The sequence below is a fragment of the Euphorbia lathyris genome, chromosome 9 (genome assembly GCF_963576675.1).
Source record: "Euphorbia lathyris chromosome 9, ddEupLath1.1, whole genome shotgun sequence".
Lineage (NCBI taxonomy): Eukaryota > Viridiplantae > Streptophyta > Magnoliopsida > Malpighiales > Euphorbiaceae > Euphorbia > Euphorbia lathyris.
Window position 1 is genome coordinate 52,490,373 of NC_088918.1, and position 72,089 is coordinate 52,562,461.

Here is a 72,089-nt window from a genome sequence, read left to right on the forward strand (position 1 = left end):
ATACTTGTATGTGGTCAGGTCCTGAGCTTCTTCCACAGATGTCTTCTTAGCTTGCCAGCTCTTGGGGAGACTCCTCAAGATTTTCTTCACTTGCTCTTTTTCTGTGAAGTTCTTGCCGAGCCTCTTAAGCTCATTTATGATATTGGTGAATCTTGAGTTCATCTCAGAGATGTCTTCATTTTCGTTCATTTCAAACAGCTCGTACAGTCTCATGTGTTGATTCACCTTGGACTCATTGACTTTGCTAGTACCTTCATAGGTCACCTCTAGCTTTTTCCATATCTCCTGTGCTGACTCACAACCTGAAATTTTGTTGTACTCTGCAGCATCTAAAGCACAGTGAAGCATATTGATAGCCGAAGCATTATTCTGTAATTTTTAAGGTCATCTTCTGACCACTCAGTTTCACTTTTAACAACTTTCTCGTTGTTTACCATTTTGTAAGGAACAAACGGGCCTTGGACTATCGCAAGCCATGCATTCATGTTTGTTGCCTGAATAAAAATTTTCATCCTGTTCTTCCAAAATGTATAATTTGACCCAAAGAACAAGGGAGGCCGACTAATAGATAATCCCTCAGGGAGTATCTGTGTTGTTTGATTTCCTGGAAGGAAACGAGTGCTGTTCTCATCCATTTTACAGGGATCAGCTCAAGATAGTTTTATCTTTGAGTAGTGAGCTACTGAGCTCTGATACCACTTGTTGGTCCCGTGTAATGTAATAGGATTAGTTCCAAGGGGGGGGGGGGGGTTAGGAACTAATGTAACTTTTTTGCTTAATTATGCTGACTTAATTTAATTCTTTAAATAACTTTACTCAATTTTGGTCAGCAAGGCTGAGCGAGATGTAAGACAGCTTTAGTCAGAGGCTGACTAGAACCGTTTTACTTGTGAGTTGGGAATTAACACTTAAGGTCAGCTTCCAACTCAGCACTCTGATTACTCAGTGTCAGCTTATACAATTTATATCCTGAGTAATTTAAGCAAGCAACACATACATATATATATATATATATATATTGAGAGAAAGGGTTAGATATTATTCAGCAGTCTTATCCTGGTTCGGCCTCACCGCCTACGTCTAGTCCCCAGAATCTTTCCGGGCTTTTTCAATCCACTATTGAGCTCTTTAAAGGTAGAGCACAAACCGTTTACAAAGAAATTGAGTATGCAAGAGTACCGTCCTCTATTCGTCTACTCAATCCTACTGAGCGCTATAACCGAACACTCAGATTTTCTCTACCGCTGAGTACTAAGACCGAGTACTCAGCACCACTCTCTCAATCTAATTTATACAAATTTGTTCTTTCTAGATGAAGAACACTTTAGATGAATACAAATTCACTCTAGAATTTTACACAAAGATTGGATTTGGGTGTAAGAAATTGCTTTTTCTAATCAGACAGCTTCTCTTTTGGATTTTCACTCTAGTGATGATTTTCTTTTCTGTCTGTACTTGCTTTTTCTTTTTGTAAATCGGCAAAAGATCCAAGTGATGAACTTGTCCTTTTATAGTAAAATCTGATGCTTCAATCATTTGAATTCGGACATATTCGTTGAATTCAAACGGTCTTCTTGCGTCATTCATTGGTCAGCATACAGATTTGCAGGCCAATCCTATCGTCTGGAATTAGCAGTTACTAGGTTTGCCAGTTTCGTCTTCTTGTGCTAGGTTTCGTCTTCTTGTGCCAGGTTTCGTCTTCTAGCGTCATGTTTGTCTTCTTGCAAAACGTCAGGTGATCCATGCGTCTCGAAAAGGTTTTTTGGCGTAATTCCGAGGCTTCTGAATTGGTGCAGACCTTTGTCGGGCTTTGTCTTCTAGTTAACGGATCATTGGTGCTGTCCTGTTGAACACTCAGCTTGACTTAATTGACGTTGCCTTTATCTTTGACGAGGCTGAGTTACGTTCTACTCAGCTTCTTCGGTCAGCTTCGTCTTCAAGCGTTTGTTCTGAAGAAGACTTTTCTTCTATGATGCTGAGTTGTGTTCTACTCAGCTTCTGTGGCTCATGCTGACTTCGTTCTGTCTTACTTTTTATTTCTGTTCCCATTTATAAATATGCTCAACATTGAACAAACACGTTAGTACAATTAAATCAAAGCACTTAAATTTAATTATCTTAATCATGGGATTAACTTAAATAATTTTGTCAAATCAAAATCATGTCGAAAGGTGTTTCAACATATGGCACTTAAGAGACTCGAACCAACTCATGGGAAAGAGAACACATGGCGCCTCTTCAATGAAATAAAGCACTACGACTGCGTATTAGGAATCTTGATTCAAGAAGTCTCACTAGTCCTAGTCAAGGATCTAGTCATTACCATGATCACGCCCAATCTCGAGAATCACAGGCCTAGTGGGCTTGAGGAAGACCATGTCCCGATATCTTTGTACACATTCACCTATCAATAGGTGACACGTAGCATATGGTGCTACTCAGCCTATAACCTTCTTCTACAGCTCGATTACAATATAAATAGAGTAAGCTCAAGTTAAGGTACACAACTTCATTCATTCTATTAAGCTTATATTACAACTTTTGTTTATTGACTGTGATCATCCTCCAGTCCTTTTATAAACTACCTTGTTTCTGTGTAATCGCAATTTGACAATCGGACTTTCAGGATAAAACCACGTCAAATTGATCCGATGAGCATGGAACAAAGAACAACAATGGCTCGCTTAAGTAGTTCCATCCAACTTCTTTTCTCCAGTACACTCATTGCCTCTGGAGTTCAGATTTCGGTAGAAAAAGAACCACGATGGTTGATCACGATTTAGCCCTAGAGATGGCGGAGGACACTGAGGCCTTAGATTCCCAACAATAAAGGCTTTTAGGTGCGATCTCCAGCAAATGGTGAAAATCTAGGATCTGCCCACGATGTCCTTAGTGTCATGAAACAAGAGCATGCCATCCAAATGGCTGGAGTCAAAGAAAAGTTGGAGTTAGTAGAGAAGACTATCATGTATATGAATAAACCTGAGAATACCAATTGTTAAACCGGCCAGGCATCATACTATCGCTTCCATATAAACGCGACGAATCCTTGAGGTATCGGGTTTGGGACTCAGACACCCAGTCTAGGGGAAAAGAAGACTCTCCAATAGGACGTTGCATATCCTAAAGAATTCTTGAGTCATATGTTCCTCAAAGAAATGGATTGAAGTTGGTTTTTGATCCCCGAAAGATTTAGTTCATGATATAATCTTTCTCTTTTCTTTCGTGCTTTGCCAGTTATGGTCTGCACTATGAGGACTCTAATCCTTGCTCATTTCCCCACCAACGTGCAAGATTGAGCTGAATGGAGTGGAACATTAGGAGGTGTCGCTTACGTAAACAAATCATCTGGAATGACATTGAGGCAAATTATGTGTGATTTGGAGTCGTTGTATACTCAGATGCAAGAGTGTATTTGGGCAGGTGGTTTACATAGAGGGTACGACGAGTATGCCCTATTTATGCGATTCTGCGAATCGTTGCAACATGAGAAGTTTAAGATTATCTTAGATACAACATGGGAAACTCACGAGAACAACTACAGAAAGACTGTGCGGTTGTTCATGAGCATGCTATAGGGGTATTAGAGTTCCTTGAAATAGTTCGACTATAACTTTACGATCGGGAAAGATAGTTTCTACCGTGTGTACGCCATCACCCTGACTAGGAATATTGATATGTACATAGTACGTGCCATGAGACATGTTCTAGTTAGAAAATCATACTTTGGAGTTTAGGTAGTGAACATGTCCAAGGGTCATAGGTTAGGACCTATTTATTAGTGTTTTCAAATAATTTTAAAGTTCTGGTTTTTATTGTTGATGTTTTGAACACGTGGTTTTTGGACTTTTCTTTTTGTTAGAACTTCCATTTTCGGGAGATTATTAGTTCCATTAATTGATTGAAATACGAGAATTTGTTTTCCCTATTATGGTTTGACGTTTTATATGTGTTGTAACATAGCTTTTATAACTGTTTACAATAGAATTGAAAGCACTACATAAACCATTAATCTTTCAAATATTGGCTTAACACACGTTTAGCTAATTCCAACAAATAATAAGTGCTCTCTATGCATGTTGTCTAGTTGATAACTGTAGGAAAATAGACAAGCCTAGGCGCAACGGAATAATACAATTTTATCTATTTTATCTATTTCCTTTTTCCAATATCTGTTAATTGTTATTTCATATAAAGAGGGATAGAAAGTAATACCTTCGGTGAAGAACTATCTACGGTTGCAAACGAAGTGCCCATAACTCTTAATTCGTGTATCACGAACAACAAAAGAAACAACATAGAAAAAGATAACTAATCAGTAATCAACCTTAATAATAGCAATCGCAATGATTGCCTCTAACAGAAATCGATACGAGATCAAAGAGAGAGTAAGAAAGATTGTAATTAGCCGAGACGGTTGCGGAACGATTCCTCTAGCCCTTCTATTTAGTGTTGGCCGAATTATGGGGTTAGGGATTCTATTTATAGACTTCTCAAAACCCTAATCCCAATTGTGTTAGGTAATTAAATAATTGGAATCTTGTTCAGAATAGGATTCCTAATTAGATAATTAAATAAACACTAGACTATTATCTAAATAATAACTAATTATATCTAGATGATTATTATTAATCAAATTAATAATTAATTAATGTTAGGGATAATTAATTAGAGTTTCAATCACATAAAAACTTCTAATTAATATTATCAGATAATCCTTTAATTTAATTCATAACCATAATCAAATTATAATTATTCAAATTAATTTATCCCTAATTAATCTACAAATTTCGGCCCATATATATAGTGTCTCACTAATTACATTTTCGTCCTCCGATTCCAAGTCCCATATGCGACCCATTAGGTTCTTTATTGCCACTAGCCGTATATATCATTTGAAATTATTCATCATGATTAATTCCAACATATATATAACGGAATACCGTCGCGAGCTGTTACTAGCAGAACCTATGATATTCCCCCAGAGCAATTAAGAAGTCAGGTTGATAACTGACGTTAACCTTTCTGTATCAGGTACAGTATAATACGATCCTTCATCAACTATATCCTATCGGTCAATTCCTTATAACCATGGAACGTGTCAAGGTTACATATAACGAAGAGTCCGGTTTTACTTGTACAGGTTGAATTCACTCTGAAAGATAAGTTAAGTGAAAAGTTCATTTCTACTCTTAACTCTATCACCTTGCAAGGATTTCAGTCAATTCACAACAAGCGGCCATTTGGATATATATTCCACTTGTCGGGAGTGACGAATGCTCAATCTGACATTAACTATTCTGCAATTACTTTGTGTGATACCCAACCTTCCTCTCACACACCCCAGGCTCTCACCTGTTGGATCATGCTCGCACAGAATCAAAGTATCAGACTCCATAATCCAGAATCACTAATTAACGAATGTTTGAGTCTGAGGATTAGTTATACCTACTAATACCAATGAGATGAACAGTTGACACTTTTAGATAAATCAATCTATACTGTTATCTCAAGTCGGGTCCCAATCCTAATGAACTCCTTCACCGGATTCATGTAATTGTCTAGATATCTAAATATCTAAAGCTTGTGAGATCAGCTTTCTGTCTCGACAGAAAACATTGTTACATGCAAGTCTCAACAGTGATATACCAACCCCTATAACATATTACTTGACTTGGGTTGATTTTAAGTTTATTGATCTTATTATAAAGTATAGTCTCACTTCATGCTTGTATGAACACTTTATAACTACTTAAATAAACTTAGGATTACTTTCTTTATGAAAGACTTGTGCCTTTATGTATAGTTACATTTTAATGCTATATATCTGATTAAACAAATGACTAAATAAACAATTTATTCATTAATATTTATATCCTAAAATAATTGTCTTTAGGACACTAAACTCCAACATTCTCCCACTTGGACTAAAGCCAATTGTTTCTGAAACATTCCCATAAGCGTTCGTATGACGATCATGAACCTTTTGGGGGTAAGGCATTCTTTTAAATGGATCTATAAGATTGTGCCTTGGTGGGCACTCTTTTAATTCTCACATCTACTCTTGTTGTTATCTCTCGGAAGAGATGGTAATGACTGAGGTAGTGTTTGGACGTATTATGAGACTGCGGCCCTTAGCAAGAGCAACAGCCCTATTGTTAATCTCATTAACAATGTCAAGTACCACGCCTAGTTCATTAATGAACTTGCATACCAAACTTCCTTTTAGCTGCTTCTGAAGCTGCTATATATATATATACTCTGATTTAATTTACTGGCTCGGTCACGATTTCCTGCTCGGAACTATTCCAGCTAATCGTACCTCTTTCAGAATAAACTTGTATTCCGTAAGATCATCTTTATCTGTTTGATGACTTATATCTGAAAGTCTCCAACTTTCAAATTGCATCTCCATATACCCGGAACATATCTTCAGTCATTTTAAGTACTTAAGAATGTTCTTGACAATAATCCAGTGACCATCACTCAGATTGACCTATAATCGACTTTGTCGTGCTTAAAGCAAAAGTGATGTTTAGGTCTAGTGCAAAACGCTTTGAGCACTTTGTCAACGTGTTTAGACTAGGAGGGGTCAAGTAGTCTTCTCAATCTATCTCCATAGATCTTAATCCTTAAGATGTAAGCTGCTTCTCCTAAGTCTATTATGGAGAATTTTATCCGATAACCAAAATTTTCACCGATTGCAGTATAGTTACGTCATTCCCATTAGTAAAATATCATCGACATATAATACTAAGTAAACGACCAAGATCCCACTAGTTTACATGTAAAGGCTCATACGAGCTCCCACTAGCTTACATGTATATGTTTACAAGACCCTTTTTATAAGTCATAGGTTCATCGTCTAACACGTGAGCCTCTTCGTCGTCTCCCACTAGAAATCCAAATCTCTTTGGGATTTCATCGGCTCCCACTAGAAATCCAAATCTCTTTGGGATTTGATGAACTCGACCAGACCTATGAGTTAGTAATGTCATCAGTGTCTCATCTTGTGAGACAGATTCGGGTTCCACCATCACTTCCGCCATGTCAGCTAATCCTTCTTCTTGAACTTCTTCAAGTTCAATCACGCTTTCTACTTGTGTTTCTAGAAGAAACTCTTTCTCTAGAAATACAGTGTTTGGATACTATTACTTTCGATCATCCGAATGATAGAAGTAATATCCTACTGTTTCTTTTCGGAATTCCAATGAAGAAATATTTATCAGATTTAGGGTCTAACTTAATCTGATGCTATGTATTTAACATGTGCTGAACACCCCTAAATTCTCATGAAAGAGAAACTGGGTTTCCTTTCTAATGAACAATTCAAATGGAATAGAACTTGGCGGTTTTGTGGATACTCGGTTCAAGGTAAATAAGGCGGTTTCTAGGGCGTAGCCTTAGAACATCTTTGGAAGAGAGGTTGTGCTCATCATGGATCGTACTATATCCAATAGAGTACAATTTCTCCTTTCAGATACATCGGGGTGTATACGGAGGAGTCCATTATGAGCGAATCCTATATTCAATTTAGATAATTCAGAAAAATCATTAGAAAGATATTCTCCACGATGATCTAATCGAAGCACTATAATATTCTTTCTTGTTTGTTTTCTTACTTCATTCTTGAAGCATTTGAACTTTCTCAAAAGCTTCTGACTCATGCTTCATCAAGTAGATGAATCAATATCTGGTATGATCATCTTATGAAGCTGATGAAGTGATTGAACCTTTCTCTTGCTTGTGTTTGACGTATGACTACATACATCTGAATGTACTAGTCTTAGAGTGTCTGATACACATTCTCCTTTATTGCTAAAGGGTGTCTTTGTCATCTTTCCTTTAAACAAGACTTACATATGCCTATTGATTCAAAATCAACCGAGTCTATAAGCCCATCTTGATGCAGCTTAGACATGTGTTTCTTGCTTACATGGCCTAGGTGACTATCACAAGTAAGTTGAATTATCTATCCTTTAGTTCTAAAAGTAAAAGCACCATCATGACCCTTCTTCTAGAGAGAGTCTAAGTAATTTTTACAGTTCCTCTTCCAATTCCCTTCTTTACCATATTGGTGGCATTCCCTTCTTGCTTTTATTGACTTGGGTTTAATGCATTTGTTCTTCTTGGAATCTTTAGAATTGGGAAACTTCCCTTTCTCTCGTGAGACCCTCAATAACAAGTGCTGACATCACTTTCTTAAGATTTGGGCTCAACTGACTTGAGCATATTCAAAAGCTCTTCTAGAGACATCTCTGAGTTTATTCATCTGAAAGTTCGAGATTAACTTATGAATAAATCTCTAGGAGGGATTGTAGAACTAAGTCGACAGTTAATTCATTATCCATCACAAATCTAATACTAGAAAGCTTTGGTGATGTAGTCAATCATCTTGACACAAAGTGCCACAACAGAAGAACCTTCTTGCATCTTGGAGCGAAACATTCATCGCTATCTCATAGCGTCTGCATTTGAGTATGTTTCTAAAAACACCTCTTCCAAGTGTATAACCATGGAATACGTATCCATGTTCTCATGTTGCTTTTGTAGCTCTAGTGCCATAACTGCAAGTATGATACATCCTGTGTCACGTCCGGATCTAAATTTCTAGAATTTATATTTTGATAGTAATATATATTATAATTATTGGGTATGTGATTTTTATTTGGTGTTATAGGAAAAGTTTGGAGTTAATTTGATGGTTTTATGTGTAAATTAAAAGTTAGGATAATTTTTAAAAGATTATAGAAAGATGGAGGATCAAACGTGATATTTATCAAATTTGGATATATATTCCAAATTCTTCCAGAGAATTCGGATCATCATCTTCTTTTTTTTTATTTTCTTTTCCTTTTCTATTCCTTTTTAAATTCATCAGTTTTCTCTGAACCGTTTCTCCACCGTTTCTTTGATTTACGGAGATTCGACCATCCGAATCACTTGAAATTGAAACCATAGCATCCTTATACATAGATCTAAGTCCTAATCGAAAAGTTTTTGAGTTTCGGCAGTGTTTGGAGGGAAACGTCTTAGACAGAATTTAGAGAAGAATCGATCGGGTCAATTAGTAGCCAAGGTAAATAACTATCAACTATACTTTGAGTTTTATGTATATAGATAAATATATATCAAAGATTTTTCAGAAATTGATATTTTAGGGTTATGCAAGAATTTTGTAAAATTAGGGTTTTTCACGATTTTGCTTTTTATTGTGAAATTACGGTTCAAATGAAGCTATTGATTATGCTTCTATGTGAATTTCAGATTTTACTTGATTATGTTGATTTAAAAATTAATTTGGTTGATTTACATATATACATATATGTTTTTAGTTTCAATATATATCTATATTGAACAAAATGAATTTGATGATTTCTTACGAATTGTTTTTGGATTGAGAAATCTCTTGCGGTTATTGTTGTTATTATTTTGGATTGAAGTCCAAATATGATTTTTATGATACAAAAGGGCTAATTGAAGCCAAATGATTTATGGTTATGAAATAGTTTGGAATTTGATTGTGAAAGGAAATTTGAGCACGTTATAATTTAATGATTTTATATCCATCGAGAGTTATCCGGATCGGTGGTTTTATATTTGAAGACCATGTTCAGTGAGGGACATGGCCTGTGTACACAGTCTGAAGACCTATTGGGTATGGCAGCGAAGTGTTGGGTAAGACCATATGGGATAGGCAATGTTAAGAGACGTCTCGATTATATATGTGGTTATGGATTGATACTTAAGGGGAGAAACTCGAGGATGGATACAATGTTTTAAGTTCATTTGGATTATGTTTTCGGTTATGATTGATTTTGATATAAGGTTTTAAGTTTGATTGAATACGAGTTGGTTTTGGTTTGATAAAACATTTATTTGATTCTGAATTGGTTTGATGAAACGTTTATTTGTTTTGATTCGTTTTAAGGTTTTGATTAAATACTTTTATAAATGTATATATGTAGCTATGTTAAGTAAAGTTGGTTTTTATAGCTGATAGTTTCTTACTGAGATTTTTGTCTCACATTTTTAAATGTTTTAATGTTTTTAGGTGATAAAGTACAGGATATAGAGAATGTTATCGACCGATTAGGTGAGGTTTGGAGGTTGGCTGCTTATTGTTAGAATTATGGTTAGAACTTTGGTATTTCAATTGTAATATAATATGATATTATGATATTGGAATAAATTGGAGACTCCTAGGTGTTGATTATAATCTTTCTATTTCATGCCCGATGCCGATTGAGGTCGTCTAGGGTCGGGTGTGACATCCTGTACGTTCGTCATCTGATTGGTGCTTCCGGTAAACATCAATCCTCTTAACAGGAGCATCATCAACAAGGACATTGGGTATTGACGTATCTTAATACATACCCAATCATTTCGAATCCTCAAAACAATTTTGAGTTTGCCAAAATAGTTGGTGAATTTTGAACTATTCAATTTGTTATCGGTTAAAATATTACGTAGATCCATTTTAGATATGATGATTCAGAGTATTTACTTGATTGTGAGATAGAGTGACAGATGTTATTCATTTGCTTAATTCATTTACAATTTAAATACGTTGGTCTTTTATGTTTTTAAATTGCTCCCACTATTTTACCAAATTAATAACCCTCAATATTAATTCGAAGAATTTCACAAATCCCTTAGTGAGCTAGAATCCTAACTCCTAAAATTTCACCTTGAGTTTGCTCAACAAGCTAGTTTCATTCATTAGGTAGATTCATGCAATCAATCACATCAACCATGTGATTCCTAGGTTATTTAACCACATTAGTAACTGATATGTTTTGTTTATCAATCCCAACCATATTGCCCATTAGGTTAGAATAACATGAGTTTGCTCATCCAATTATTCTAACCTAATTTAAGTATTACCCCATATTCGTGAAAACGATTTTTGATAATTCAGGTGTTACCATAAGACCCCGAGCTTGAGTTTTCTCAACAACCCAAAGGCCCCCAGTATTGTCGGCTGAATTATAATATTAGGGAGGGGCAACCGATTTTAATAACTTGCTTATTTACTTAACTTTTAATTAGTGAGAGATTTTATTTTAAGTCTCATAATCTAACCTAGTCTTGATTTGCTTTAGCATACATCAGACAGATACAATTTACATTGGCGGTTATGGACATATTATTTAAATTATTCCGTCGAGCCATAAACGGAATAAAAGGTCAACCCTAGGGAAATACTAACTATTACATATTTCTCCTTCAGGTTCTCCGTCTTTTCCTTGCCGCCTTGATTTACAACAATATTTAATTTCTATACTACTTTAGAATACTTCAACTAATTTGAAGGGATTTAGGTGAGAAGAGAAATACAATGGAGAGTAGATAAGGCAGGACTCGCATGTCCTATTTTCAAAAATACCAAAACACTAAATAACAATTATAGAGGGTCCAAATATGTCCATAACTCCAAACATGCAAAGACTCAATTAAATAAACTTAATTGGTTGATTACATAAACTGTTTATGTAATATTTTAGTTAATCAAATAACCCTTAAATTAATTTTATTATCAATTTAGTCCTTTACTTAACTTTTCTATCAAATTAACCTTTAATTAAATTTTGTATCATTTATATTTTATTCTAATTAAAATATATCAAACATAGACTTAATTAGACTTTTCAAAATATAACTATACAAAATATCAATTATTTGTGTTCAATTATTTTACCAAAATTATTTACCGTGTTTAATTCAACCGTATCCCATACAAATAATTAAACATCAAATAACTTTGCAAAATCAATTCCAAAACACAAAACTTTTAAGACGAGAGATTATTAAATTATTGTGTTTAACTATTTTACCGAAACTGTTTAATGTGTTTAACTAGTATACAAAGTATAGTTATTAAGCACAAAACAGTTTGCAAAATCAAATTAAAACACATATAATTACCATATACTTTTATTAATTATAACAATTATATATCAATAAACTTATATGGGCTGATTCGTTGTTCCTAAATTTTAATTTTGTATCAATGAAATAGTTCGTCTAATTAATCGTATCATAATATCTTTAATTAGACAACTCAATTTAATCTATACAATTTAAAATGGACAACGATCAAATCATGTGGATTAATTAATTCTATATATTAATTTTAGTTTTCAGAAAACAAAGTATTTAGAAAAATTAAAACAGAAAATAAACGTTACGGGGAAGAAAACGGAGTTCGTCCCCTCGCGGATCGCATCCACGACGGAGGGAGATGTTGCTGCCAAAGGCAGCAACATGCTGCGCAAACAGCAGCAATAGCTGCTGTTTTGCGCATCACTCAATTTTTTTTTTAATTTTAATTTTAAAACTATAACTTTAATATATATATATATATATATATATATAACCTTTTCTGATATATATCAATAATTAATCGATTCTAACCGTTTCACTTAAATCGTTAACAAAATCAAAATTTTCAAAGATTAATCTAATTAACTCTTTTAACGATTCAAACGGTTAAACCCTTAATCCACAAAACACATATATCTCATATATAACCATCGTTTTAATCAACCGTTTAATTCTATAAACCATTTGTTAATTAATCGAATCATAAAACATATTAATCTCATCTTAATCGTTTATATTTGCAATCAAATTAAAAACTCCATTTATCTTTAGATTAATTAGCTAAATCATATTTATTAATTAACCTAACAATAAATCTATTCAATCTGATTGAAAAAACCCTTTTATTTACATATATGAAATAACAGATTAACATAGGCTCTGATACCAATGTAGGAAAATAGACAAGCCTAGGCGCAGCGGAATAATACAATTTTATCTATTTTATCTATTTCCCTTTTCCAATATCTGTTAATTGTTATTTCATATAAAAAGGGATAGAAAGTAATACCTTCGGTGAAGAACTATCTACGGTTGCAAACGAAGTGCCCACAACTCTTAATCCGTGTATCACGAACAACAAAAGAAACAACACAGAAAAAGATAACTAATCAGTAATCAACCTTAATAATAGCAATCGCAATGATTGCCTCTAACAGATCGATACGAGATCAAAGAGAGAGTAAGAAAGATTGTAATTAGCCGAGACGGTTGCGGAACGATTCCTCTAGCCCTTCTATTTAGTGTTGGCCGAATTATGGGGTTAGGGAGTCTATTTATAGACTTCTCAAAACCCTAATCCCAATTGTGTTAGGTAATTAAATAATTGGAATCTTATTCGAAATAAGATTCCTAATTAGATAATTAAATAAACACTAGACTATTATCTAAATAATAATATATCTAGATGATTATTATTAATCAAATTAATAATTAATTAATGTTAGGGATAATTAATTAGAGTTTCAATCACATAAAAACTTCTAATTAATATTATCAGATAATCCTTTAATTTAATTCATAACCATAATCAAATTATAATTATTAATCAAATTAATTTATCCCTAATTAATCTACAAATTTCGGCCCATATATATAGTGTCTCACTAATTACATTTTCGTCCTCCGATTCCAAGTCCCATATACGACCCATTAGGTTCTTTATTGCCACTAGCCGTATATATCATTTGAAATTATTCATCATGATTAATTCCAACATATATATAACGGAATACCGTCGCGAGCTGTTACTAGCAGAACCTATGATATTCCCCCAGAGCAATTAAGAAGTCAGGTTGATAACTGACGTTAACCTTTCTGTATTAGGTACAGTATAAATCAATGAGATGAACAGTTGACACTTTTAGATAAATCAATCCATACTGTTATCTGAAGTCGGGTCCCAATCCTAATGAACTCCTTCACCGGATCCATGTAACTGTTTAGATATCTAAATATCTAAATCTTGTGAGATCAGCTTTCTGTCTCGACAGAAAACAGCGTTACATGCAAGTCTCAACAGTGATATACCAACCTCTATAACATATTACTTGACTTGGGTTGATTTTAAGTTTATTGATCTTATTATAAAGTATAGTCTCACTTTATGCTTGTATGAACACTTTATAACTACTTAAATAAACTTAGGATTATTTTCTTTATGAAAGATTTGTGCCTTTATATATAGTTACATTTTAATGCTATATATCTGATTAAACAAATGACTAAATAAACAATTTATTCATTAATATTTATATCCTAAAACAATTGTCTTTAGGACACTAAACTCCAACAATAACATCCAGATATTATCCTTGGGCCAAATCCATAAGAATCCATAAGTAAAAGGATCAATTGGTAATTAACAAAGCCTTGCCGCAAGACAATATTTGCCAAGTCAAGGTAGTGGCGTATACCAGAAGCCATACGCCATAAAAGACCTTGCCACGTGGATACGCCTCGTAGAGGCCGTACGCCATATAGGACCTACGTCCGCTAGGCTGCAACAGACACGCCTTCCAAGATAGATTCGCTCATGGTGTCACCGAGTCGTTTTCTAGGAAACCGTTATAACCAATAGCATTAATGGTTCCTTAAAGGCACTAACGACCAAACATAGAGAATGTATCATTAATAAATTAAAGGGGCATTAAATGAAGGACTCTCTACCTTCGATGGTTATGGAATCTAATATAAATACCCACACTCTAAGGTATTGAAGGTACACATTCTTATTCCCAACTTTGTGCTTATAGTTTATTCTATCAAAATCTTTATTGACTTAAGCATCGGAGTATTCCCGGTCGAACTCAATGGCGCCTCACAGGGAAGAGCTCCCATCAAGAATTTTTTACGAGTTATCAATTGGTGCGGTGAACGTGAAGCTCTAAAATTAATAGAGTTACACCACAAACATAATGACATCAGAGGGGCAAACCCTTCCTCTGGTGGGACCACCGTTCCACTCTTTGTTGGGAATATCACACTCCCAATGGATGAGGTAGTTCAACCAGCACATGAATTCTCACCCCCTTCTTTCAACGAACAAGTCCTGGATACAATAACACACAATTTGGGTCGAGATTCTGCCGATCGTGTAAGGTTGATGTTAGTAAACCAGCATGTAGGAGAAGCAACAACAAGCAGACCTCCAGCTTATGGTCATGGGAGGCTATTTGGAGGAGGAACTAACCAAGGGCATTGGGACCCGTAACCAAGGTAAAATTACACAAAATTGCTCCTTTTATAGGTAGAGGTATTTTTTGTATCTTATTATTACTATTATTTTTCATTATGGTGCTCAATACACATCCTTTTGGTATTTTAACTAGGGTATAAAAACAAACACTCTCAAGCAAAGATTTCCTTAGCAATAATTGTTTGTAAAGAGCCCCAAATTATCCGATTTCATAAACATGCCTCTGGGAGATGCTATACTTGACAAACAGGACCATTGCTTAGTGCTACCAGAAAGGAATAAGCCCCCGAAGCTCTCTGATCACATCGACGTAAGAGGTGCACTGTCACTCGTCTTCTTCACTCTCTTGTTATTGTCGCCGCCGCCGTCATTCATTCGCCGTTCATCTTGCGGTTCTAAAAATACATGTTGGTTCAATTTTACTTCGATTTTTCCTTTAGCTGTGAGTTGTCCTACTTGATAATAGTAGTTTGTCATTAAGAATCTGAAATTTAAATTACTCCCCCATTACTTACAGATGAACCAAACTTTTGAGATTTGTACAATTGGAAAAAATTAGAAATTGTTTATGATTTCAGTTATTTCTACATTTTGTATTTCATTTGAATTTATAGGTTAATCATATTTAACTTCAGTTCTAGGCCATGCCAACAAGATTCATGTCAGAATTATAAATATGTGAATAAGGTATACGAACAAATTTACCTTGTGGAGTTAAAAAGTCAGTTTTCTTCCATCCAAATGTCAATTGTTCTTTGTTTTTTTCGTAATTTCTTCATGTTGTTGCTGAGCAAGAGTGGAATTGTGTTTTTCTTGTCATTATATTACAGTTCAACCAATTGTTCAGTTAGCTGTAATGGATCCTACTAGATATTTAGATTTGAATATGTGGTGATAGAAGTAACATCTTTATTCTTGAAGCTGAAATTGCACATGTTCTCCTGTCTTAATTTTGCTTGTGATGCTGCGTTCTTAGCTTACTATTTCATTTTCTTCCAATTTTTCAGGTGCCTGTTAAATTGTTATTTTTCCAGTAGATTTTGTTATTTTCATGGAAACAGATCTTGAGATGTCTTCACACGAGCATGAGAAAGTAACGATTAGATCATATACAAATACTAATGGCATGGATAGAGTAGATCAATCGCATGATACTGAAGATCGGATATATTCTTCAACAAGTGTTCATAATGTAGAGCCCTGCAAGCCAAGTGAAATAGGTTGTTTTAGTGGTGGAGATAACATAGAAGAGACTGCTGTAAGAGCTGATGTTCTTGATAAAGGTGTGACCTCTGAGCCTCAAGTTGGTTTAGAATTTGATACAAAGGAAGCAGCATATTCGTTCTACAGAGAATATGCTCGATCTGTTGGATTTGGAATCACAATAAAAGCAAGTCGACGTTCAAAAAAATCTGGAAAATTTATTGATGTAAAAATTGCATGCTCTAGATTTGGAAGCAAACGTGAAACTAGTGCAACTGTGAATCCCCGGTCATGCGTGAAGACAGATTGCAAAGCAGGCATGCAAATGAAGAGGATACATGATGAAAAGTGGGTTATATGTAGTTTCATAAAGGAGCATAATCATGAGATTTGTGAGGATGATTTTTATAATTCTATACAGGGGCGCAATAAGCAATCTTGTACAGTTGAATCGCAAAAGAAAGGGCTGCAGTTGGCTTTGGCTGAGGACGATATAAATTTCATTCTTGAGTATTTTATGTGCATGCAGTCTGAGAGTCCTAATTTCTTTTATTCATTAGATCTGCAGCATGGTAAACATTTGAAAAATATGTTCTGGATTGATGCAAAAGCTAGACATGATTATAGATTTTTCTGTGATGTTGTCTTCTTTGATACCTTTTATCTTAGCAGAAAACATAACATTCCTTATGCTCCGATTATTGGAGTTAATCACCATTTCCAATTCAAGGTTCTTGGATGTGCATTGATTGGAGAGCAGGATACTTCGACATTTGTTTGGCTAATGAAAACCTGGTGTAAAGCAGTGGGTGGCCAAGTTCCTGAAGTGGTTATTACTGAGCAAGCACAATATTTGAATGAAGCTGTTGCAGATGTGTTTCCTGGTGCGCGCCACTGTTATTGTTTATGGCATGTATTGAATGAGTTGCCTGCACACTTGTCTCACCTTATAAATCAAGGTGAAACTTTCATGGTAAAATTCAGAAAATGCGTTTATAGATCTTGGGCAGATGAAGATTTTGAAAAGAGATGGTGGAAAATGGTTGATAAATTTGAACTCCAGGAAAACAAGTGGATTCAATCATTGTATGATGATCGTAAAAAGTGGGTACCAACTTATATGCAAGATACGCTTTTAGCTGGAATGTCTACAACTGAGAGGCATGGAAGTATTGCCTCTTTCTTTGATAAGTATATTCACAAGGAAACCACATTGAAGGAGTTCATGGAGAAATATAAGATACTATTGCAAGATGCTTTTGAAATGGAAGTCCAAGCTGATTTTGAAACACGAAATAAAGAACCTACACTGAGATCTCACTCAGTTTTTGAGAAACAAATGTCAACAATCTATACGGATGCAATATTCAAGAAATTTCAGGTTGAGGTGTTGGGGATAGTTTCATGTCAGCTTCAGAAGGAAAGTGAAGATGGGTCAACCCTTAAATTTCGAGTTGATGATTTTGAAGAACGACAGGATTTTCTTGTTGCCTGGAATAGAGCAGATTCAGATATTCATTGTTTATGTCGGTCTTTTGAATATAGAGGTTTTCTTTGCAAACACGCTTTACTTGTTCTTCAAATGTCTGGCATGTCCAGCATCCCATCACACTATATACTCAAACGATGGACAAAAGATGCAAAAGTGACTCAATTTGTTGGTGAAGTTTCAAAAGTTCTTCCTTGTAGGGCAGATCGTTTCAATGAGCTATGTAAACAAGCCATCAGACTGGGTGAAGCTGGGTCTTTATGTGAAGAAGCTTATCAAATCGCTTTTCAGGCATTGGAGGAAGTCCTGGAAAGTTGTGTAGGTGTCAAAAACTCTGTTGGGCGTGTTTTAGAGTCCAACACATTGGCTTCTCCTGGTTTTGTTGGCATTGGAGAAGGTAAAGACACCAATATGGCTAAATCATCCAAAAAAAAGAAAACTTATAAGAAAAAAAAGGTAAGTAGTGAGTTTGTTGCTTGAATAGCAGATGCTACAATAGTGTTTTTCTGTTGGGAATTTTATGCCCTTTGAAGTAGATTGTGTTCTATATTGTAGGTTGTTTCTGAGCCCGAAGGAATAAGGATTGGTATGACAGACAACTATCAACAATTGGTTTGTCATATTGGAGCTTGCTTGTCTTTCCAGTATTTGCTTTGATCGTTGAAATAAACCAATAACATGCGTCTGTAAAATGCCATTTGATTATTGATATGAAATATGCAGGACCAGGTAAATTCTAGAGCACACACCACTCAGAACTGTTATGTTCCACAACAAGATGTGCGTGATATGGTATGAAATGTTGTGTTAAGTCGCAAGATATTGTGGATTGAAATTAGATCCTGATCTCGTTTTTTTTTTTTCCTTTTTCTCCCTTGGTCTTTTGCAGGAATTGGGCTCCAGGGCCCCAACTTTTGATGGTTTTTATGGTTCTCAACATAGCATGCAGGGAGTGGTATGAAAATTCTTATCATTTCCGTCAACTGCATACAGTATACATCTATTGTATAATGACAACGGTTGTGCATTCTTAAATACTAATTACAGGGACAATTGAGCTCAATTCCGCCGATTCGTGATGGTTACTATAGTCAGCAGGGATTACCAGGCTTGGTATGATGCTTGTCTATAACCTAGCATGAGTTTTTTATATAATAAATTGGTAGGAAACCTGGCAGTATAAGTTGAATGATTTGGCATTCTGATTTCTATCTTTCACATTAAGGGGCAGTTGCATTCAATTCCAGCATGTAGTTCGTACGAGGCCCAACCAAGTATGCAAGCTCTGGTATCTGATTTGAAAAATTGTTGTTAAGTTTAACAATTTGATTTTATCTGCAGTAAAACAGTGGCATATCCTGGTTTGCATACTTTTGATTGCAGGGACAGCTAGGGTTTAGAGCGCCAAACCTGCAAGGCTGTTTTGACATCCACAGTGATTTGCAAGATATAGTATGCATCATTTAAATGTATTATATGCCTGTTATTCCTATTTAGAGTTCCGTTGGTACATAATATGGTGCTGATGACTGCAGGAACAGCCTATTGACTCAACACAGTTTCATGGCATTGCACCGAAGCATCTACATGATAAACACCTCTCACAATAATGCATCCTGAGACATGAGAATAGGTAGAGTATGATTTTTCCCTTTAGTTCAGTTATCTGTAAAGAAGATGCATGGAGGTATGTCTCTGGTAGAATTCAGAATTTTTACATTAGCTTTTGCTTATTATCCTTGTTTCTATGTTATGTTAACAAAACTTGATATTGAGATGGTATGATGATGAGCATCAGTGGTTACAAGCTAGTCATTTTATCATGGCTTAATACATCAAGGCCCATTGAACTTGGCTAGAAAAATTGATTGGCACTCTGAACTTTAATGGTGTCTCGTTATCTCCTGAACTTAATGTGTCATTAGCCCCCTAAATCCATGTGGCAGAACAATGTGAGATTTGAACAAGTTAAAATGTATATCACTTTTAAACAAGTTCAGGAATCACCGTGACAGGGGCCAATATGTCATTTTAAGTAAGTTTAGGGGGTCAATATGTCACTATTAGTATGTTTGGGGGCTACCGAGAAACCTTTAAAATTTCACGAGGCCAATTGATTTTCTGATCAAGTTGATGGCACCTGATGTATTCGGCTTATTTTCAATTAAGCATTTGTAGAATCAGTTTTAGGTTTCAGGTAGGTGAGGATGATTTAGTAATCTTGGATGATTATAGATTTGTAGGATAATGGTTAGATTTTTATTTTTAGGTTTCTTGTGCTTATGCTATGGCGAATCACAAATATGTTTTTATCACGTTTTGAACCAAAGTCATTAATATGTAAATGCTTAAAATTACATGATTTTTTTTAGAGATATTATATATATATATATATTTTTTTGGTAGGAAGATATTATATAATTTATCATTACTATAATATCATTTTTTTTTTGAGATTATGTTATTATTCAGATAATAAAAATATGATAATTATAAATACAAGTTTTTTTTTGAAAAAATAAATACAAGTTAATATAGTATAAAATATATATAATTATTATAAATATCATTGTAGTAGAATTATATTTATAAAAATTGCTATTGATTCCAATTAATGTAAGAAAGAAATAAGTCCATAGAAAATTAGATCTCGATTTTTAATTAAACCAAATATTTTTTTTTATCAAATTCTCGTTTTAATTTTATATTTCGATTTCGATTCAAATATCTCGATACCATGTTTCTTGCAATGAATCAATCATACTGGCTATTGCAATTAGCTTCTCATAATATTTTCATCAATGTCATTCATGAAAATAACATTTTTTTTTGACATGTCTCTCCTTCTTGAGTGAGTTTTCGTTTGTCTCTCCTTGAGTGAGAGTTTTTTGTTTTCGTTTGTGATTTGATGGAAAGTGGCATGGCCAGTCTGCAGTTTTGATCACATGGACCTTAATGACCAAATGAATTTGGTCATTCACCGTTAGATCTAGGCTACTAGAATCCCATGGTGGAGATTCAAAGCATCCTAAAACTCAGATTTAATAAGTCTAGATCTAACGGTGAATGAGCAAATTCATTTGGTCATTAAGGTCCATGTGAACAGTGCTCGGCTAGTCCGTCTCTAGATGATGAGCATGGTCATTTGGATTTTAGTGCTGGATCGGAGAGTGGTAATGGTGTGAACTAGGATTATCCTTGGTTGGAAAATTTCTTACTAATAAACCTATCAATTTCATTGCCATGAAGAATCAGATGTCCGGTTTGTGAAGGCCTGGCAGGGGGATTGCTATTACTAAGTTGGAGGCAAATCTTTTCATTTTTGAATTCTTTCATAAAGTTGATCACAATTGTGTTTTGCCTGGGAGCCCTTGGTCGTTTAATAACTATTTATTAGTTCTGAAGGAATGGAAGCTTGGGGAACTCGCAGAGAATGTTATGCTTGATTATGCACCTTTTTGGATTCAGGTGTATGATCTTCTAATGGGATTGATGTCAGAAATCGTGGGACGACAGATCGGCTCATTCCTTGGTACTTTGTGGAATATGACGTCAATGACAACTCTTCTTTGCACCGTCAGTTTATGCGGATTCGTGTGTCTATTGATGTCAGAAAGCCATTAAAGTGGTTCAAGAAGATAAAAAAAAGGGTCAAAATGATTGGAGTGTTATTAATTCAAGTATAAGTGTTTATGCATTTTCTGTTATTTTTGTGGTTTACTAGGCCATACTAAACGTTTTTGTGAGAAATAGTTTACTGTCAAACTAGAGGAGCTAAAACGTGAATTGAGGTAAATGGTTAAAAGCTCCGGTGAGGAGGGGTGGGGTGCAGATTGGAGCGCGGTGGCTTCGGGAACCTAGCATCTTAATTGGTGGGGCCTTTGGTTTGGGAGTGGAGGGAATTCAAAAATTGAAAACCTTAAATTTTTGCAATTGAATAAAGAAAGGAGGTCTAATCCCCATTTTTCAAGGATAAGGCAATCTAATGAGATTAGCAGCTGGGAATAACAAATGTGTTAATTCCAATATTATAGGAGTTAGTGACGAGCGGGTCTATGACATGTCAGATGGTTTGGATGGATTCGGGTCAAATATGGTTTTGGATTTAGACGGGTTGTTTGACTTTACTGATGATAGGAAACGACGTCGTGAAGGTTCCTGAAAGTGGTTTGGGTCAGAAGCCTATTCCTAATCCTGCTTTCAATGATTACATCATTGGAGGGACAAACCAATGGAGAACTCTAGTTCTTTGATTGTACAAGATAATGATTTCTCTTTTGATCATGAAGCGAGCTCAATGAGTTGTCTCAACTGGAACTGTCGAGGTCTGGACAACCCCCAAGCAATTCGCTCGTTGGGAGATTTATTGAAATCTCATCCTTCGGATATTGTTTTTCTTATGGAGACATTTGTTGACAAAAATCGTATCGATTTCTTGCAAAGGAAGTTCCATTTTCATGGTGGTTTTTGTTGAAACACAATTTCCAAGAGTTTCTGATTCTGACAACAATAATTTAATTAGAATCCCAAAATAATTTAATCAAGAAATTTAAGTTTAAATTGATTATTGCTAACCTTGTTATTAAATATGTTAAGACATGCCATTAATTCAAGACAAAAGAAAATGAGCTCACAAAAATAAAAAGCCCAAAGATAAACCATAAGCCCACTGATTTGGAAGCCCAGAAGCAAAGAGTAAAGACAGATGACATTAATAAAAGACAAATCACGCGTGTTCTCAAGAAGCAATTAGGGATGCAAGTAGGGCGGAGATTCCCCGATCCCGTTGATGACTCGCCTCGACGGGGATGGGGAATCACCGATAAGAATTCCCATGGGACAGGGATGGGGAATCTTGGTATTTGCACTGCAGTACTGGTAGAATTATGGGGTTTGTATTTTGGTCTCAAGTACGTGATGCTCGTAAAATATATAGCAATAAATAGGACAAGTGTATCCTATCGCAACAAGTAATATAGTGCTTAAGCACGAGATCGAACCACAAGGACTACTATCCTAATTAGTGCATTCAATTGGTAGTGTGTTTGTTTAGCTAGGTTAAAAAGCAATTTGGTGTTTAAACTAATAAAATAAACAACTAAACTAAGAAAGCAGTAAACAGAACTAGCCGCATGGTGGATTGTGATTAATGATAGTTACAGCCTAGGAAGGAGAATCCATTGGTTAATTCCTATGAATGGGTTTATCGGGGTTCAGGTTCAAGTTCAACTAGTGATCGAAGGTAATTGCCCTAAGTGAAGAACTAATGTGATCAGTATTGCCCTTCCTATTCACATGCATTCGGGTGACGGCTTGATTAGGCATATACCCTAGGTCATGCAAAGCATTAGGTTTCTTGGCAACTAAGGCTAAAGCCGTAGCCCAGCCACGAAGCCTCATTCCTAGTGGTCTCTAGTGAAGTCAGGTTAATGCAAATTCAGTATAGATTATCCCATGGTCAAGGATCCATCTAACTATTATCTAGCTAATGTCAGGGTTACATGCATTAGGCATATTATATACATAAAGCGCTAGTTGGTCATTATCAATGCTCATTCTAGCAATTAATCCTGTTCCTAACATTACCTAGGCATAAAACATGCATAAACTGATCGAATCAAAAGCCAAATCTCAAACCCTAAACCCTAAACATTCATAGCAATCACACCAATTTCATCCCCATCCTAGATTGGATGGGGATTAGTTTATAGACAAACCAATCATTATAAACATGCAATTGAGGATAAACGAAAGCATTCTTGAATAAATGTAATAAAGATTAAGGGAAGGAGAAGAAGATTCTAAAACCCGTTCGTCTGATTACAATGTAAAACAAGAGAGATCCTCCACCCTTTGAGCTGTTCTTCACAGAAATTAATCTAAAACTACAAACTGTTTGGGATCTAAAGCTAAGAATATAAAACTGGAACGGAAAATTAATAAAATGTCTAAATCTCCCCGAAGAACTGAGTTAAGCCGCCTATTTATAGTCGTAGGCGGATAACCTAGGTCTCCGGGGGTAATAAGGTCCTTTCCCGTGCTAAAATAGGTATTTTAAAACCTAAAATTCGAGATTCCAGCTGGGGAGAGGCGTTTTTGTGCCTCTCCCGCCTCGTCTCGCCGAGACAGGCCTGTGTCTCGACGAGACAGGCACCCAGATGGGGCAAAAGGTCCGGTTTTTCCTCCATTTTGGTCCCTGGGCTTTCGAAATCCGCTCTAATGGCACCTGGTGAATCCCAAAAGTGCTCCGACGGTCCCTGAATTGTCCGGAATTGCTCCAAAAGGCTCGGGTCTGGTTCGGGAATACTCAAATACGCCTTAAAACACCTGAAAACACAGAAAATGCCATAAATACTCGAAACTACTTATTTTTACTAAAAGCGAACCAAATGACAACAAAACTGAAAGGAAATAAAGCGAAAACGAACTAAAAAGGGCCTAAAAACCCTATACAAATGGGAGCTATCAACGTCCCCACACTTGAACCTTGCTTGTCCTCAAGTAAGAAAGAATCGAAAGCAGTGAAAAATCAACAAATAGCTCCCGTACACGGACGAGGATCCATTGCACCTTTATTATCCATACTGTTTCAGACTACTCAAGTTGCAATTAAAAATGACATGAACCTCAAAACTGTCTCCAAAACCGATCAAGTAATTTTATCAACCAACACTTTGCAAAAACGAAAGGCGAGGACTAAGACTGCTAGCTCACAGGTGGTCGCTCTTACACTCAAGTGTTTAGGGAAAATATGCATATGGTAAACGCTCGACAGTTTATTGCACAAAATGGTCACGTTGGGATTGCATCATCCATCTGGTCGAGATTAGCATCACAATTAAACAAGATTATAGGTCTTTACAGGGTTGTAACAGAGGCTAAAGGTTTGGGGGTAGGAAAAAGGGAATTTAGGCAAAAAGTTAATGACTCAACTAGTTAGAATTTGGCAAATTGTCACCTTTTCCGCTGTGTGCGAGATAAAAGCTCAAGGTTGTTTTGTTTTTAGTTCGGGAAGCAACTAAAGTACTCCTTCCATCCTTTCCTCTACAATTTATTTGGTTCTAGCTTCGAACCATATGATTTTTTTTTTTTTAAAGATGAAGGATCGAGGGGACGAAAGGTCAATTGAGTGGGTTACTTCTTCTATATAGAGTGACAACCTTTTAGTTATAGCTAACGGAAGTTCGAATGGTATGTGCCCAAGTATTTTTCTAACCGGTATTGAGTCAATTAACTAGGGTGAGAAAGGATATTTATGAAAGCTAAGGGCTTGTACTCGGTTGATCAAAGAAGAGGGAAAAATAAGGCTCAAAGTGGCTTATCTAGTGGAATTGGTAAGGGATTTTGGCTAATCAAAGAAAAGGCTAAGTTCACAAGGGGCTATACCTAGATTGCCTAATCATTTCAAGTTCAATTATAACACAACATTCAACCAGTATTGGATGCAATTCCTATGAGCATAATGACAATAACTGTATCCCACACCTAAGAGATCAATTGTTCCTAAAAATGAGTCTAAAATCTTGATCTTTTGGCTCTAACTCACACTTTAGGGGTTAATTGTAACAATCCTAGCCTCACCTAACGAATCGTTCCATGTCAATCTTACTTAAATGACACTCTTTGGAGACTCAAATGTTGTTCACAAGTTTTTTCATGCATCAATTTCAACTGAGCTTCCAGACTTTTAGGGCACAATTTCAATCGTCATGTCAGGATTACTAGATGCATCAAAATCAAGTACCTATTATTCTTTTTATTCCTAAAAGCTAATGGCAAAAACAGAAAAAAAAAACCACAAAAATTCAGAAATCCTAAAACATGCAAACGGTCTTAACGCAACACACACAAAAATGCATAAAAAGTAAAAACATGCATAATCAATGGAAGAACTTCAAAGTTTTCTATCCTATTGCAACCTCCCCACACTTACGATATGCATTTATTCCAGAAATGCAAAAGCAAAGCATAAAGTAAACTGTGAAAAAGAAATAGGATAGAAATACTCCCTAGGGGCGGCGATCCATCCAACCCCAAATATCACTTGCCATGCTATTGAAATCGAGGCGAAAATCCTGGAACTCGTAGTTGAGTGCCCGGATACTCTCCTTATTCTGTTCGCCCACAGCAATGGCGAGTTCCAACCTTTCCTCGAGTGCACCAGTTTGACCCGGTTGGTAATCTGCATCCTCAGCCTCCTCCTCCTCAGAACTTGTTGCCATCATATCTGCTGCACCTGTTCTAGATGAACTAGCTCCAGCTGTACCTGCCTCAAAATCTCTAGTCCACACACCAGATTTGTGAATAATATGTGCCCTATTCAGGTATTTTTTATCAAGCAACAAGAATGGAGTGGAGGGTCTGGCATTCAATTCCGTTTCGAGCTCCTCTAAAAAGGCCATTCGACTAATTATTGCCCCAAACGGGAAGGCAGTGCGCTTAGTGAAGCGGAAATGTGCCATTTGGTTCCACAGGACGTGGGCCATCCGAGCTGGACGGCCCTTTTTCATACACCACAGCATAAGGAGGTCCAATTCTGTGACCTTATCAGCCTCCCTCTGACCATTAAGGTTAAATGAAATCCACTTGTGCATTAGACGGTCCATTGGGTCCGTCAAACTTGCATTAGTGGCTGTTTTCTTGCTATAACTAGGCTCTCTCGATACTTCAGTGAAGTATTGGCTGTGGGTTAAGTCCCGCTCCCACTCAACAATATCGGCCTCCTTAAACCCGAAGGCCTCATTCATCTCCTCCTCAGTCCAGACACGCTCAATGTTATTAAGGCGAAAGTGCAAAGTTTTCACTCCGTCATCATCTGTCTCCAATTTCAGAGTCGTGTAGAACTCTAAAATAAAAGAGGGAGAGAGGTGGCGACGACGCCTTTCAATTATCAACCAATCCATATTAGACAAAAAAAATTGAACCCGCTCGTGTAAACCACACTGTGCCAACCAATCCCAATCAAAAAATCGAGGGATTGCACATTCATAATTTTTGATTTTTCTAAAAAGTCTACCTTCGTCAACAGATTCTATAAGGAAAGGACAATGATACCTCTGCGACAATGGGCTGGGGTGGTACCGGTTGGCGTTTGGTGGGGGGGGGGGGGGGGGCAGGAGGAGGATCGACGATTCTTGCACAAACTGTGCCAGGAATAGGCACCAGCTCCTCAGGGAGTGAATCAGTACATCGACGAAGACGGCGGCGTCGTGGTTGATCTTCCATTGAATCTGCAAAATAAAGAACACGAACAAGAAAAGAAAAGAAAAACACAATAACAATGAAAGTTAATTGCTGAAATCAAAACTAAAAGAAACAGTGAGGTAAGATTGTTCAGTAGCAATTTTGGAAGTTAAACCTAAAAAGAATTGAAATTAGAACAAAGAAACTCACTAAAATAAACTAACTCCTAAAACAAAAACATCCAACACAACCTAAATCAAATTCTAAATCTAAGAAATTCAAAACAAGAAACCATACCCACATGTTAATCCCTAATATTACCACAACCAAATGTACCTCTCAAAACAATCAATCTCTAATTCATCAATTTAAGCTTGTAAACGCTAAAAGATCCTTAATTAACTTTATCTCAATCAAATCCCTAAGTTTACTCAAAACAAAATCAAGGAATAATCAATATAAATCCCCAAAACATGCAAAACCCCAAATCATCCAAGCTCTAATCAAGGACCCAACAAGCAAAAATCAACCAAAATCACCAAAAATGAAACTAAGAGAAAACTTACCAACTAATAACCTTGAAGAAAAATGAAATGGAAGGGAGAAATGGAGTTGAAGAGAGGTGGAGAAGGTAAAATGAGTTGGAAGTCTTAAATAGTTGAGTATTAGAAGGGAGTTTTGGTAGTTCAAAGGTTGGGAGATGAATAGGTGGGAGTTAGGAAGGTGAATGTGTAGGGTTTGAGGAGATGGAAGATAGGAGAAGTGAGTTTGGGGATATATATATATATATATATATATATATATATATAGAGAGAGAGCAAAGGAATTTGGAGAGAGAGAGTGAATGAGAGTTATGGTGGTGATAAAAGGTGAAAGGGTAGGAGAAAGGGTTAAGTAGGGGTTAGAAATTTAGGGATTGGGGGTTTTTGGGGGATTAGTTCGGCCAATCCCCTAAATTAGCCGCCCAAGATAAGCCTTGGGCGGCTCGTCTCGCCGAGACACCGCGGCTGGCAGAAATGCTGCCGCGGTCCCCTCAGTACATCTCGGCGAGACACTAGTTGTCTCGCCGAGACTAGGCGCAAGTTTAGATTTTTTTTTTTTTTTTTGAAATTACTAACCTATTGATCCCAATCCAATCTATCCTAGTCCTACCTAATCTATTCTAATGTTATCCTAATTTATGCAAGCAAGTAATAGATACCAAATTTCAATTAAAACTTAAATAAGAACAAATCCTAATTGAATCCTAACAAAACTTAGAAAGGACCAAAGAGTTAATCACTAAAATAGTTTGATAAAAATTAAAATGAAATAATTAAAAGAACTGTTCAAAAAGTGTAATCATCTTTGGGGTGCCTCCCAACAACGCTCAATTTTAAAGTCTATAGAGCTTTAGACTGTCCTTCCCCCTCAGGGTGCTGGTGGTTGTCTCTCCCTTGGATTTGGTTCATTGTTAGGAGGTAGCTGTCTGGTAGCTCGCTCAGAATTAATCTTAGCCAGCTGGCTAATCTGAGTTTCTAGGCCCTTGCAGAAGGCTTCATTGTTGGCCAACCTGCCTTCCATTGTTCCAAGGATCTTCACCATAGCATCAATCTTCTCCTCCATTCCACTCTTGGGCCTTTGCCCCTGGTTCTGGTTCTGGTTCTGCTGAGGTGGGGGAGGAGCAAATCCCGGTGGTCCAAGAGCGGCTTGGTTGTTGGACCAACTGAACCCTGGATGATTCTGCCTCCAAGGAGTGTTGTATGGTCCAAATTGCTTGATATAGTTCACTGACTCAATGACCATTGGGCACTTTGCGTTATTATGCCCGCCACTACAAAGCTCGCATTTAGCCACTACTTCAGGTTTCTGAAACTGAGCTACCAGGAGATCCATCTTCTCAGTCAGTGCTGTTATCTGTGGATTGGGCTCTGCAGATGTACTCGGGACAGCTACTGCAAACACTCCCCTTCTCTGGCTTGGCTTCTCGATCTGCCAATGTGCACTCCTCTCGGCCAACTCCTTTACCAGACTGTATGCTTGAGTCGCCGTCTTGTTGAACAAATTACCTCCCGCTGCGGCATCCAATGAGGCCCTGCTAGCAGAAGTGATGCCTGAATAGAACAGGTCCACAAGATGGTGCACCTTGAAAACGTGGTGGGGGCACTTCCTCAACAACTTTTGGAATCTCTCCCATGCCAGATGTAGGTTCTCGCTCTCAAACTGCCGGAATGACGTGATGTCGCTCTTGAACTGTGCAGTCTTTGATGGCGGGAAGAACTTGGCCAGGAATGCGGCCATTGTGACGTTCCAATCTGTCAGAGAACCCGGTGCTAGTGAGCTTAGCCAATCTGCAGCATCATCCTTCAGAGAAAATCTGAACAGCTTCATGAAGACTTGTTCAGGTGAAACATCTTTGTATTTGAAGGTGCCACAATACTCCATAAATTTGTTGAGATGTGTGTTGGGATCTTCATGGTAATCCCCACCAAACTGACCCGAGTTCTGGATCATCTGTATCATTGCCGGTTTGATCTCAAAGGAAGCTGCCGTAATCTCGGGATCAAGGATGCTTGAGGTCGCAGTCGGCCTTTGTGCCTTGAGCAGCTCCATAATAGACCTATCTGCCATTGGTTCCTCTTCACAAACTTCCTCGGGGATTGCTGTGTTGAAGTTCTCCTCGGCTCTTTGTCTAAGCAAGGCTGCCTGGCGTTCTTTCCTTAACCTGCGAGAAAGACGGTCTATATCAGGATCAAACCGTAATGGAGAATGACTCCGTGAACGTCGGTTCGTGGTAAGCCAAACAAACAAATATGTACCAATCAAAATTTAAACTAATCAAAATTAAAGTAGTCCCCGGCAACGGCGCCAAAAACTTGATGCTCGTAAAATATATAGCAATAAATAGGACAAGTGTATCCTATCGCAACAAGTAATATAGTGCTTAAGCACGAGATCGAACCACAAGGACTACTATCATAATTAGTGCATTCAATTGGTAGTGTGTCTGTTTAGCTAGGTTAAAAAGCAATTTGGTGTTTAAACTAATAAAATAAACAACTACACTAAGAAAGCAGTAAACAGAACTAGCCGCAAGATGGATTGTGATTAATGATAGTTACAGCCTAGGAAGGAGAATCCATTGGTTAATTCCTATGAATGGGTTTATCGGGGTTCAGGTTCAAGTTCAACTAGTGATCGAAGGTAATTGCCCTAAGTGAAGAACTAATGTGATCAGTATTGCCCTTCCTATTCACATGCATTCGGGTGACGGCTTGATTAGGCATATACCCTAGGTCATGCAAAGCATTAGGTTCATGGTCAAGGATCCATCTAACTATTATCTAGCTAATGTCAGGGTTACAGGCATTAGGCATATTATATACATAAAGCGCTAGTTGGTCATTATCAATGCGCATTCTAGCAATTAATCCTGTTCCTAACATTACCTAGGCATAAAACATGCATAAACTGATCGAATCAAAAGCCAAATCTCAAACCCTAAACCCTAAACATTCATAGCAATCACACCAATTTCATCCCCATCATAGATTGGATGGGGATTAATTCATAGACAAACCAATCATTATAAACATGCAATTGAGGATAAACGAAAGCATTCTTGAATAAATGTAATAAAGATTAAGGGAAGGAGAAGAAGATTCTAAAACCCGTTCGTCTGATTACAATGTAAAACAAGAGAGATCCTCCACCCTTTGAGCTGTTCTTCACAGAAATTAATCTAAAACTACAAACTGTTTGGGATCTAAAGCTAAGAATATAAAACTGGAACGGAAAATTAATAAAATGTCCAAATCTCCCCGAAGAACTGAGTTAAGCCGCCTATTTATAGTCGTAGGCGGATAACCTAGGTCTCCGGGGGTAATAAGGTCCTTTCCCGTGCTAAAATAGGTATTTTAAAACCTAAAATTCGAGATTCCAGCTGGGGAGAGGCGTTTTTGTGCCTCTCCCGCCTCGTCTCGCCGAGACAGAGGCTGTCTCGCCGAGACGAGTGGCTGTCTCATCGAGACAGCCTAGTGTCTCGGCGAGATAGTGCCTGTCTCGGTGAGACAAGCCTGTGTCTCGACGAGACAGGCACCCAGATGGGGCAGAAGGTCCGGTTTTTTCTCCATTTTGGTCCCTGGGCTTCCGAAATCCGCTCTAATGGCCCCTGGTGAATCCCAAAAGTGCTCCGACGGTCCCTGAATTGTCCGGAATTGCTCCAAAAGGCTCGGGTCTGGTTTGAGAATACTCAAATACGCCTTAAAACACCTGAAAACACAGAAAATGCCATAAATACTCGAAACTACTTATTTTTACTAAAAGCGAACCAAATGACAATAAAACTGAAAGGAAATAAAGCGAAAATGAACTAAAAAGGGCCTAAAAACCCTATACAAATGGGAGCTATCAGTACGCATGGGCTAGGCATTGCCGTAAGGTAGTATTCGAAATGGACTCTTTAGTAGTAATTCATCTTGTTAGTCATGAGGTGGCTCAGCGTTATCGTTTTTCTTGGCTTATTATGGCGTGTCGTGATTTATATGACAAGGATTGGGAGGTGCGGCTCGTTCATATCCTACGGGAAGGGAACATGTCAGCTGATTGGATGACAAACTATGTATGGAGTTTGAGTTTAGGTCTTCACGAGTGTGATGCGCCTCCTGCAGGCCTCTAGGACATTCTTTTTTTTTCTGATTTTTGTGAGTCTGGACTTTCCAGAATGACCCGTCTTTAAGGGTCAGTCTGTTTTTGGTGTTTCCTCGGGGTTAGCCCCTCCATTGTATAAAAAAAGTAATGTGAGTTTATATTTACATATTTGGATATTATTTGGTAGATAAAGGGTGTCTTGAAAGTGAAAGATATTTTACGCCCTACCACAAGATAAGGTATTATCAACCAGAATTTCGTGGTATGAATCCAAGATGGTCTCAATAAATTTTCAATCGGACTTATTCTTCTTTAAGAAGATGTATTGAAAGGGCATTCGACATTTTGAAGACACAATAGAAAATATTAAAAAAAAGTGTCCAAATACTCGTTGTAATATCAAAATAGAATAGTTTGTGCTACATTTTCATACACAAACATAAGATTGAGTAAAGTTCTTGATCGATCATTTAGGATCATAGATGAAGATCTCACTTTTATTCTTCCATTAGTATTTTCGGATGGTGAATGTAGTTCCACAAGAGATTCAATGTCTGAGTATTAATGAAATGACAAAAGTCTATATGACAAAAGTCTATAATGACGTTACTACTAGTTTGATAAGGAATAGTGACCTAAGTTATAGCATGTGTGATGTCTTCCAATCTGCAATATAAGATTGGTAGACAACTTCCAGTACACTTGAGTTAGATTAGCAAACTGTTAGAGGGGGTCAGAGTATGGCGTCCTTTCTCTGATGCTTAAGTCAATGAAGATACTTAGATTGAATATAATGACTAGAAAGCAGACTAAACAAGAAGTAATTATGTACCTTATGCTCTTGATGACTATTTATAGAGATAAGTGAATGATACCTTGTAGATGGGTAGGTTTTCACGTGGCAATACTTGATTGGTCCACGTGTCTATGCACTTTTGCACCGATTTCCCCTTTCCGTAAGTTACGACACATTTTGGAAATTAAGAGCATATGTTTCAAGCTTGTCATTATGATTGGGACCCATGTATTTGGCTATTATGTCTTTTGCGTAAGACCCCCTTATTGGTTCATGTCTCATTCCACTTTCATTTTCTTTTAGGTTGTGATGTCAACAAATAAATAAGTAAATAAATAAATATATATATATATATATATATGGGTGAGATCCAGTGCGACAATGAGTCTAGATGTGACAATGAGCTTATTGTATAACATTACAAAACTATATAGTTTTGATGATAATTGAAAAGGGCAAGATGATAAATTTGTAAATAAAAGAAAAGATAGGATACAGAAAATTGTTTTATTTCTTTTCTTTAAAATACATTTTTCGGACCTTTCTAACCTCTTTTTTCGAAATTTTTTATACTATTAGACTCGTCTAAATTAGACGGTCATTTTGAGATCCCTGAAGGTCAGGTAAAAAAAATTTCGGTGAGCGAAATCCGGGTGAGCGTTTTCCGACGAGAAAAAAAGTGCCTAGAAAATTCTCAAACAATTCCAGAAAATGTAAACTATTATTTTGAGAAATTTTAATTCTTGGGTCGAATTGATATTTCTTACAGTTTAGTCCCAATAAAACTTTTTCCTTAATTTTATCTATTTTACATGTTTCAACAATTTGTTGGGTCAAAACCGTAAGGAATCTCGCTTTGAGCCAAGAATTAAAGTTTCTTTAAATGATGTTTTACATGTTTTGGAATTTTTTGATAATTTTCTGAACATATTTTTTTATCCTACTTATATTGTTCTGACAGTGTACGAAATTGTTTCAAATCACTGTACCATTTGTTCCAACATAATACTTATATTGTTCCAACAGAATAAATCAACGTACCATTTTTTTTAATAAAATAGTTATATTATTCCAGTATAATACTTATATTGTTCCAACATAATAAATAAGTTTACCAATTGTTCCAAATCAATTTTATTACCTATTGTCTTCAATTTCATTTTTGTTTTTTTAGTATTTAATATAGTATCTTCAAATTTATATTAGTTATATTATTTAGAAAATAATTCTAATTCTTATATTATTCCAACATAATAAATTTGTGTACCAATTGTTCCAACATAATAGTTATATTGTTCCAACAAAATTGTTATATTATTCCAACAAAATATTCCAACACATAGTACTGAAAGGTAGGACCAAAAATTACCCAGAAAATTATCAAAAAATTTTAAAACATGTAAAACATCATTTTAAGAAACTTTAATTCTTGGCTCAAAACGAAATTCTTTACGGGTTTGACCCAATAAATTGTTGAAGCATGTAAAATGGATAAAATAAAGGAAAAAGTTTTTTGGGACTAAACCGTAAGAAATCCTACTTTGACTCAAGAATTAAAGTTTCTCCGAATAATGGTTTACATTTTTTGAGAATTTTCTGGACACTTTCAGGTTTCTCACCGGAAAACGTCCATCTAATCGCCGGATTCCGTTGATTTGGGACTAAACCGTAAGGAATCTCACTTTGAGTCAAGAATTAAAGTTTCTCATAATGATGTTTTACATTTTATGGAATTTTTTGAAAATTTTCTGGATATTTTTTTTCACAGAAAAACAGATCACCGGATTCCGTTCATCGGAAATTTTTTTAACCGAGCTTCTGGGATCTTAAAATGACCGTCTAATTAAGACGAGTCCAACGGTATAAATTTTTTTGAAAAACAAGGTTGGAAAAGTCGAGAAAATGCATTTTAAAGAAAAAAAATAAAACAATTTTCTATTTTCTTTTATTTACAAATTTGCCAAATTTCCCTACTTAAATATAAAATTAGTCATTGTCATACCATAAAACTTGTCTCACCATAAAAAAATTTATCACACTGAATCTCTTCTATATATATATATAATGTATTTTTTTAAGAAAGACGATTAAGAATAATTATTAAAAGAGAAAATAGCCATAAAATGTTAATGTCTTTATTTCGTATTTTACATAAATAACTATCAAGCATCACTTGAGTTTCACAATTTTTTTTACACAATCAGCTAACCAAATCACTTAAAAAATGAGTTAATTACAAGTATATATCATGTGGTTATACGAATTTGTAGATGAGTACATGTGATATTTTTCTTTACAAACGCAATTCTATGGTTGCAAAATTTGCGTTTTTTTTCACTTTACCAATTTGGCCAATAACGATCTCAAAATGATTTTTTTTTAAGAATTAAAAGTATCATATTTACTATATAAACATTTTTTAATTTTTCAAAATCATCATTTTTTAGTCTTCTCTCTCTAAACATTAATTTTCTCTCGTAAAAAAAAACACATAAATAACCTCAAACCAAAAAAGTTGAAGAATTAAAGTTGCTTAACATATCGCTTGAAAATTTTCATTTCGAGGTTGTTATCGGTCAAATTCTGACAAAGTAAACCAATATATAAATTTTACAAATCATATGGTTGTGTTTGTAAAATAAAACCACAAGTATCCATCTATAAATCGGTGAAACCACATAGTGTCTATGCAATTAACCCTTAAAAAATTTAATCAGTTAAGGTAACAACTAAACTTTATTTGAGAAACATTTTATTTGAAAAACAGGTCTAAATCTATTTTCATCCAAAAAGCATGATATAATAATTTGTTAAGTTCTTTTTGAAAAAAAAAATTGCATTGACTGAAAAAATAATAGTAAACATTTTCCAGAAACGGAAAAAGTAAAAACACATAAAGTTGCTACTTTATTCTAAAAGTTTTTCGCAAAATTGGTTAGAGAAGTCGTCGATTTTTTTTGGCGGAATACGGCAAACAGCGGCGGCAGAAGAATGCTTACCATATCATTTCCTCCTCCACTTAACCCTATCTCCAAACTGCTAAGCCCATGGTTCCTTTTCGAACGCTTTACCGTCTTAGCTCCTCGCTCCAAGTACCTCCCGCCCCCGCGTCTTTCTCTCTTCTCAGTTCTCTCTTTCTTCACGCATGCTAACATTTCATTTCTCTTTTGCAGAGGACCCGAATTAACGTCAAATCATGGCTTGCTGGAAGCTCTCGTACTTACAATGCTTTCCAGTCGATGGATGCAACACGTTTGAAATCGGAGCAGGAAGATAGCAATGGCGTTGCAGCTGCATGTTTAGCTGCTGATCTTGATGAATTAGTCGAAATTCGTCGCCAGTTCGATGCTGCCAAACAGAGTTTTCTCAGCATCCCTGCGGCCCTTAAGGAAATGCCCAAAATGAATCCCGAAGGTTTTCTATAACATCTAAACCGGTTTTATTCTTCTTTTCGTCGTCTTCTTCTTTTTCTTCAACTTTCAATATTATTAAAATATACTTGCTGATTTTTTTTTCTTTTTTTCTTCTTCCATTGCCCTTATTGTATGAAATAGGCATATATGTAAATAAGAACGTGAGACTGGACACCGTTCAAGTTTATGGATTTGATTACGACTATACATTGGCCCATTACTCGCCTAACTTACAAAATTTAATATATGATCTTGCGAAGGAGCATATGGTTAATGAGGTTAGTTTAGCCATATCCCATCTTTCATTCTTATTATAACTTTGGCATGATTTTCAAATAATTGTTCAATTTTTAATTTATTGCTAATTGCACTTCTTGCAGTTTAAGTATCCCGAGACATGTATGAATTTCAAATATGATCCAACTTTTCCCATTAGAGGCCTCTACTATGATAAGAAAAATGGGTGTCTTTTGAAATTGGATTTTTTTGGGTCAATTGAGCTTGATGGATGCTACTATGGCAGGCGAAAGGTAGCTTTCTGCTTGTTGTCTTTCCTGATGTTTTCTTGTGGTAGATGCTTGTAATTGGTCATTAGAAATACCTATATTGTTACTTAATTTACTATTCATTTAAGGGATATCTAATTTGGTGAAGATGATGTACTCCGACTCAGATTGATGGCTTATAAGACCCTTATGGCCTCATTCTTCATGATTCTGTTATGGACATCAAACATGTATGAATGTCTGTTCATTTTCAGATTTTTATTAGATTCTGTTCTAACTTGGCTATATACAGACTGGATTGTAGCATGCATGATGCATCTTCAAGAATTTTCATAATTGTAGTGGCAGTTTGGAATATAAATAACTTAGATGATGAATACCATCTACCTCTCGGTTGCTACTTGTTTTCTATGCTTCAGAGGACTGCCCTTACTTTACCTCTTCTTTTTCTTCATATCCATCTCATTTGACGGAATTAGTCCCCTGTACCAGCAAAGCGAGACTGGCCTGAAGATAAAAATGATAGGTATCTTTTCAAGGATTGTGATAATCAATCAAACAACAATGCAGTGTTGATTTGGCGGGAAAATGATGTGAAGGGTTTCATGTAGGAATTAGATCATTATTTATTTGATGCTGTTTGAGCATTAGGTGTATTTAAGTAAGAGTGTTTTGTAAAATTTTCCATCTGGATGGAGAGATGGTTTCAGTAGTAGAACGGGTCTTAAATTTTAGGGTTTCTTTTTGTTTCCTTTTCCCATTAGAGGCCTCTACTATGACAAGGAGAATGAATTTGGTCGGTCACCGTCAGATCTAGGCTTATTAGATCTAAGTCTTAGGATGATTTTAATTGCACCTTGAGGATTCTAATAAGCATGACCAAGTGAAAACCATCCTACTCTTACAAAAGAAGGGTGCTTTTGTAAGAGGTGAAATGTCATATGATTTTCCAAGTAGTTAGAATTTTTTACTTTATTAAGAGCGTGGCTGTTATGTTTTATCCTTCAAATTTCTGCAAACAAAATTATATTTTGTTCCTTTTTATTTATACGATTGAATTCTAATTATAAAACATTTTGGATCCATTAACTTTTATGATTTCCTTTGCTACTTGGACATTTTTAAGGTTTGGGCCAAAAATATAGTTCCAGATCTGGTTAGTAGGCTAATGGCAAGTTTCGGGCTTCAGAGCACTTCTTAGAGCATGTGTGTGAGACTGGGAGTTTATTTTGTTTCCTAAAGCTGAACTTCCATAGTTTTTAGATGATCGGATCTGTCATTCATGATTTAAACATTTAAGTTCTAGAACTCACCTTAGGCCCATAAAAACTTTTAAGCCCTGGAGTTCTTACTACAGATCCGTTGCCTTGTTCTGAAAACATCATAATCTTGTTGTCTTTAATGAAGTGATTATCTGAATGTCTTTTAATGCAAGTACCGTTACTTATCATGTTCTTACTTTTGCAGCTTAGTTTGAAGGAGATACAACAGATATATGGCACACGACATATTGGTCGTCAGCAAGCTCGTGTACTTGTTGGCTTGATGGATTTCTTTTGCTTTAGCGAGGTTAGTTGCACATCATTCTTCACTGTTATCATAGTTATTAAAGGCGCGCCTATGGCGCACCAGGCGCAGGCCTTAGCGCCATGGCAGCCCCATGGCGCGCGCCTGGTGCGCCATTTTGCGCCAAAGGCAGTTGCCAAAGGCGCACCAAGGCGCGCCTTGGCAGTTAGAGGCAGTTATGGGCAGTTTTTTGGTAGTTACTTTATATATCTGGAATGGAACACATGTTATATTAACAAAAAGTATTAAAAAGGAGAGAGATTATAGGTTTTAAACTAATTAGAAGACGAAGAGACTCTTTGAAGAGGAAGAGACAGAGTCATTTGAAGAGTAAGAGACAGAGTCATTAAAAGAGAAAGAAGTTTAGTAGAAAGAAAACACATCAAACGGATTCAAACAACAGAAACAAAGAAGCAAAATGTAATTCAACTTCAACAGTTTGATGATCAATAGTTTGATGATGCCTTAGATGAGGAGTGTGATAGTGATGATGAGGAGTGATGGATTTGGAGAGTTTTGATTAGGAGTAGAACTTAGGAATTAGTATTCAACTTTTAAGTTTTCTAATATGGGGTTTATTTTGCATTTTAAAATTTATTTATGCTTAAGATATTTTCATGATTTAGTTTTATATTTTTAAAATTTTTATTTTTTTAAGTGCGCCTTGTCTCGCTATGGCGCACGCCATCGCCATGCGCCATGACTCTAGGACCCCTTGCGCCTTTAATAACTATGACTGTTATCATGGAATAAATGAATAGTTGATTTCTATTCTGTTACTGTCATTTTGCAGGCTTGTCTTATTGCTGATGTAGTGCAATATTTTGTTGATGCTAAGCTGGAATTTGATGCGTCATACATCTATCAAGATGTAAATCGTGCAATCCAGCATGTTCATCTAAGTGGGGTGGTTCACAGAGGCATTCTTTCTGATCCTTGTAAATACCTTGTGAAAAATGTATGTTTCAGCTTCTCCATATATTGTGGCTGTAACATTGTAATCAATTCCTGCTTTTAAGTTGTGTCATGTGTGTTTTATTCTACTGAAGACTGCTGAACTATTATTAATTGTGTGGATGTTGCAGGATCAGCTACTTCACTTTCTTAGAACACTTAGAGAGAAGGGAAAGAAGCTCTTTTTGTTGACTAACTCTCCTTATTATTTTGTGGATGGAGGCATGCATTTTCTGTTGGAGGTAACTAGGTTTCATATGAAGATTGTTGTGGACCGGTGTTTTAAATACAAAATCATAAAATTTAAAGCAATGTGAAGTTCAAGATACCCCTTCATTTCATGTTAGGGATCCAATAATTGTTATCTACAGATGTTAAAACTTAAAAGTAAAAGATAAATCTGATCCAGCATGTTAAGTGAGTTTCTGTAGCATTTTCATAACTAAAAGATAGACTCAGATGGTGCTGGACATATTTGACAAAATGGTTCAGATTTTTCCTTCTCAATTTTTCTGATCATTTAAATTCTCTCTCTCTCTCTCTCTCTCTCTCTCTCTCTCTCTCTATCATTATGGTATTAATGTTGTCATTACTAACCTTGATGTCTTATGCTGTAAATGTTACTCCCTCCGTTGGTGAAAGGATGTCATTTTAGGAAATGGTTTTGTTTTAAAATATTTGTCATTTTATTAGAAAATCAAGAGAGTTTTAATAGTTATTTTCCAAATATATCCTTGCATTTATTTTTTATTACAATAAAATTAACAAATTTCTTATTTCAAAAAACATTATGAGGATATTTTAGTAAATTGACATTTTAATGACTTTCTTAATCCATGTGCCAAAAGCTTAAATGACATTCTTTAAAAAACGGAGTGAGCAATAAGTATCCTTGCCTCCCTTTGACTTTGATTGTGTCTTTAGGGTTCTATGGGCGGTGGAGGCTCATGGAGGGAACTTTTTGATGTTGTGATTGCTCAAGCTAATAAGCCAGAGTTCTACACATCTGATCATCTATTCCGGTTAGTATAGGCAGCCTCTGAAGTTCCTTATGGATTTATTAAATTATGGTAGCTAGGTTCAGAACAAACTTTGACATTTTTCACTTGTCCTTCTACAAGTAACATTCATTAATCCTAGGGCTTTTAGTCTTGACTGTTATAGTTGAGATAAATATATTTGTGAATTCCAAAAAATGGGAATGTTAATTTTTGATTCAACAGATGACTGTCCTAGAACCCATCAGTTATTATGATCTTATTGATTCCTTGGGTTTGGTAATGGCAAGTGGCAATGATTCTATTTTGTTCTTTGCTATTTCTTGGGTTCAAGGTAGTCTGCTTCTCATTGTCGAAGGTCGAATCCTTCAGAAGGGGAGGCATAATGAGACAATATATATTGCTTCCCATAGGCATAGCCCAAGTTAAGAATCTCTCTGCAGCTATGATTCGTACTTTATCCATTCTGCTAGCTGGAAAAATTATAGATAATTGTATATTTGGTTACTATCTCCGTTCTGGTAACTGAGCTGCACTTTAAAGCATCAGAAACAGTACAGATTAAAATGTGAAACAGAAGTTATATTCCGTTTTGCCTTAAATGTTTTTGTTGAGGAGTGATCCATCTCTTGGAACTTTCTTGTAGCTGTTATGACACAGAGAAGGACACACTGACTTTTACAAAGGTGGATTCCTTTCTTCCAAATAAAATCTATTACCATGGTTGCCTCAAATCTTTTCTCGAAATTACTAAGTGGAAGGGTCCGGAGGTACGTATATTTTATTGCGTTTTACTATCTTCCAATTCAGAAAATTTCCATTACATGCGGACACTTGTAAAATTTTACTAAACTCTACCACATCTCGTTAGCAACAAAAGTTCAATTCTAGAAGTTTCCTTAGTGATAGTTAAACTCTTGTGCTTGTAATCATAACTCTGTAAGGTTGGGTTACATGTTTGCTTTAATCTCTTTGATTTAGGGAAAAGATTAACATACCTCTGATGGTTGCTTATATCTTGTTGCATAATTTACCTTTTTCTTTACATTTTTTTTTTTAAGATTGTTGATCTTTATGATTGTTTTGGTTTAAGACATTTATTTTTGAAATGCGTTTCTTCGAAACTTGTTATCCTTTACCATTTGTATTTGGGAAAACTTGAAGTTGAGATGAAAAAAAAAAACGTTCAATTTGAGAATTTTGATATATGCTTTCTACCTTTTTGAGAGAATGGTTTGTCGTCTTTTATGATTTTCTATTTGATGAAGGAAAAGAAACTAGCATGTTATTGTTTTTTATTCAAAAATTTCATTTTTCCATAAAATAATAGTTTTTTTTTTTTTGGTTTGTTCTACAAAAGATTGTAATGGTGAACAGTGCGTTTTAGCCTAATGAAATTGGAGTTATCTTTAAGGCTCGGAGGCTGCAAGTTCATATTTTGGATAAATCACTAAAAAATATAAACAAAAAGTGCCAAGAATTTACTAGTTAGATTAGTAAAATAATACTGCTGGGAACAAATTTCTAAAGCTGAAGGCATTTATTGAGTTGATGAAACTAATGCCACAACTTGGTTGATCGAAAAGGTTGAAGCTGAAAGTCCCTTTCCTTTATTTTTTCGTTTTATGATACTATTATTTTTCTTAGAAGTTAATGCAGTCAAAATTTAGCATCTTCAGTGCTAGACAAAATTTTGCTTAGGAAGGAATTGATCGCTCTTCTCTCTGTTTGTTTATGTGGTCTGTTTTTTGTTTTTCGTAGGTGATGTACTTTGGGGATCACTTATTCAGTGACTTGAGGGGGCCTTCAAAGGCTGGTTGGCGCACTGCAGCCATCATTCATGAATTGGAAGTATGTACTACTATATTCCTTTTAGATTGTGATAGAAACAAAACGAGCACACACAACAAATTGAAGAAATATTGTAGTATATTGCTTAGTGTTCTAAAAATCGGCCCAGGCGGGGATTTTTATAACACCGTCCCGATTTCCTCAAGTTGGGCGGTATAAATCGGTTTACTGATTTTTGGCCGCCTAGACGGCTCCATGCTACCCCAGGCGGATCTAGACAGCCCCACACAGCTCTTTTTAAGATATCCTTGAATTTTATGTCAATTTTTTCGATTTTAAATAAAATATTAAATAACCAAAAACTAAAAACTAAAAGAAAAGACCTAAAACTATCAAATGTTAATATTTTTAAGGATTTATTGTTATTTTGTTGACACATTTTGTTATTAATGTTATTTTGTTAGCACATTTTGATTTTTTAAGGACATTAATGTAACAATATATTAAAATATATATGTTTTCTATCTTAAATATTTTATATAATAATAGTATAATTCATATTTTAATTGTATTTATATAATAATTTATTTATTAAAAATTAAAAAAACGAAAAATACACATCCGATTAATCCCGGGGGTTCTGTCCACCCGAGTAGCACCTAACGTTTTTTACAACCTTGATATTGCTAGACTTTCTCAAGACAAGAGAAAGATTAGGATTAGAAAACAATTACAAACAACAATGAATTTAGATGAAACCCAACCCAATCCCCCAGGAATCAAAGATCCCCTCTCTGCTTATAGAGCAGAGCCAAACTCAAAGAAAACTGAAATGGCTCTTCGGAATATATTGGTACACGCATGTTTCTGCTGAAAATATCAGGGAAAACAAAAACTTTTATACACTAAAATACAATTGATCGATTAATTATGTTTTATAGTTTATTCTGATCAAGAATGATCTGTATTTATAGTTATAAACATGTTTTGCTTCCCTTTAAGTTGAGTTTTCATTTCTCTTCTGCACTTGCCAATTTTTGTCATCATACAGTGATTACAATTTAAGCTTATTCCTTGTTTACTTATGTTGGGGAATTTTCTTACTGCAGAGTGAAATAAATATACAGAATGATGATAGATACCGTTTTGAACAGGTATTTTCTTTTATTTAGCTTTTTGGTCTGTTAACTATTGGCAATTTCATGTTTCTTTGCCTATCTGCTTTTACCAGATTGGGACACATCTTTTTAACGTAGTTTGGGTTAAAGCTTTATTAGATTGAGCGTGACATAGAATACTTTGACTGCTTTTGTTTTGATATTTGTTGTGGTCAATAATGGTGTGAGATATATGATGCAAATAAGGGGATAAATGGGAATTTAGCAGAAATGGAGAGAAGCTCTAAAGAGTTGCAAAAGAATAGAAGAATAAAGGAAACAAAAGGAGCTCTTAAAGTTACTTTATTTTGCTAATACAAGTTTTTTCTTGTTGGGTTGTTGTCACTTTGAAGTTTGTAAACAAAGGCTAACTCATCCCAAAAGGTACCTCAAACAGGATCTTATCACATATATAAAGAGTCTTATAGATCCCCAATTAAACTAACACACCCCTCTCGTGCCCAGAACCGTCTGGAGCATGAATCAGATATTCATGAGTGACCCAACATTGAATACAAGGTTCTGATACCATGTCAAAGAACCATTTGACCCAAAAGCTTAAGCTTATAGGTAAGGCCTAAGAATAGCTTTTATTGTTATCCCTGGCACCTCTACACGTGAATATCCTTTGGGCTTAGAAGTTTTTTCCCTTTATGTTGTTGTCACTTTGAAGTTTGTAAACAAACGCCTAACTCATCCCAGGTACCTCAAACAAGATTGCCTCACATATATAAAGAGTCATAACAATATGAGATATCTAAGACACCCCTCTCGTGCCCATAACCATTTGGAGCATGAATCAAATATTCATGCGTGATCCAACATTGAATACAAGGCTTTGTTTTATATGTCAAAGAACCATTTGACCCAAAAGCTTAAGCTTATAGGTAAAGCCCAAGAATAGCTTTTATTGTTATCTCTGACACCTGCACATGAATATCCTTTGGGCTTCAAGAGCGCACAACACTAGCTCATCTTACCATGTGTTGAAATTCCTTTAACAAATGGGTTTGCTAGGATTTGAACCCTCAGCCACTTGGTCCAAGAGGCTCTGGTACCATGGAAACAAAGGTCTAACTCATCCCAAAAGGTACCTCAAAGGGAGAGGATTGTCTCACACATGTAAGGAGTCATATAGCTCTCTAATTATGCAATGTGGGATATCTAACAAACTTGTTACCTTAAGTCGGGAACAAACAAAGGTTAACTGATTCTAATAGATGTACATGGTATGACCAAATATTCTTTGTAATGTTATTTCTTTAATATATCCTCAAGGCATGACGTTGGTGAAGGGCTAATCCTGTCGTCCAACTTTTATTTGGCTTGTTCTCTAACATATTTTTCTCATTGGGCTCGTATAAAGTTCAGTGCTATTCAGAAAAAATCTGTTTCATTATCAGTCAACGACACCTTTAATTCATGACGATTGGTTGTTCTCTCTTCCTTGGTTTATTACCAACCACATATTATGAAGAAGAGAACGATGTGTTTCTATCTAGGTTATGTCTGTATTCTTATAGATCCTGCAAGAAAGCCAATCTGCAACTAACTTGAAAGCCCTTATTATTTTATTTGGGATATACAGTATCATTTAGTAAGTAGCCTCTTGAAAATCCTGGGCTGGAGCTTTTATTGTAATCTGTAACTGATGACAATCCTTATCTCGGTCCACTTTTCTGCTGTAGGCAAAGTTCCATATCATACAGGAACTGCTTGGCCAATTGCATTCAACAGTAGCTAATGGCGACAAAAGTGATTCATACCAATTGCTTTTTGAGGAGCTAAATGCAGAGAGAAAGAAGGCGCGAGAAGCAATGAAGAAAATGTTTAATAAGTCTTTTGGAGCCACTTTCCTCACCGACATGGGTCAAGAATCGGCTTTCGCCTATCACATCCACCAATATGCTGATGTTTATACTAGCAAGCCCGAGAACTTTTTGCACTATTCACCTGAAGCGTGGCTACATACACCCTTTGATATCAAGATTATGCCACATCATTTAAAGGTACATCTGTCTGTTAAAAAAAAATTGTTTTCCTACTTGTATAGTCGGTAGTATGTGTTGACTACATTGGGATGTCTTACTAGTTGACCTGTCCAATATGCAAAATGAAGTGGCTGTTCATGACCATTCAATATTGGGTATGAAGGGTTATTAATTACATGTTATAGTCTTATAGAGGTTCTGTTGATTATAGAGCTAGGATGTCCTGTTTTCTATTTAATAAATGCATGTGAAAAACATGATTTGTAATATTCCTCCCCTATTTTTACAGCTTATTTGGATGGGGGTTAATTAAAGTAAGGTAGAGTAAGTGCATTGGAATTACTTTGTTTGTTTTGAGGGTAAATTGAAGAGTAAGGTAGGTGGGGGTAGGTGGGGGTAGGTGAGGGTAAATATTCTCTCATTTTCTTTACACTTGGATTTGGAGGGGAAGGAGGGTTAAGTATTTTCTTTTCACTATATTACCCTTATTTATTTTTTTGTTTCATCCGTATTTAGTTCCATATGTCTGCACCTTTCTGTAGATGACTTGAGAGTTTCCATATGTCTGCACCTCAAACCCACAGATATTTGTGTAAATAAAATGAATTTCCTATTTTACAATCCTCTAATTGGGAAAAGTGGGGTTCACAAATATTTAAAATTCCATAAATGAACATTGAGTTTATAGTGGGGAGATTTTCTTGGCATAACAATAATAAACTAAATTCTATAGATTTCATCTTCCTCATGGAGCCTTTTTTTTTAAGCCATTAGTAAGGAATTAATCTTTAAAAAAAAAATACCAATTTAGGTCTTAGTAACAAAACGAGACACGTCATTGATACTACTCCATTAAATTCTGTCAATTGTACGTGAAAGGAGAAATCAGAACTTAACGGAATAATAGGAATGACGTGTCCAATCCGTTATCGATATCTAAATTGATACTATTTTTTAAACGTTAAGCATATATTACGTTGAGCCTAAATTGATACTCCATCTGTTTCTTAAAGATTGACGTTTAGGAGAATTAATTTAGTTTCACAATGTTTGACGCATTACATATATCAAGAGATATTAAATGCCTTTAATCTGTACATTACCCATAATACCCTTGCTTTATTGCTTTATCTCATTGAATGTATACAGCCTTAATTCATTCCATCATTACTTGCAATGCATTTGCACCGCCACAATTTTTAGAATATTAAGCGTCACAATTTTTGTTAATTAACCAGGGTATATATGTCATTTTTATACAATTCCAAAGTAAAATATCAGCTTTAATTGAAATCCTTGGTCAGTGTGCATTAATCTTAAACGTCAATCTTTAAGAAACAGAGGGAGTACTTTTCCAAAAACCATAGGCCTATTTTGTTACTTTATCCCTAGTTTAAAAGAGTAAGGATATAAGAGTAATTTGGTATATAACCTTACCTTACTTTACCTTCAAACCAAACACAACTACATTATTTAACCATCACTTACCTTACCTTCTATCCAAACACAACAAGTTATTTTATAAACCTCACTTAGCTTACCTTACCGTACCTTACTTTAATTAATCCCCATCCAAACAAGCGACCAGTATACTACTCCCACCGTTCCACAATAGATCTCTTTCCAGAGAATTTTGTTTCTTCCATAATACATGACATTTTGATTCAATCCATGCACATTAATTGATTTTTACCAAATATGTTTCCCTCTTTTACAAAGTGGATGAAAGAATTAGAATAAAAAAGTGCCAGTTTCTTTCTGTGTGAATTATCAAAGACATGCCATATGCTGGTAGATTGCTATCAGGATTTCAAAACGATGCCATTTCTGAACCAGTTATTCATTTTCATCTTTTAGCAAGTCGTCACTTAATGTGTGTGTATATAACAATTTATTGATTTGAGATTTCTTTTCCTTGTGTCATTGGAAATAGGAGACATGATCCCGTATCTCAATTATACTTGATCAGCTCCTCGATATGGGGTCATTTGATATATATATATATATATATATATATATATATATATATGGCATGACCTGCACTAGTCATCTTGTTTCATCTTTATTTTGTTTGCGTGCATTACCAAGTGCTTATCCCGTGGTTTTTTTCTGCTGCTTTGCTTATGAATTCCATTTATTTTATTTATTTCAGGTTCCAGCAAGTTTGTTCAAGAATGGATAGATTTTAAAACCAAACATGATAATTTTGCGAAAATTTTCCAATTTAAATGGCTATCTTCTCTTTGTACAATGCAATTGAAAGGTGCCAAAATGGTTCGTATGCGTAGAAAATCAGTTATTCTGCTTCATCAGTAATCTTGATTGATTCATTACTGCATTTTGTTTTTAATACATCAACAGGTTGGTGTATTGAGGCAGTTAAAGCTCAACAAATTAGAATATGGTTAGAAAAATTATCAATTTTCAGCTTGAATGTCAACTGTATATACATTTAGTCTATTTTTGGAGGATGGTCTCTTAATTTTTGATAATTTGGTAATTTTTTTATGGTTTATGTCATTCTAAATCACTACCAAAAGTAGAATAGAAGAATTTAGAAGAGAAGAGAGAATTTAGGAAGAAAATTGTACATATTTTCATTGATAGATTCGTTACAATGAGCATGACCTTTATATAGCAGTTAGACAACTGAGATCAGAACACTAAATAACTAAATAGAAAATAACTATTAATTTTAATTAGCCTTCTTTGCCCATATGATAATACCCCCATTTGCACATTCTTGTCTCTAATAATGGTAAAAGTTCGGGAAATGCTTGCTGGTAGTAATCTCATCTTTTTAAGTAGCATCCAAGCAGAAAAGCCAGCCCAAAGAATCAGGAGTTGTTTAGTTGGGGAGCCAGTAATGTAGGCAGTTTAAGTGTTAAGGACCTTACTAGGATAAATATGCACTCAGCTTAAATATGCCACTCAGCTTCCAGAATAGGAGGTAATGTGGTGAAAGTAGGTGCATGGGGTGCTAAATGTTTTTTGAGAAAACAGGATGAATCTTGCAGTTTATGGGTAGTTGTAGTTTCTAAGCTATTGGACCAACTCCATCCGTAATCAAATAGGGTCCATAGTATTTGGTTGAGAGCTTGAGGGAAAGCCTTTTAGTTGTCTATATGGCTGCAATTTGAGAAACACCATGTTCTCAACTTTGAATGTCATGTATGTGCGATGCTTATCTTATCTGCCATCTGCTTCATTCTGTTTTGGGCATTGGCAAGGTAAGACTTGAGATTGGCACTCATTTGTTCCTTGGCTTGCAAGAAGTCCTCCACGATTGCTATAGAAGTTCCTGTTTGAGGTACCACAGCAAGGGAAAAGAGTGCTACGGTAGTGTTTGATGAGGACTCATTTTTATGGAGTTGTGATAGGCAGTATTATACCAACACCCAGCTAAGCTCAATCAGTTTTAGGATTTAGAAAACACACTTTACGAATATAAGATTCCAAACACTAGTTTAGTTCAGTCTGGCCATCTGTTTGAAGGTGGTATCCACTGCTAAACTTGAGTTGAATGCTAGCAACTTCATTAATTCTTTCCAGAAACGACCAATGAAAAATGAATTTATCATTGACAGACACAATAGAATTAGGCATACCATGGAGCTTGAAGACATTATCCAGAAAAGCTTTAGACACTGCTGCAGAATTGAAAGGGTGAGCAAGTGGAATAAAATGATCACTCTTAGTGAATCGATCCATAACTACTAGGATGGTGTCATAGCCTCCAGATTTAGGTAGTCGTTCAAAGAAATCCATATCTTCATCTTGCCAGGCTCCATTGGGAGTGGACAAGGGTTGAAGTAACCATGGATATGCATGATGTAGTTTCAGCATGCTTTTCAAGATTTTAAAACATTAAAGCAAACAAATACCTATCTTCAAGGATCTACCATATTTAATTTAAAGTTTTAAAAAAAAACTAATACCTTCCACCAAGGATTGAGAGGAATCCCTTTGAACGAGATTGATGAATTGGTAGGCGAACTTGCTCTACATCGTCACTTGCGGAATAGAAACAAATGCTTGCTAAATACAGAAATCAAATCCAATTTGAGTTTGCTTCTTCAAAATAAGATCAGAGAAAGAGTTTTGCTTTCTTTTCTTAATGTCCGTGAAAGAAGAAAACCGATTCTTACACCACAAAAAGAGTCATTACATTAAGCAACCGGTCTTCCACGTTATTTGGAGGACTTTCGATTCACATTTGGACACATGGATTGTGACCCCACTAAATAAATAACATAGTGGAGCCTCATATAATATTACACATGTCAAAATATGTATAGAAGGTCCTCCATTTGATATGGAGAACCGAATGCTTCTAATAATTTCTACCACAGGAGAGGAAGGAATTTCACTTAAGATTATTACCACAGGAGAGGAAGGAATTTCACTTAAGATAGGGATAATGGGTGGTTTCTTTTTCTTAAAATACTCTCCCATTATCTTTAATATCTTTTAAATTATTTTGTTAATTTCTAGTATAATAATTTTAAATAATCTAATTAACAAAACATGAACACAATCTAAAATAAAATTACATACATACAACTATGTATTAATGTATGTAAATTAATATCCAATATTAATTTATATAAATTAATATCCAATACTTCCTCCATTCCATTATATAGGTCATTCTAGCAAATTAGTTTTTTCCCTAAATATAAGTCATTCTAAGATTCCAATGCTTATTGCCCAATAGTGACATGAGAGAGAATTATTTTTTGTATTGGTACATGTGTTTTTTAATATTCCAATGCTTATTGCCCAATAGTGACATGATAGAGAATTTTTTTTAGTTAACCAATATATTTCTTAATTTGTGTGAAATACCCTAGAATGACTTATATAATGGAATTAGTTCCAGGGGGGAGTTAGGAACTAATCAAAGTAAATTAATATAACTTGATAGGATTAGTTCCAGGGGGGAGTTAGGAACTAATATAACTTTTTCGTTTAATAATACTGACTTAATTGAATGTTTGAATAATTTTAACTTAGTTTAAGTCAGCAAGGCTGAGTATGGTATGAGACAACAGTAATCAGATGCTGACTAGGGCTGTTTCAATTGTGAGTTGGGAATTAGCACTTAAGTTAGTTTCCAACTCAAAACTCAGGTTACTCAGCTTTAGTTTGTACAGATTATTTACTGAGTAATTTTAAGCAAGCAACACATACATATATATATCAAGAGAAAGGGTTAGAGTTTACTCAGCAGACTTATCCTAGTTCGGCCTCTCCGTCTACGTCCAGTCCCCGGAATCCTTCTGAGCTTTTTCAATAAGGTAGAGCACAAACCGTTTACAATAGCAACTGAGTATGCAAGAGTACCGTCCTCTATTCGTCTACTCAATCTTATCTACCATTGAATACTATAACCGAGTACTCAGCTTCTCTCTACCACTGAGTACTATAACCGAATACTCAGCTTCACTCTTCTAACCTTTTACAAATGATAAGAAATTGTTCTTAATACAACAAAGAACACTTTAGATAACAGAATCAATCTAGACTTTTACACAATGATTGAAGTTTGGTGTAAGAGCTTGCTTTTTCTTTTCAGACAACTTCTATTTTGGATTATCACTTAGTGAAGATTTTGCTTGTCTGTATGTATGTCTCTTGTTTACGTATATTATCCAAGTGATGATTTGGCCTATTTATAGCAATCTTGTGGCTTCAATAATTTGAAATCCGACATAGCCATTGTGGGAAGAACGGTCTTCTTCGTCATCACGTGGTCAGTTTCCAGAGCTGCATGCCAATCCTGTCTTCTGATTTTAGCAGGAGCCAGGTTTGCCAGTTTCGTCTTCTTGCGCCAGGTTTATCTTCTTTCGCCAGGTTTGTCTTCTAGCCAAAAGTCAGATGGTCCATGTGTCTCGAAAAGGTCCTTGAAATAGATTTTCGAGGCTTCTCATTTGTTTCAGAAATGTATCAGACCTTGTCTTCCAAGTTGATGGATTATTGACGCTGACTTGATTATTACTCAGCTTGACTCAGCGGCTTCGCCTTCAAGCTTTTCTGAAGAAGACATTTCCGTCGCAAAGCTGAGTTGCATTCTACTCAGCTTCTGTTATGTGACTCACTTATGCTGACTTTGTTCTGTCTTTCTTTTATAGACTCTCGGTTCCTGTTCTCGTTAGTTAACTTACTCAACATTGAACAAACACATTAGTACAATTAAATCAAACCACTTAAATTTAATTGTTTAATCATGAGATTAACTTAAATAATTTTGTCAAATCAAAATCATGTGGAAATGTGTTTCAACAAACTCTCCCATTTTGATGTTGGCAAAAGTATTCAATCAAGGAACTCAATGTTGAGCTCCCCCGTGATAGTTGACCTTTTCTTTTCTTCTGAAATTACTCCCCCGCAAGGGTTGGATCTCTGACTTAGTTCAGTTCTAAACCTTCTAAGATTTAATCGAAAAGAGTCTAAGTTCAGCTTCAGAAGTAGGTCAAAACTTGGAACATTTCATCATTACTCAGTTAAGTTTAGATATCAGAGTTGAGGTATACTGAGTATATTTTACTTGTTTAACTTTTATGTTCATAAGTTTTAATTTGTTGTTGTTCAATGAATAGTTACATGAGACAGATCAGCATATAAACACAGCAAATAAGCATCGCATATATAAAGACAATTTGTAGAATAAATGCTTATATATAGATGGTCAGCTTAACACAGAAAACATGCCAGATACAAAATACAAGTTTCAAGCTAAGTCTAGTTCTAGTTCTACTTCTTGATATTGGCTAGAACTTGGTTAGATTTGGCTGGTCAGCTTAACACAGAAAACATGCCAGATACAAAATACAAGTTTCAAGCTAAGTCTAGTTCTAGTTCTACTTCTTGATATTGGTTTGAACTTGGTTAGATTTGGCTTTAGGCTTGGCTGTTCTTTGTTGCTGACTTTGGTTGACCGGGACAGCATAAGTTGAGCTGGGAGGCTTCTGCTGAGTTCCGGCAGCTGGCTGCTTATCTTTCTCCCCCGTTTTGCCAGCATCACTAGATGGAAGGGGAGGAGCATAGAATTGCCCCTGTTGAACAGCACGAGTTAGTATGGTGGAATACTGCTGCATGTGACTCGTACTTTATTTAAGACCCTTAAAGACTTGCATGCCATCGGCCATACTTGAAGAGGGGATTTTGATGTGTGCGCTGAGCATACTGAGTAAAAATTCAAGGGACTTCCCAATCCAAGTAATGGAGTCCATCATTCGTGCATAGGATTGATAGTACATCCTGAGCAGTGCAGAATTATACGAATGACGCTGAGCATTGATTTGCCGAACATGCGCAAGTGTTGACCGGGTGTAGTGAAGGATGTCATTGGTCTTTACTTGGTCAGTGTCCATATCCTCTTTGCTTAGGTTGAGTAGGCGAATGGCTTCACCAATCTGTGCAATGGAGCATTGAGAAGTGGAGGAGATAAGTTCACGAGCCCCTGTTAACTCAGCGGATAGCTGGTTGAAATGCTGAGTAACTTCAACAGAAGTAGCGGATGATGAGTTCACAACAGATAGGGTAGTGATTTTCCCTTCGATGGAGTCCATGTGATTTACCATCATTAGCTGAAGTTCTGCCAGCTTGACCATAAACTCTTGCTTGGGCTGCTGAGCGACCAAGGAAGTCATAACACTCATCAGCTCCTTAAGACCTTTGAGTTTGGTCAGAAGTTGCGTGATGGATGTAAGTTGAGTTGGCTCAGCAGGAGTGGACCCAGCAGCATCGGCGTGAGACTGATCTATTGCTTGAAGAAGCATATGAGCTGGGTTGATGATTCGCCGGCCTGACTCAGAGGCATTAAGAAAGTTGTAGGAATCATCTGCAGTTTGGTTCTGAGTAGTCTCAGGGGCCGTTTTCTGGTTAGCAGCAGGCGGTGGAGTACATTGGTGCTGCCCAGAAGTAGCAGTGCCAGCATGGTCAGTAGCTGCACTTTTATTGAGGCCAGCAGCAGGAGCTAACTGGCTTTCTAACTACTCAGTAGAAGATGGAAGTGGTTGCTCAATAGTGTGATTAACCTGCTCAGGGTCAGTCTGAAGTTGAGTGGAAATTTGAGGTTGAGGCAACTCAGAGCTGTCTTTAGCAGGAGGAGTTTCCTTTGCTAACTCATTATGTTGAGTAGCAGGAACTTCGAGCACTTGCTCAGTGGAAGGTGGAGCAGAGGTGTCAGCAGAAGCTTGACCCTTAGAGATTGTTGGGTCGGCTTGTTCCTCCACTTGAGAAACATAGGCTTGCTTTTTCTTCACTTGATCAGGAGTGGGTTCAGTGATGTCGGTGAAGAATTGGAATTGGAGTCCAGTTAAGTTAGTAATGGGGTCCCTCAGCGGATATTCATCCAACAAGTCTATGACGTTGGGCTTTTAAGCTTTCCGTTTGAACCGCTTTTCCATACTGCCCTTTTGAGCTTTGGTTTGAGGAGAAGGGTCAGCAGCAATAGACTCTGGCGAATCAGAAGAGGAGTCAAGTCTAAGGTCAACATAAAGGTTCTCCACAACCTTGTCCTTCACTGGAGACTCAGCTCCTTGCTCATCAGCTTGCTCATCAGCAGCTGTGTTACTCGGCTCAGTAGAACCCATCTTATCAGCTTGAGGCTGTTCGTCAGTGCAGCCTTGCTCTTCCTCCTGAGGAGTCTTTTCCAGGTTAATTTCCTGACTTCGCACAAAATGTGAATCCTTTGAGATCATAAAGTCAAGTGGGTCAGCATCTAACGACGTCATCCCGGAGGTTTTCTTCCTCTTTAGAGGCTGTTCAAGTGTCTCCTCACTTTCTTCCTCAAGCTCAGCTCGCTTTTTCTGTTTTTCAGCTGACTTTGATTCCCCTTGAACTGGCTCAGCAGGAGCAGCTTTCTTCTCCCTTGTCACCAGCCTAATCTTTTTCACAGTTCGATTAATGTCTTTGGCTATTGGTGTTACAGAGGTGTCAACTTTCCTCTTTCTTTCCTTTCTGGTTGCTCAGCAGGTGCTTCTTCACCCATAACTTCCTTTTCTTTCTGAGACAACTCAGCAGGTGTTTCTTCAACCATATCTTCCTCAGCATGTACTTCTTCAACCACAACTCCCTTTCCTTTCTTAGGTTTGATATGCTGACTGTGAGCCAAGCCGAGTAGGATTCCAGTAGTGATTTCAATACCTATCATACTAATTTCCTCCTTTAAGCTGACCTTGTGATCCTGTAAAATTTTGGTGATGAGAGAACCCATCCTTAGGATCCCGGTGCTGCGTTGGAAAGCCCCAATGAGAAAGACAGGCATGTTGAGCGGCTTGTAGTTCAACATGTTCCAAATAAAGCACTGCTCAAAGTTTGAGGCTGAGGAGGAGATGTTGACCTTTGGGAATAGGTAGTTGGTCAGGAGGTAGTGTCCTTGCCTTTGAGGCTGACCCATGTTTGTACTGTAGATTTCACCGCTGTGGTTCTTAGGTTTACAGAACTCAGCTACATACTCAACCCTCTTATAATTGTTTGTGCATCGTAGTTCTGCACCTTCTTCCTCCAGATCAAGAAGTATCACGAGATAGGAAGGGGTGATGGTGATTTCCTTGTTCTTGACCTTAGTAACCATATAGTCATCGTTATCATCGGCTAATTTTAGGTTCGCATAGAATTCCTCCACCAATTGTGGGTAGGTAGTTCCAGGGAGAGAAAAGAGGGTAGTCCATCCATTCTTTGAAATCCAGTCGCAAAACGGTTTCTCAGCTTCGACGAAGCTTTTAGAAAACCATCGTGAGTGATAAACTTTGAGCTTTTTAATGCTTCTGAAAACTAGGAAGAACTGTCTTTCCCTGGGTTTCTTGTTCTTTTTCTCCTTCTTTTTCTTTGAAGGAGTTGATTGGTCAGTTTGAGGGTTTTCGCGAGGGATGCTGACCTTGGGAATAGATTGGTCAAGTTGACCATGGGTTTGTTCCTGAGACTCTGAGGAAGTCTCCTGATATTCCTGCTCAGCTGGAGAAGGAGGATTAACATCGGAGCGATTGTCGTCGTATTGCTCACCGGAGTTATTCTGGGAATCGCTCGACATAGTGTTCTTGAGGATTTTTGAGAAACTTAGAAGATTTGGGATTTGAGAGAGAGAGAGAGAGATCGAGTGCGAAATGTTTAAAGCGTAAAGAGGAGTTAGTGGGAAATCATCCACTATTTATAGCCGGTGCGTGTTGATCTGATAGGTCAGAATGGTGGTGGGTTCTTGAATCAATCAACGACATTAAATTCTGACATTAATGATAGATTCGGCGAATGGTTTTCTAATCATTACGCTTATGTCATCCTAGGTGGCTACTTAAATACGCGTGCTAGCATTAATTGCGCAAGTTGTTTTACTTAGCATCTAGGATACTAAACGTTTGAAATTCTGAGTTTGGCGTAAAAGGGATTCTTACCATGTGTAGTAACTCAGCATTTAGCAATCACTCAACATATATAGCAACTCAGCATATAGTGATTTCATAGCGTTCATATTTACTCAGCATATGACAGTTACTCAACATGTAATAATCATTCGGCATATTATAATCACTCAACATTCAATTCATTCAGAAATTTATTGAAGAGGATTAAACATACCGATAGCTTCCCTTAGTATGCTGAACTGCTCATGAGCCAAAGGCTTCGTGAAGATATCTGCAAGCTGTTCATCTGTTGAAACATAGGTCAGCTTGATCTCACCCTTGAGTACATGATCTCTGATGAAGTGATGCCTAATGCTGACATGCTTCATCCTGCTGCGTTGGATTGGATTCTTTGATAAGTCAATGGCACTTTTGTTGTCAAATTTGACTTCAATCGTTTTTGTTTGAACTCCATAATCATCCAACTGTTGCTTGATCTATAGGACTTGTGCAACACAGCTTCCATCAGCAATGTACTCAGCTTCAGTTATTGACAAGGCAACTGACGACTGCTTCTTACTGAACCAAGACACTAGACAGCTTCCAAGGAAGTGACATCCTCCTGAAGTGCTTTTCCGCTCAATCTTGTCTCATCCATAGTCAGCGTCAGTGTATCCAACGAGTGTGAAATCGTTCGTGTTGGGATACCATAAACCTGCATTCACTGAGCTTTGCAAATATCTAAGGATTCTTTTTATAGCTATGTAATGAGATTCCTTAGGGTCAACTTGATATCTTGCACAGTAACATACTGAGTACTGAATATCTGACCTACTTGCCGTTAGATAGAGTAGAGAGCCAATTATACCTCGATATAATTTGATGTCTACTGACTTACCTTTTTTCATCATCACAGAGCACCGTGTTGGTACCCATTGGGGTAGATATTGGCTTACAATTTTCCATATCAAATTTCTTCAATATCTCCTTAGCATACTTAGTCTGACTAATGAAGATGCCATTTTTGCCTTGTTTGATTTGAAGTCCAAGGAAGAAGTTGAGTTCTCACATCATTGACATTTCAAACTCAGTTTGCATCTGTTTGCTAAATTCCTTGCACATAGACTCATTAGTAGCACCAAAAATGATATCATCTACATATATTTGTGCCAACAGGGTATTTTTACCCCTTTTTTTTAATGAATAAGGTTGTGTCAGCTTTTCCTCTGACATAGTTTCTGGTCAGCAGAAAGTTGGTCAGCCTTTCGTACCAAGCACGTGGTGCTTGCTTTAGGCCGTACAGAGCCTTTTGAGTTTGTAAACATGGTTTGGGAATTTTGGATCCTCAAACCCAGGAGGCTGACTAACATAAACCTCTTGATTTATAACTCCATTAAGAAATGCACTTTTGACATCCATTTGGAACAATTTAAAATTCATAAAGCTAGCATATGCACATAATATCATTATTGCTTCTAATCTAGCTACGGGTGCAAAGGTCTCACCATAGTCAATACCTTCCTGCTGACTGTAACCTTGAGCTACAAGTCTGGCTTTGTTCCTGACTACGTTCCCCTTTTCATCTAGCTTATTGCGAAATACCCATTGTGTTCCTATGGTATTTTGATTTTTCGGTTTAGGTGCTAAATCCCATACTTCATTTCTCTTGAATTGATCAAGCTCCTCTTGCATCGCATTTATCCAGAATTCATCGTTCTCAGCTTCTGAGAAGTTTCTTGGTTCAAGAACTGACACGAAAGCCATATTGCTGAGATATCTCCTGAGTTGATTTCTGGTCATCAGGGTGTTCTCAGCGGCATCAAGAATGCTGCTTTCAGAGTGTCCTCTTGGAACCTTGATCTCCTTTGGTAGTGTAGTGTCTTCAGGAGTCGGTGTTTCAACAATCTCTGCAGGATTATATTGGTCAGCAAAGATAATTTCAGGTTCGTTCTTACCTTTGGTCAGCCCTTGAGGTAGTGACTCAGTGGCTCCATTTTGGTCAGCGGAAGCTGAGCATGGGTCATCTTCGGTAGACTGACTTATTTTCCCTGCAGGGTCAGCTTCATCGAACTCAACATGTACAGACTCTTCTAAAACCTGAGTTCGTTTATTGAACACCCTATATGCTTTACTATTTGTTGAGTGCCCTAAGAAGATAGCTTCATCAGCTTTTGAATCAAACTTAGCAAGGTTGTCTTTAGTATTTAAAATAAAACATTTGCAATGAAAGGCACAAAAATATCCAATGTTGGTTTTTCGTCCTTTCCAAAGTTCATAGGGGGTTTTCTTAAGTATAGGTCTGACTAGAGCCCTATTAAGTATAGGTCTGACTAGAGCCCTATTGTATGCTTGTTAGGTTAAATATAAAGTTTGTGATTTTTAGAAACTGATTTTGATGAAAATGGAGTTTTAAAACTCAAGTTATGACGTTTTAAGTTTTAAAGGTTACATCTGCTTTTTGGCTAATGCAAGATTTTTTTTTCCAGAAAATGTTGCCTTTGGTGTTTTTAATACTGATTTTTTGGAAGTGTTGCATTAGGGTATGATTTTTTTGGGGAAAATCAAGTTATTACATGTAAGTCTAATTAGGGTTATGTTTTATTTTGTTTGGGAAACAAATTAAAATGTATATAATCTTAAATATTAAATTTAATATAAATGTATGGTATATAAATATTAAATTTTAAATTTTTGACATTTATCAAATATAAGTTTATATTAATTGGGTTAAATTTATCATTGAATGATAAAAGTTGACATATTGTAAATTTTGATGATTTTGTAATTGGTGTACATATTGGATATTATCCATTAAAAAATCAATTTGTGAAATTAGATTTTATAAAAATGATAAAACCAAGACTTAAATATCAGTTGTAAGCTTTTAGGCATTTGATTAATGAAATTCTCAAATCTTTCGGTCAAAAAAAATGAAGAGTGTAGTTTTGGATATTTATATTGTGAATTTCAGCCCTTGTAATAGAATAATGGTTGAATTTGACCTAAATGTGTTTACTAACTGTTTACCAAGGCTGAGTATGGTATGAGACAGCAGTAATCAGATGCTGACTAGGGCTGTTTCAATTGTGAGTTGGGAATTAGCACTTAAGTTAGTTTCCAACTCAACACTCAGGTTACAGATTATTTACTGAGTAATTTTAAGCAAGCAACACATACATATATATATCAAGAGAAAGGGTTAGAGTTTACTCAGCAGAGCAGACTTATCCTGGTTCGGTCTCTCCGCCTACGTCCAGTCCCCGGAATCCTTCCGAGCTTTTTCAATCCTCTATTGAGCTCTTTAAAGGTAGAGCACAAACTGTTTACAATAGCAACTAAGTATGCAAGAGTACCGTCCTCTATTCGTCTACTCAATCCTATCTACCACTGAATACTATAACTGAGTACTCAGCTTCTCTCTACCACTGAGTACTATAACCGAGTACTCAGCTTCACTCTTCTAACCTTTTACAAATGATAAGAAATTGTTCTTAATACAACAAAGAACACTTTAGATAACAGAATCAATCTAGACTTTTACACAATGATTGGAGTTTGGTGTAAGAGCTTGCTTTTTCTTGTCAGACAGCTTCTATTTTGGATTATCACTTAGTGAAGATTTTGCTTGTCTGTATGTATGTCTCTTGTTTGTGTATATTATCCAAGTGATGATTTGGCCTATTTATAGCAATATTGTGGCTTCAGTAATTTGAAATCCGACATAGCCGTTGTGGGAAGAATGGTCTTCTTCGTCATCACGTGGTCAGTTTCTAGAGCTGCAGGCCAATCCTGTCTTCTGATTTTAGCAGGAGCCAGGTTTGCCAGTTTCGTCTTCTTGCGCCAAGTTTGTCTTCTTGCGCCAGGTTTATCTTCTAGCCGAAAGTCAGATGGTCCATGCGTCTCGAAAAGGTCCTTGAAATAGATTTTTGAGGCTTCTGATTTGTTTCTGAAATGTTTCAGACCTTGTCTTCCAAGTTGACGGATTTTTGACGCTGACTTGATTATTACTCAGCTTGACTCAGCGGCTTCGCCTTCAAGCTTTTCTGAAGAAGACATTTCCATCGTAAAGCTGAGTTGCATTCTACTCAGCTTCTGCTGTGTGACTCACTTATGCTGACTTTGTTCTGTCTTTCTTTTATAGACTCTCGGTTCCTGTTCTCGTTAGTTAACTTACTCAACATTGAACAAACACATTAGTACAATTAAATCAAAGCACTTAAATTTAATTGTTTAATCATGGAATTAACTTAAATAATTTTGTCAAATCAAAATCATGTGGAAAGGTGTTTCAACAGCTTGGTCTTGCACAATTCTACCGATAACCTTCCCCGATGCCTTTCCTACGCCAATGCTAACGCATTGGCCCAAGCCACGGGCTGAGATTTGCCTACGGTCAAATCTCTGCTTGTGACATTCTCCCCCACTTGGATTATCAACGTCCTCGTTGATGGATTTGAAAGGAGAACTTCACTCCTAACTCAGAACTCCGCTCGAATACTGCAGTAAAACTGATCCGATTTCAACTACCATCCCGCGACTTGCCAAATCTTCAACTGACGAAGAAATCTACCCGCTGCACCTGAAAGATTTCACTTCCGCAATAACAGCAAAAGAAAATTCATCAAAGTGCTTGAAATGCGAAAAATTTCTTCTACTATTCTAATATCCTTTTTTAGAGTATTCCATATCTTATACGATTATATACTTGTATTCATGGTCCATATAGGGATTATACTTATATTAATGGCCCTTACGGGTCCATTATACAACTATATAAATATATTATTATTATTATTATTATTATTATATATATATATTCTAAATTTACATTTCTAATTTAATCTAATTAAATTGAATCTAAACTTCAGATTGAATTTTTCCTTATTCATTTCTCTCATTTGGCCAGACTGAAACTGAATTGAATTCAATTGAATTCTCTTGTTCTTTGGGCCCATTAACTATGTTCTAACCATTCTTAAGCAAAACTTTAATTTTGTTGTTGTTATATTTTGCGAGCGATCCATATAGGTATATTTAGAGGTGGTAGTTAGACCGAACTTCTAGTTCGTCTAATCATGTCATCAGTAGGTTTTATCTTATCTCTATGACTATCCAATTTAGATATTTAAAATCTCGTGCTAAAGAGCGTGGAGGTTCGAGTCCTCTTCAAGGCATAATATTGAGAATGAAAATTTTTTATTTTCCATAAATCAATCGTAAAAATTTGATTCAGAATCAATAAAAGTTTTGGTGATTTTCCCATGTCTAAGGACTGACAATTTAATAGTAACCTCATAGTATTCCCTTACTAAATGATATCATGTTGAACATGAGGTATGGTACAATCATCTTCATATAGTGTCCAGACATTCCTTAATCTCTTAGTGAATTGATCAGTTCGAATAAGCAGTATCAAATGCTTCATTCGGGTGTGACCATACTCTTTTCAGTTTCACTAATTAAGTGGCCGGTGATATCTACTCTTCCCTTACGTGAGTAGTAATCCCCGCACTTAACCCATGGTCCCTTATCATGATTTAGTAGATACTTGGCTAACCCATACTTGGTAGTAACTCACATACTTGGCTAACCCATACTTGGCACCAAGTTACTGGCTCGTTAGGCCATAAAAAAGTATACAGTGTCTCATCTAGGTCTTATACTGATTTTGGGTCTAAGGATTTATGTATTATTGTTACATGAGAACCACCTGTGACTTGATAAACATATGATGTTCTCATAGCGGATCAATTCAGAGTTTACTCCTATAACCCTAATGCCCTTGGTTTGATACACCATATTTGTGACCGGTGAACCACCATCACATCCAAGACACAAACTAGTCTTCAGTTATTTTTTATTCCCATGATAATAACAGACCATGGATATTTAAATTAGTATCTTATTGTCATACGACTTCACTTGACTAGGTCTTCAGCCCGCCAAACGTGTGCAGATCACTAATCTTGGATACTTTGTTAATCATCTTGCACAAGTATGACTTAATATATTATTGCCTTATAGTTAACGATATTGTTTAATATAACGTCTCGGGACTACGACATATCCCAACCATCTCCCACTTGCATTAGTACCGACTAAGCAAGATCTTATCTTTGTTGACTTGATATGACCATCATATCAAAACCGATCTTATTACTATAGTATAATTAGATCCTCGACGTTCTCAATTTTAGTGGTCTTTACAATCCATGTAATCCCATGAGTAGTATTTGGATGTTTAGTAGTGACCGGGATGCCTTAGCTTGTACAATAATCATATTTCCATCACTGAAGATGTCTACTTAAACTAGGATGAGAAATATAAGTCGTAGGGTTCTGATCCTATTTTAGTAACAATCTTTGATATCCCAGATATCATCCAAGTGCATTTAATGCTCCATTTTACTCAATATTTTATGCAGATTTCATAATACTTTAATGAGCATTTTAATGGCAATTTGAAATTAATCTCAATTTTCAGTTCCTTTCTTTTGCATAGATTAGGATTCAATCTGTGCTCCAACTAACTCTTATGGAGAATAAGACTTTGTTTGTGCTCCCACTAACTCTTATGGAGAATAAGACTGTCTTCACTTCCTTATGAAACATTTATATGTCTTAAGTCATCATCTAATGAAACTTACAAATGTTATCTCTATAATGCGCCTACTATCTTTCTAGAAATGAGGATCTCATTTTCTTAGAAAATATCCACTTGAGAAACAAACCATTTGTTTTCACTGGGTAGCAAAACTATTTAGATATATCTTATATCTGATAAGTTATTTCAAAATAATCTTATACTTTTAGTGGTTAATTAACTGATTCAAGGTCCTTAATAAGGAATCCTAATCTTATTGGTGTTTGAAATGTTTCATCATTCTAAATAATAAACATATCATGTATTACAGGCCCATTTAGCTCAAAATCAACTTCCAAAGTTATATTTAGCTTATCCAATAAAATTCTTTTATCATTTAAAATATCCCTGATATTATAACCACTTGGTTGATCTTCTTTATAAAATTTTTTATATCTAATGCATTCATACATTCATCAATACCATACTTATGAAAATGGAACGCCTCCATAACCTTCTTATTTATTCCAAATAAAATAAATCCAAAATATATCTAATATATAAAATAAACTAGGATGTACTAATCAAAACATAGGACTATCAAACAATGTTTTATCTCAAATAAGAATAAACAACCAGAAATATATAGCAGAGGTATAAAATAAAATCCTTCTAGAGGATGAACATCCAATGCTCCTTTACAGCTCTCATCTTCTTACTTCACTTCTTGGTTCCTACACATTTACCGCAAATGTTAGTTCCCATTTATAATATCCAATACTATACAATTGAATAAAAATGATGGAAGATACATGAATGTGAGGTCGAGCCAACATTCCTCTTTTTCTCCTCCAAGAAGACTAGAGAATCTCGCTTCCAATGGCTCATCTCAAGACAATGGAAGCAACTGTTCTCGATCTTGGGCTTTCCTTTGGGCTTATAAGCAACTTTGCCAACCGATATTGCGGGTTACAATTGCTTCTTGCCCTTCTCAGGATAAGATTTCTTCTTTCCTTTAGCTTGTTGTCCCTGATGTTGTATCATCAACACATGAATAGCCTTTTTTTATGGACAACTTAGCTGTCTTAAGCATCCTATGCAATTCAGCCACAGTTTTAACCATCCTTTGCATGTTATAGTTCAGGATGAGAACATCGTAAGCTTCTGCTAAAGAACCTAGAATAGTGTCCACTGTTAGCTCCCTATAGATATGTGACTCCAATCTCACAAGGGTATCATTATATCCCTCCATCTTGAGAACATGTGCACTTGCCGAAGTGCCTGGAGACATCTTGCATGCGTTTAGAGCCTTGATGACCAGGAACCGTTCCCGTCATGCCTGCTCTTGGAACATCTTCTTGAGACTATTCATAATCTGAAATGCATTTTGGTCTATGAACTGCTCTTGAAGCTCAGGTTCCATGGTGGAAAACATAAGGCATGACACATCCCGTGCATCCTTTTTATGCTTCTCAAAAGAATCAAAAGCTTATGCATTTGCATTTCGCCCTAGGGCAACAGATAAAGCTCGGATCAAAATGTACTCTTTTTGCTCCTAGATAAACACTATTCGCAGTTTTCAAACTGAATCGATGTAGTTTTTAACACTCAATTTTTCTTTCTCTAGGACAGATCTTTAAGAAAAAAGTGTATGTGTTTGCCATTTTTAATCTACATAGATAAATAAAGTCAGTTAATTATAAGTTCTTTTAATTCTTCCTATTAATATGAACTAATATTCCTATAAATTAAATCATGTTGTAGTATGCATTTTACACTAATGGACTGAGATCACTATAAGGCCCAATCATATTGAAGTCACCCTTCACTCTAAGACGTGGATGTTTAGGTAGGAAATTCATTTCAATTACATATGTGTGTAACTCTCGATTTGAAGGGAATAGTCTTTAGGAATTTGGCACTTCCCATCCAGTGCTTAGGGCCAGGGTCCGCTTGGGGTCCATATTAAGTCGAAACTACCAATCCGACGTTAAACGCATTCGATACATTAACCCTTACCTCATAAAGATGATCCAACACACTCGGCTTTGGCATGACCTACGTTTAAATAATCGATGCCTTGACATGTTCGTTTGTGAAAAGCACTTATGACTTACTATTGAGAGATTATTAGTTTAGTTAATTAAAGTGGCTCCTAAAACGACTTTGCATAGCCCATGAATATAAACATTTCTAACGAGTGAAATGGACATGCATTTGAAAGCATAAATAATAGAAATATAAAATGATTCTACATGGGCTTTCTAGTACAACCTATTGAAATTTCTAAAATTAACAATAGTAATAATCTTCTGGGATTCTGGGCTCCAACTCCAAGTCTGGGCCTCCTCGTGGGCTTCCTTATCTTCTTTGAATTACATAAAATAACTTATTCTAAAATTACAAAGAAAATGAAAAAACAACACGCATGTCGTATTTATAAGCCGTATTTACAAACAATTTAAGCATGTAACATATAAAAAAAACGTTTCAACTACATATAATAATTCATGACTGATTTAACTATGAAATTGCATAAATTTAAATTATATATCTAATGATTTATTTATCCAATAAATGATTCAATTACGACACTAAAATTTTCTATCTTAAAAAAATTCCTAGTTTAATTTTTTTTAACTACTTGTGAGATAAAAACTTAAAACCAAAATATTGATTTTAATCTTTTCCATTTTACTAATCCAATTAAAAAAATAAACAAAATATTTCATTCTAGGATTTATACTTGTATTATGTCTAACATAGATTAAATGGATTCTAACTTAAATTAACTTGGGATAATTTAATGGATCCGATCCAATAAGAATATATAATATCCAATATTACATTTTAATTAAATGGTTAATGAATGAACCTAACCCATAAAACATTTTATTATATTATATCAAATTTTATAACTATATTATCTAATAATATATTTATCAATTTTAAGATTATATTATCCAATAATATACTTTTTTTTTTTTTTATAAAACATAACTTATTATTAACTTAAATCAGAAGATAGAACATCAAGTATAAACGATGGTGGACAAGCCCACTCACCACGAACAGAACTAGAAGTAACAACCTTAGCAAGACTATGGGTTGCTAAATTCGCTGATCGTTTCACAAAAAAGATAGAACAAGTGTTCAAATCTCGTAATAAATCACAACACTCACAAATAACATCAGACAAATATGATAATCGAATGTTTTGATGTTGAATATCCCGAACCACCGCCAAACAATCAGATTGAAATTCGACGTGTCCTAGATTGAAATCCTTGACCCATGATAACGCTTCGCGGATCGCCATAGCCTCTGCCAATGGAGGATTAACTGTATCTGCAAGATAGCCCATATGAGCCGCAAAACATCGCCCTTGGTGATATCGTAGAAGAAAACCATATGAACAGAAATTGTTTTGGCTATCAATGCGTGCGTCAACATTGCATATGAAGCTGCCGACGCTGGGCTTTTTCCACTTACTCCGTGCCTTTGAATATGGAGTAGCCTGACTCGGATGACAATTCTGTGCAGCCTGCCAAGCCACAAATTCTGCTGCTGCCGAATGGCAGATTTCCTCAGGGGTGCGAAGCTTATCGTTCCATACTTTGTCATTTCGCGCCTTCCATAATTGCCAACATATCATTGCGATACGATTACAATCGCTTGTTGCATTTTCAAGGAGATTGATAAACCACTGAATGAAGTTGGTAATCTGATCCATTCGATTATCTTGGAAAATTTTGCCAAACCTGATACGCCCGTGGACACCCGATGAAAACATGAAATTCATTTTCCCCAAATGCGCCACAAATGGGGCAGCAATTAGGAAGAGAGCTATGGCGGGATGCAAGGTTGTTTAGCGTTGGTAAACAGTTAGTAAACACATTTAGGTCAAATTCAACCATTATTCTATTACAAGGGCTGAAATTCACAATATAAATATCCAAAACTACACTCTTCATTTTTTTTTACCGAAAGATTTGGGAATTTCATTAATCAAATGCCTAAAAGCTTACCACTGATATTTAAGTCTTGGTTTTATCATTTTTATAAAATCTAATTTCACAAATTGATTTTTTAATGGATAATATCCAATATGTACACCAATTACAAAATCATCAAAATTTACAATACGTCAACTTTTATCATTCAATGATAAATTTAAAATTACTTTAAAATACTTGTACAATTTTAAAATTTCATATTAACCCAATTAATATAAACTTATATTTGATAAATGTCACAAATTTAAAATTTAATATTTATATACCATACATTTATATTAAATTTAATATTTAAGATTATATACATTTTAATTTGTTTCCCAAACAAAATAAAACATAACCCTAATTAGACTTACATGTAATAACTTGATTTTCCCCAAAAAAATCATACCCTAATGCAACACTTCCAAAAAATCAGTATTAAAAACACCAAAGGCAACATTTTCTGGAAAAAAAACTCTTGCATTAGCCAGAAAGCAGATGTAACCTTTAAAACTTAAAACGTCATAACTTGAGTTTTAAAACTCCATTTTCATCAAAATCAGTTTCTAAAAATCACAAACTTTATATTTAACCTAACAAGCATACAATCCTAAAAACCAATTTTAAGCTAATTAAAACTAGCATATTACCGGCTCTGATACCACTGATGGAGTTTTAACATGTTTTTCAAGATTTCAAAACATCTAAAGCAAACAAATACCGATCCTCAAGGATCTACATATGCAATTTTAATTAAAGTTAGAAAAAAAACTAATTCCTTTCACCAAGGATTGAGAGTAGTCCCTTTGAACGAGATTGGAAAGTTGATAGGCAAATCCCTCAAGTGCGTAGCAATCTCGCACTTCACCCATGGTCCATCAACATAATTCCTCAACATGATTCATTACATACCTGACTAACCCATATTTGGCACCAAGTTACTCGCCTAGTAGGCGATAACAAAAGTATGTAGTGTCTCATCTAGGTCTCATGGTGATTTTGGGTCTAAGGATTCATTTATGACTATTACATGAGAACCACCTGTGACTTTTGATAACCATATAGTGTTCTCTAACAGATCAATCTAGAGTTTACTCACATAAACCTTAATGCCCTTTGTTTGACACTCCATGTCTGTGACCAGTGAAACATCATCACAGCCTAGTCTTTAATTATTTTTTATTCCCACGATAATAACAAAACAGAAATATTTAGATTAGTATCTTATTTCTACACGACTTCACTTGACTAGGTCCTCAACCCGCCAAATGTGTGCAGATCACTAATCTTGGATAGTCTGTTAATCATCTTGCACAAGTAAGTATGACTTAACAAATTATTGCCTTATAGTTAATGATACTGTTAAATATAACATTTAGGTACTAGAGCATATCCCAACAATGTAGATTAACAATGTCTAAGATTAACATAAAATCGTAGAGACTTGCATGTAACAATGTCTTATATTCTTAAAGAGAAAGCTGATATCACAAACTTTAGATATGTGGATATCTAGACAGTTATGTGGATCAGGTTGGAAAGCTCAGGTTTGAGCCCATCGATGGAACAATTTTTGTAGAAAGCATCAATGATAGTGGAATATAATTTCTCCAAACATAGCTTATTCTGTTCAAATTGATCCTGATAAGCTTCCACAATGGTGGTATGCCTGAGTTTAATCAACTGCTCCACTACATCCTCGATCAAAGTATCAGGAAACCGTTTGATCACTTTTTCGATGAATTCTGGCCAAGATATTCCAAGATGTCCTGGTTTCCAACTTCAATGCCACTTCTTTGCATGAAGAGGTGGCGACTTTCACTTTCAACTCGATTCACCGCCTACGTGCCCTTTATGCCCAATCATTCCGAAGAACACTTGCCCCCCCCCCCCCCCCCGTCTTACCGCGGCTGCTGGCACGGAGTTAGCCGGGGCTGGTGAATACTGTCTTGCAACTTACCCATCAATCTTGCCAATAGGTTATTCGTAGAAGGGTTGGTTAACTGCTTATAATATAAGTATGAAACGGTAGGATTCCAGCCTCTATCTATTCCGTGAGTGGAAAGAAAGGGGTACTCTCAAAAAAGTAACTCCTAATAGCTTCGATCTGACCTTCAGTGATTGGGTCGATCGTGGCTCTCAACTATTAGTGGCTAGTAGTCGATTCTTCGGAGTTCACATCTGAAGCTGCATTTGTCCAAGCCTGACCCTACCCTACCCTACCATCTGAACGTTGTTGAATCAACATCGTAATCAACAGCTGGAATTGAATGAATCAGTGGTGGGTCTATTCCCGTGACTCGAATTCGCACTCTATTCTCGTGTATGTTGCCTTAATGTCTCTCTCGGTCTTTTCTATACTACGCTCTTCTCGGTAAAGACTATACGAAAATTATTTTGGTAATGGTTGGAACAGCAAACTCGGTGAATCATTTACGCTTATTCATCGAGCTCTCTTACCTTACTAGGTACATCTTTTTTTTCTTCATCTACTCCTCTATTCTCCCTGACCCACTGTTGTTTATAACTCCTCCTGTTAAAGGTTTAAGTCAGTCAACGATGGTTCAAACAACCGGCAGGGAGCATTTCTCTCTTGGTTAACCCAGCTAGCTTTTCGAACGACTCGTGCGGAGAAAGAAGTTCTTTAGTAGCGTCTTTAGCCCATCTTCCCATTTTCCGGTGATTGGACATCCGAATGACGTTAAAAAAAAAGTGCTTGTTTTTTGCTTTCTTGCGCGAAAGGAAAAGGTGTATGCTTATATATCCCCCTTTCGCGGGAGCACACACGGATAGGGAAGGCTCTTATCTATATCCAGCAAGTAGTTCTTTTGCGACAAGCACTAATTTCTCATCCCTGTTCCTGAAGCCACCTCGGGCGTCGTGAAACTGGCTCCTTGCTTGTTGAAGCATTAAAGTACATAGCGGAAAAGCTGGCCAATGCAAACCGGGATCGAGATGGTAAAAATTTGTGATTCATTTGGAGCGGTCGACTTAAGCTAAGGGAGCTGGAAATCGCAAGAATTGAGAAGTTCTCCATTGAATTGCATGGGATGGGAAAGATATGTTCGGAAATGGCCGAATTAGAAGGAGGAAGGGCGGCCCCACCCTGAAACAAAGATGTACGTACATAAATAAGAGGCTGGTTATGGCCTTCACTTGAGAGGGCTCCTCCCATCTATCTTGACCGGGAAAAGAAAGGGGGAGGCCCTTGTGGAAGCCCTGGCCGCCCTTCTCTATTTTGAGGGATCCCTCATATTTCATATTTTGGATTCCAGACTTCCTAGACTCGTAACAGACAGCTAGGAACAAGAAGAGGGTCAATAGTCTCTGCCGTTGCGGGTCCTTCTCCTTCCGTTGAGACGACCCTCTTTTGTTTGTTTGTTCACCACGGCACGAAATCATGAAGAAGCTGGAATAACTCAGAAAGATAGGGGCACCTAGCCGTTGAGAGTGTCTGTTGTCTTTGTAGAGGAACAGTACGATCTTGGACTATCCCCCTTCGCATGACCTATAAAAAAAAGTCTGTGCTACTATAAGGCCTCTAAACTCCTCCCTTAGGACAATGTTGCATTGCCCGTGGGGACGGGGTAGCCCCGACTTCCATAGGTCCTTGGTTCGACCTCCTAATGAGAATTGAGGTCCTTGCACGGGCGTCTCATCCCTAAGACTTGCTTGCTGTGTATGGAGTGCCCTGTGGTTCCTTGAGTGCCAGCCACAAAGAGGAATGCCATCAACTAAGGCGCTTTTGGCCACTAACCACTCGCTCGCCGGCCGCTTGGGCTCTGCGTTTCAAGTTCGTTATCCTAACCGTCTCCTCTGCTCTACCGGGAGCCTGGCCTGGCCCCTTCTTCTATCTTATCTACTGCCTTGCTCCTTGGCTCCCTATAGCTCCAGTCGCTCGCTGTAATAGCTTGCTTCTCGGGTGGCTCGTACCCGGGGTGGTGCGGCTGAGCCAGAGTGGGCTCAGCAGTCGGCCTATGTTTCCGGGCGCACGCGTAAAGGCATGATTCGTTCCACAAATCTCACTGCACTGACCATAGTAAACTCCTTCTCGACGCGTTTTTCTCCACTCACTTCAAAGATCTGGAAATATTTATTTTGCTACACTCGTTGGTGCATATCTCTGCCTCATATCAAACGATGGCAATTCACAACGAGGAAGCATCTTATTGAATGATATTGCCCATTTAGTTCTAGAGGTTTCTCCCTGGAAACTGTTAGATGGAGTTGGTCCGAGAATGCCCTTTGACATAGAGAAGTTCTCTTTGAATTATTGTTGTTGGTTAAATTGCTTAGGTGTTTTTGGAAGTGGTGTGAATGGTCCAGGTTGGGGTTCCATTCCTTAACATTGAGAACAGAAGCCCATTGCAATGGAGTTAAAACTCCAAACCAAAACCGTAAATGTACATTGCAAAAATAAATGGAGAGCCCTCTTGAGTCGAGTTGTTTAATGCAACAAATAAATGGAGAGAGTCCTCTTGAGTCATCTTGCACATTAGACAACTTGGATTTAAGAAGCAAAACTAAAGTAAGGACAATGGAATTGCATAAACGCCAAACTAAAATCTGAACTTTCAATTGCAAGGGAAGAGTACGTTTTGGAAAACCCCAGCCACAAGAGAAGTTGGATTAGAAATGAAATGCCAACCTTGTTTTCCAATCAAAGCCTTGAGAGACTCATTAAGTACATAGGCAAATATTTCACCATTAATTTTAAAAGAAAATCTTTCCCCACTCGAAAGTTCCTCCTGCTTGTCCCAGGACTACATTTTCTAACTATCCTCATCTTTAAGATATTTGGACACTAACACTTTTATTTCTGCCAAGTAATGAAGGTAATCCAAGCTGTTCGAAAACTTGTAGAAAGTTACAACATTGAACATGCAAAAGGCCATACGCAGATTCATAAGAATGCATATAGACTAGATAGGTGTCAAAGATTAATATAAGATATATGATTGGACCTTAACTATTAGTTCGAGCTTTTAGTTCAATCGGTTTCATGACACTAGGTATTATGAAGAAGATGTTGCAACATTAAGGAGAATGGACAAATAGGGGAATGAGGGACATCCTTGCCTTAAACTCGAGATGGGCTGAAAGGATCGAGTTCTTTTTCGATGCTCAACACTGAAAATGAAAAAGAGACAAATTCCACACGCTCCATAATCAAGTGAATACAATGTAGATCAAACCCAAATGGTGCATCATACCTCTCAAGAAGTATAACTCTACACGATAATATGCCTTCATAATATCAAAGTGTAAGTGCGGACAATTTTTTCAATTATGGGGCAAGTGTTGAATTGTAATGCTTACCTGGAGTCTCAAGTCAGTATAAAGACTATTATAGGGGTGTGACTGGTCACCATCATTGAGACAGCGAACCCCTATTTACCGCGCTTCTTAGTTTTAAGGTAGTGGGAAAGCTCAAAAGCCACAAGTATGTTGTCTGTTATCAATTGACCAGGAAATAAAGGCACTTTGCGACTATGAGATGGCGGAGTTTAGCACATGTTTAAGATGATTAGCAAGTGTCTTCGCCAAAATTTTATATTCGACATTACAAAGAGCAATTGGGGGAAAATCCTTTTCCATCTTAGGATTCAAAACTTAGACGAGTCTTGTTCTAAGATGCAGGCAGAGGAGGAGAGTTTAACACTTAGAGACACACAGTGGTCACTTGTTCATACTCAGAGACTGTCTTATAAGAGCAAAAGAAACATGAACAATACTCCTCATCACTCTAAACAATCATCTAATTACATATAAAATTTCTAAAAAGCAGTTAAAGCAATATAAAAAAACCAGTAAATGAGTTCAAGCTCAGCCATTAATACAACAACCAGAGGTTAAGTTAACAAACCAACTCTCATTATTTTTATAACTATATTATCTGAAACTTACAAGTTCTAATACATTATATAATATATTTCACAGGCTCACCAGGTTCAAACAACAGCATCAGCTGCAGAAGGGACTTGCTTCAGAATAAAAACAGGATCTCCCACATTAACTATGTTCCCTCCTTCACTATTATCATCCTTCCAAACTAGATTCTGCCCAAAGTAGATCTGCACAAGCATTTCACAATTCACATGATTATTTTTTATCAACAAAAGAACATGGTTTCGGCTCTGGGGTACCACTCACCTTGCCTTGCTGTTTCTTGTTTGGACGCAATACTTTATCAGATCGGATTTCCATTAGAGTTTTATTCGGCTCTGATCCCTGTATCGCAGTATCTTGATCGATTGTAGGTATCTGCATGGAACAAGAAGCACAAGAGCGAATATTGGAAAATACAATCTTCGTTTCTAGTTTACAGGTTGTGAATGCCTAATCTTGCACACATCACCGCTTATGCTAGGAAAGAAGAAAAGTTGGAAAATGCCATTAGTTAT

The 72,089-nt window shown here is 36.3% G+C and overlaps 3 protein-coding genes across 16 annotated transcripts in view; 2 read left to right on the forward strand and 1 right to left on the reverse strand.

Annotated features, from left to right (window-relative positions):
• The first annotated feature begins 15,208 nt into the window (after positions 1–15,208).
• LOC136205924 (protein FAR1-RELATED SEQUENCE 2) lies at positions 15,209–21,471 on the forward strand. Of its 13 annotated transcripts, none has more exons than XM_065996784.1 (10): positions 15,210–15,524; positions 16,090–18,230; positions 18,330–18,386; positions 18,498–18,566; positions 18,664–18,729; positions 18,822–18,887; positions 19,000–19,062; positions 19,158–19,226; positions 19,310–19,407; positions 21,180–21,471. In XM_065996784.1, exons 2-9 carry the CDS (start codon positions 16,134–16,136, stop codon positions 19,382–19,384), a joined length of 2,562 nt encoding a protein of 853 aa, XP_065852856.1. In that variant the 5' UTR covers positions 15,210–15,524; positions 16,090–16,133; the 3' UTR covers positions 19,385–19,407; positions 21,180–21,471. The 13 variants fall into 13 exon arrangements, 8 of the variants coding, with proteins under 8 accessions (XP_065852856.1, XP_065852855.1, XP_065852854.1 ...); XM_065996783.1 differs by having other exon boundaries at positions 21,243–21,471; XM_065996782.1 differs by lacking the exon at positions 21,180–21,471 and adding an exon at positions 21,030–21,172.
• A 13,824-nt stretch (positions 21,472–35,295) lies between these two features.
• LOC136206348 (uncharacterized) lies at positions 35,296–47,278 on the forward strand. The gene is made up of 13 exons (XM_065997369.1): positions 35,296–35,474; positions 35,556–35,796; positions 35,937–36,073; positions 36,176–36,325; positions 37,769–37,870; positions 38,661–38,825; positions 38,953–39,063; positions 39,746–39,843; positions 40,466–40,589; positions 41,581–41,670; positions 42,720–42,764; positions 44,456–44,776; positions 46,911–47,278. Exons 1-13 carry the CDS (start codon positions 35,430–35,432, stop codon positions 46,938–46,940), a joined length of 1,659 nt encoding a protein of 552 aa, XP_065853441.1. The 5' UTR covers positions 35,296–35,429; the 3' UTR covers positions 46,941–47,278.
• A 24,222-nt stretch (positions 47,279–71,500) lies between these two features.
• The window catches only part of LOC136206116 (uncharacterized), a 2,948-nt gene continuing 2,359 nt past the window's right edge, over positions 71,501–72,089 (reverse strand). For both annotated transcript variants that reach the window (XM_065997042.1, XM_065997041.1), the window contains 2 exons: positions 71,839–71,949; positions 71,501–71,759 (listed from right to left, as the gene is read on the reverse strand). In XM_065997042.1, coding sequence (XP_065853114.1) covers positions 71,637–71,759; positions 71,839–71,949 — 234 coding nt within the window. In that variant the 3' untranslated portion in view covers positions 71,501–71,636. The remainder of the gene's footprint in view (positions 71,760–71,838; positions 71,950–72,089) is intronic.

Bases quoted from the DNA above. Each gene is read 5' to 3' on its own strand.
- LOC136205924 (XM_065996784.1), top strand. From the start codon at position 16,134: ATGGAAACAGATCTTGAGATGTCTTCACACGAGCATGAGAAAGTAACG. The intron at 18,231-18,329 runs GTAAGTAGTGAG...TCTATATTGTAG, and splicing joins AAACTTATAAGAAAAAAAAG to GTTGTTTCTGAGCCCGAAGG. The intron at 19,227-19,309 runs GTATGCATCATT...TGATGACTGCAG, and splicing joins ACAGTGATTTGCAAGATATA to GAACAGCCTATTGACTCAAC.
- LOC136206348 (XM_065997369.1), top strand. From the start codon at position 35,430: ATGGTTCCTTTTCGAACGCTTTACCGTCTTAGCTCCTCGCTCCAA. The intron at 37,871-38,660 runs GTTAGTTGCACA...GTCATTTTGCAG, and splicing joins ATTTCTTTTGCTTTAGCGAG to GCTTGTCTTATTGCTGATGT. The intron at 41,671-42,719 runs GTATGTACTACT...TTCTTACTGCAG, and splicing joins CCATCATTCATGAATTGGAA to AGTGAAATAAATATACAGAA.